The sequence below is a fragment of the Oncorhynchus tshawytscha genome, linkage group LG10 (genome assembly GCF_018296145.1).
Source record: "Oncorhynchus tshawytscha isolate Ot180627B linkage group LG10, Otsh_v2.0, whole genome shotgun sequence".
Taxonomy (NCBI): Eukaryota; Metazoa; Chordata; class Actinopteri; order Salmoniformes; family Salmonidae; genus Oncorhynchus; species Oncorhynchus tshawytscha.
In genome coordinates, this window is record NC_056438.1 from 35,746,697 (window position 1) to 35,818,549 (window position 71,853).

At 41.8% G+C, this 71,853-nt stretch overlaps 3 protein-coding genes across 7 annotated transcripts; 1 reads left to right on the plus strand and 2 right to left on the minus strand.

Moving 5' to 3' along the window:
- Positions 1-5,474: 5,474 nt before the first annotated feature.
- si:dkey-154p10.3 (oocyte zinc finger protein XlCOF6) lies at positions 5,475-18,179 on the minus strand. Of its 3 annotated transcripts, none has more exons than XM_042328518.1 (8): positions 18,048-18,179; positions 17,038-17,593; positions 16,170-16,860; positions 14,080-14,176; positions 10,620-10,880; positions 7,137-7,270; positions 6,020-6,143; positions 5,475-5,858 (listed from the first exon to the last, which is right to left on the minus strand). In XM_042328518.1, the coding sequence occupies exons 1-8, from the start codon at positions 18,062-18,064 to the stop codon at positions 5,651-5,653; spliced, it is 2,088 nt and encodes a 695-aa protein (XP_042184452.1). In that variant the 5' UTR covers positions 18,065-18,179; the 3' UTR covers positions 5,475-5,650. The 3 variants fall into 3 exon arrangements, with proteins under 3 accessions (XP_042184452.1, XP_042184454.1, XP_042184453.1); XM_042328520.1 differs by having other exon boundaries at positions 17,972-18,179; XM_042328519.1 differs by having other exon boundaries at positions 17,946-18,179.
- A 228-nt stretch (positions 18,180-18,407) lies between these two features.
- LOC112260166 (serine/threonine-protein kinase PRP4 homolog) lies at positions 18,408-57,495 on the plus strand. Of its 3 annotated transcripts, XR_006084297.1 has the most exons (16): positions 18,408-18,473; positions 19,003-20,166; positions 20,892-21,029; positions 30,384-30,524; positions 30,994-31,075; positions 31,321-31,528; positions 33,335-33,408; positions 34,826-34,916; positions 35,155-35,302; positions 35,948-36,085; positions 49,415-49,568; positions 52,113-52,227; positions 52,673-52,824; positions 53,053-53,139; positions 54,142-56,838; positions 57,369-57,495. XR_006084297.1 is itself a non-coding variant. In XM_024435060.2 (15 exons), the coding sequence occupies exons 1-15, from the start codon at positions 18,421-18,423 to the stop codon at positions 54,346-54,348; spliced, it is 2,952 nt and encodes a 983-aa protein (XP_024290828.1). In that variant the 5' UTR covers positions 18,408-18,420; the 3' UTR covers positions 54,349-57,495. The 3 variants fall into 3 exon arrangements, 2 of the variants coding, with proteins under 2 accessions (XP_024290828.1, XP_024290829.1); XM_024435060.2 differs by having other exon boundaries at positions 54,142-57,495; XM_024435061.2 differs by lacking the exons at positions 49,415-49,568; positions 54,142-56,838; positions 57,369-57,495 and having other exon boundaries at positions 53,053-53,142.
- A 6,290-nt stretch (positions 57,496-63,785) lies between these two features.
- ccr9a (chemokine (C-C motif) receptor 9a) lies at positions 63,786-66,853 on the minus strand. The gene is made up of 3 exons (XM_024435059.2): positions 66,729-66,853; positions 66,157-66,201; positions 63,786-65,889 (listed from the first exon to the last, which is right to left on the minus strand). Exons 2-3 carry the CDS (start codon positions 66,199-66,201, stop codon positions 64,828-64,830), a joined length of 1,107 nt encoding a protein of 368 aa, XP_024290827.1. The 5' UTR covers positions 66,729-66,853; the 3' UTR covers positions 63,786-64,827.
- Between the last annotated feature and the right edge of the window lie 5,000 nt (positions 66,854-71,853).

A 71,853-nucleotide genomic window follows, 5' to 3' on the forward strand; every position in this document is an offset into this window, starting at 1 on the left:
TAGCCATTATTTACTATTTTACACCTAGGGTTACTATACATAACTTTAACCCATTTTATAAGAGATTGAAATATTCTAGGCATTTATATATAAAGTCCAGTCGTACTTTATCAAAAGCCTTTTCAAAATCAGCTATGAAAACCAGGCCTGGTGTCCCTGATATTTCACAGTATTCTATTGTTTACAGTACTTGTCTTGTATTATCTCCAATGTATCGTCCATGTAAAAAAACCTGTCTGATTAGGATGAATAATATCTGACAATACTTTAATTCTATACGCCAAGCATTATGCTAGGATTTTTGCATCACAACACTGAAGTGTAAGAGGTCTCCAATTTTTTTAATGGACTGGATCTTTATATATACCACTTGGGTCCTGTTTCAGTAATAATGATGTCAGACCTTCTTGTTGCGTATCTGATAATCTACCATTTATATAGGAGTGGTTAAAACATGCTAATAATGGTCCTTTGAGTATATCAAAAAAAGTTTTGCAAACTTCCACTGGTATGCCATCCAGCCCTGGAGTTTTCCCATCCTTAAAGTCCCCAATTGCATCAAGCGGTTCCTCCTCTGTAATTTGGCCTTCACATGAGTCTTTCTGTACAGATGTTAATTTTACATTATTAATAGGAAAAAAATCCATAGAATTAATTTCAGTTAGTGGAGATGGAGGAGCCTGAAACGAAAACATATTCTTAAAGTACTTTACTTTTATAACGGTTTTCTTCCGCTGAAGGAGTGGAGGACCAAAATGCAGCGTGGTTAGAGTTCAACATGTTTAATCAAGACCATACACGAGAACACTACAAAATAACAAATGTGAAAACCGAAACAGTCCTATCTGGTGCAATGACACAAAGACCGAAGACAATCACCCACAAAATACCCAAAGAACATGGCTGCCTAAATATGGTTCCCAATCAGAGACAACGACAGACAGCTGCCTCTAATTGAGAACTAATCTAGGCAACCATAGACATACAAAACTACCTAGAAAGGAAACAGCCCCATAAACATACAAAACCCCTAGACCAGACAAACACATAAATCCCCCATGTCACACCCTGACCTAACCAAAATAATAAAGAAAACAAAGATAACTAAGGCCAGGGCGTGACAACTTTCCTCTTTCATAATATCATTTGGTGAATCATGCGTGACTCCATCATTTGTAACAAGTTTCAATAAAAAAAAATTGGTAGCATTTCTATATTGAAAATTGAAAAAGAATTTGGTGCTTTTTTCCCCATATTCCATCCAGTTCACTTTATTTTTTATAATATATTACACTGAATCTTTCTTGAATAAATTCCTCCATTTCCTTTTGTTTTTCCTCTAACTTATTCTGTGCTTCTATGGTACCGTTTTCATTGCTATCTAACTGTACTGTTAGTCCTTCCATTTCCTTTGTTAATATGGACTCTTTTGATCTAAATTGCTTTTGTTTTACAGATAACTACTGAATTGCATGGACTCTAAAGGCACACTTAAAAGTGTCCCATTCAATATGGGGATCTGCTGTACCTATGCTATGTCTGGAAAAAGTCAGTTATAGATTCTTCTGTCCTAGCTCTAAACAATTTATCATCTAGTAGGCTTTGATTAAATTTCCAATATCCTCGCCCACGTGGAAATTCTGTAAGAGTAATATATATGCCGATTATGTGATGATCCGACCGCATTCTGTCCCCAATCAACACTTTTTTACTTTTGGAGCCAGAGAGAATGGCATAAGAAAGTAGTCAAGATGACTAGCTTGATTAAGCCTCCACCATGTATATCTCACTAGATCAGGGTATTTAAGTCTCCATATATCCACTAATTCCAATATATCCATGACATTCATGATTTCCTTAAGTGCCAAGGGTGATAGTTTGTAGTGTGATTTCCTTTCCGGTCCATAGAGGGATTTAAGACCGTATTAAAATCTCCCACCATAATAATAGTCTAGTGTTGCTTGTAGAGTTGATAAATTCTTATATGTATTTTCAAAGAAGCTTGGATCATCATTATTCGGACCGTACAGGTTAATAAGCCATATCTGTTTATTGTCCAATAACATATTTAAATAATCCATCTACCTTGAGGATCTGTTTGGACAATTTGCACATTTGGATCAAAATTATTGTTAATTAATGTCACGCCCTGGCCAGAGAGGCTATTATTCTCTATTTTGGTTTGGCCAGGATGTGACTAGGGTGGGCATTCTAGTTTCTTTATTTCTATGTTTTCTATTTCTTTGTGTTTGGCCGGGTGTGGTTCTCAATCAGAGGCAGCTGTCTATCGTTGTCTCCGATTGAGAATCATACTTAGGCAGCTTTTTCCCACCTGTGTTTTGTGGGTAGTTGTTTTCTGTTTTGTGTTTCTGCACCTGACAGAACTGTTCAATGTTGTTTTGCTCTTTGTTATTTTATTCAAGTGTTTTGAGAATAAATCATGAACACTTACCACGCTGTGCTCTGGTCCACTTCTTCATCAGATCAGCGTTACAATTAAAACCATCACCCCTTTTGAATTTCTTTGCCCATGGGCTAAATATATTTCGCCTCCCCAGTTCTTTTTCCACAAAACTTCATCTAAAATTGTTGAATGGGTTTCCTGTAAACAATAGATATTATATTCCTTCTCTTTTAGCCAGGTAAATGCTGATCATCTTTTCTTATCTGCTAGGCCATTACAATTCTAACTGGCTATACTTATTTCACCACTTACCATAATGAGACACAACGTTCAATTTTTTAATCAAAATATATGTTTGTAAACACACCATTAAAAAGTAACATGATGATTGAGTGTCTATATAGCTGTACCATGATATTTGCATTGCTACTAGGTCCCTACTATTCCACCCGCTAAAAGCCCTCCTCATCCCGAGTTGGGTTGTCATCCCAATGCCCGGCAGACCACCTGTATCCCATAGCCCTGAACCGACTGGGATCCATCCTTTGAAAAGAGCACACAGTGCCATTTACCGAATTGAAGTAGATCAACTGCCAAATGCCTTTCCATCGCCCTCACCTCGATTTGTATTATATATAGCTGTGGATCATCCTCTATTGTCCCTAACATCTTTTACTCCTTCACAACGGTTGTGGGATACACACATACACCCACACACACTCAACCCTTTCCCCCCACACAACCATAAGCTCACATTCTCAACAGTTGCAACATCCCAGAGCCCAACTCAAGAAATGTCTTGATTTGCAAATGCACTACAGAAGGCCTGCAAGACCGCGCAAAAAAATGGGCAGAAATTTAGAGATTTTATTAACCATTGTCACATCCTAGATGATGGAGGTCAAATGGACACCTTTTCCCTGAAACACCCACAATACGGTCACCCGTATTGACCATATTCCCAAGCATCTCCATGCAGTCAGACCCTGCCACCAGGGTCACAATAATATACCCCCTCTCTGAATATCTGAGTGTGACCCCCTCTCCATGGGTTACTGCAGCTAGTGTTGCTGCCACTGCCTGGGTGGGGCACCCCACCGGAATCCCCACCGGGTAGGTACAAGGTCGTCAAGGTTCTCATTAGCAGCTTTGAGAATTTCCTTGTGTAGTATGCTCTCCCTTTAGGGGGCTTTGGCTTTGCAGGACCAACCCTGCCAAGCAGGCTCAGAATCTTGAAGGGGCAGTGCTGCTCTTGGTCTCTGACCTCATTTTGGCTGCATACAGACCGCTTACAGCAGGCACATAAAACAGTTAGGGACTTCTCCTTAGTATCTGGGTCATTCAGGTGGGTGTCTAGGGTATAGGGTCGTGGACAGTCCCTTTAAAATAGGATCATAAATAAATAATTAGATATAATTTATTTTAAAAATGTAGTTCCCCATGATAGGACAGTAAATAAATTAAATGTATAATTTATTTTAAAATTGTTCCACAATCATAGGACAATAAATAAATAAGACGTATAATTCATTATAAAAGACATTGTGGCAGCAGACTTTGTGAAAATTAATATTTGTGTCAGTCTCAAAACTTTTGGCCGTGGGTGTAGTGCCCAAATAATATCCAAGCGCTCCGATTGGTTGGGAATAGCAGCGTTATAATGGGTGAGGGATAACTAAGGTAGGCTGAACAGCCAAACTAATGGGACTTAAGGGACTGTGAGGGAAAGTCAGGTAGAGAGGAGGAGCAGGAGAGATTCTTTTACAGGCCTACTGCATAGAAAATGTATGTTTGGGAAAGTGGAGGAGAGAAAGTGCATTGGTGTGACTACTTTTGGCCGGTTATGATAACATTGTAGCACTGATGCATTGCAAATGGTGGCACAGGACATACAGAGATGAACACAGTGAAAAAGCAGACCCAATGGAATTGACAACCATTACAAAAATGGAAATCACTTGCAAACCACTTAAGCAATGAGGCAATGACATGCTGTAAAAGATGTGCAGGCTAAACTGAGTTTGTTGTTGAATTACTACATTTAAGTATGAATTACTATATTATTTCTCGTTAGGCCTACATTTACATTGAAGTATTATTTGCAGTTGTCACTATGACAATGAACACACACTGTAAGCACTGAATGGTCTGAACCAGTGTCTGTGAGTTAGAGACCTCATGAATGGTCTTGTGTTAGCACCTTATTAATAGGCGGCTTGCAGTAGGATAAGTTGATCAGTTGATTGAAAGGGTAGGACTGTAGAACGATAAATGATAAACTTTCCTTTAGTGTGGATGCTCACCAACGTTTTACAGTTACTGTATGTAGCCTATAGTTGATCATTAGTTGTCGTTATAGTTATTGGCTTGCTGGATGGCCCAGGCCTTAACTATACAACAACACTAACGTTATTATCACAACAGAACTAGCCTACTATAAAGTCTACTTACACTAATTCATGTTTACTTGACTTTTATTCTCCTAAAATTGACTCTTTCAAATAATTGACTCTGGCAAGTTTGGCACCGGCGTGCTGCAGTAGAGAGGTAAAGCGGAAGTCGAATCCATCACTTCTGTCATTTGGTTGTGCTCACAGCAACGTTCGAAAATGGGATGGATTTGAGCTTAAAAATTACATGTCGGCTATGTCCGGAAATGCCCCTGTCTGGAGCAAAGGATCCCAATTTCAAACTCTCCAAAAAAAGTGTTCCAAACTCAAAAAAAAAAAACTGGCAATAATGAATATTACATGAAAAAAGATTGTATGTCGTTTCTTGCAATTGTCCTCTCTGACTAAATAATCTCTCTCTCAAAACTGTGATCCCTAAAAAATGTGTCCGGGGATTTGGTCAACTCTGTCAGATTTGTCTAAAATCCTACATTTATCAGGAATGAGCAGGGTCAGTTACACCATAAGGACCCCTTCTCCAGCTAGCCTGTTCTCTCTGTTCCTGCACGGCAAGCGGTACCGATTCAACTTCAGAAACTTCACAGAAAATTATTTGGTTATTACTATGTAATTTCCAATTACCATTTCATTTCTAAAGAAATATCAAGTATTGTGAGGTGTAGTAAAATAAATGTACTTGTTTAATATGATTAAAGACACATTTTCATTCAAGACCAGGGTCATGTTCCATTAGGCCACACAATGGAAAAGGAAGTCCAGGTAGTCCCTCTCAATCAGTCAGTTTTCTTTCGTTTGGTGACTACTGAACATGACCCAGAGAGGTTATTTGTCAGGATTACTGGACCCTTCCTGCAGAGACAGAGGATTTGGGACGTTTGGGTGTCCTTGGTCCCAATACCTGGGATGGTTCAGAAGAGTGGTGCTTGCGCACATGGCGCAGCAGCAGCTGGCGGTCCGGTGTAGCGTACGGACAGAGGTGGCAGGGGAAAGACTCGCCTGTGTGGTGGCGTCGTGCGTGGAGATCTAAGCTCTTTTTCTGGATGCTACAGAAAGATTGAAAGAGAAAGAGGGAGATAGTGAGAGTGAGACAGACAGGGAGGGAGAGAGAGACTGACGAGGCACACAGAGTAGGTCATTGAGGAGTAGAGATAGAGTTAGCAAAGGATTAACATGAACTCTAAACATACATTAGTGGGGGGGTTACCTGCTGTAGGGACAGTACTGGCAGCAGTAGGGCCTCTCCTGTGTGTGTGTGCGGGAGTGTCGGCGCAGGGAGCTGCTGTCGATGGAGGCGTAGGGACACTGAAGGCATTTGAAGGGCTTCTCACCTACAGGTAGATAGTTGACAGCTCAGAGGTCACAAAGACAGTAAGGCTTCAATCTGAACCTTTTATCACATATTATTGTCACACTAAAAACTCTGTACAAGATTATTGGTGGGCTCAGAACATTGTTTTTCAGTTTGAAAAGCTGGCTTTTCACTAGTCACTACAGTGGGTATTTAAAGGCAAGTACAACAATCTATGTGACTGTGGCCCTCAAAGACAGGTTGGGAACTCTGCACCCCTTGTATAGTAGAAAGACATTTTTAAACCCAAAGCTGCTGTAGATAACTGTTTTATTGGGCCAGAGTAGGTAGCTACTTAAACTTTTCAACCTCATTTCATAATCTTCAGCAAAAAAACAGTTACCATTATGGGGTTCAGTAGCTTTCCAACTATTGACAAAAAAAATGTTTTGCTCAAATGTTTTGCTCAGAATCAAACTGCAAATTATTACTCTGTTGCCCAGTGCACCCCAATTCCTTAAAAAAATGGCTGCATTATATAGTAAATATTGGTGTTGGCTTTCCTGCATGTTTCTCGGGGTGGCCCTATCTGGGAGAAACACTGAATTCCCCTAAACATTGTGTTTGTTATGTATATATCATGTCAGTGGAATGGAAAATTCTCAAAGTCATTGCTAGGAGAGAAAGTGCGGGAAAAGTTTTCTAATAAATTTGGGCTACGGCAACATCCCCCCGCCCCTTGGTAAGAACCAACGCACAATGGGCAAATAATTGAGTTCCTCCTCCAACAGTGTTCCCGACACTGGATTTTGCATGTCCAGCTATTCTGGACTTGTCTCTTTACAATACAAATGTAACACTCCAAAACGTACACATTTCCCACATGTACAAGTCACACACACAGTAATATGTGCCTTACTACACAGGTAGAACATTGAGGTACAACAATGTAATGAATAACACCAGTGTGTGTGTGTCCTTGTGCGGACTACAGTACCAGCTAGGATGATTGAATATGGTCTAAAGACGTTACCTGTATGAACACGGAGGTGCTGTACCAGTGAGGCCTTGAGCCGGGTGCTGTAGTGGCAATGGGGACACTCAAAGGGCTTGTCCCCCTGGTGGATGCCCATGTGGCGACGCATGGTCAACTTGGTGGAGAACTTCCTGTCATGGCAGGAAACAGGGTTCATTGAGATGCATTTACAACCTGGTCATACTTTAAATAAACAACACGTTATGAAGGCTTTATATGTCATTCAGAAAGTCTTTATAAGCACTACATCAATGCTTCAGAAATTGTGTATACATTAGGCCTTAAAGGTTGTAGTTTGTTTAAAGTGGGCTTCCTCTATGCATGTCTCTCAAACACACACTGTAGCATTTACTTGATATGTGCTGCAACTATACCACCATAAATTGGCAATGATTCTATGAAAGTTTTACACATAAGAATTAGAACACTAGAACATGAACCTTCTTATAAACCACGTTTCCATCCACAGCTTTTATGTGCATAAAGTCATACCATATATAAAAAAAAATCATGACAGCTGTGATTGAAACAGGAAGTTTCAGTACAATTTTGTAAATGCCGACAGATCATTTGTTCGTTTGACATGGTGGGAACTTTTTGTGTTGGTAAAATTAATGATGCAAGCAATGTCAGTAGAAATGCTTTTATGCGCAAATATTGATATAATAACCATCATATCAAAGTAAACTTCATGTCACACGATGACATGTCCTCCCACTACAACTCGTCGGGAAAGCATGCAGTTTACTAGGCTACAGATGTAATAAGTTATGATGAACTGATAAGCTTGATGCTCCTTTACAAAAAATATCGAGGGTCTTATTCTGGTGACATGATGATCGATGCTTGGCAAACTAAAATATTATCGCTCTTATCATAATAATCTCATCATTTAGACTAGCCTACCTGCACTGTATCCGTTATTGGCTAGAGCACACGTGCCAAGACCAGAGGAGGCACATTTGCTATTTAACCCAAAGGTTTTTGTGACAACTCAGTAGAGTGAGTGGAGTGGAAAATGTGATGCAAACATTGAACTTTAGATTTTTATTTTGAACATGAAAACTTAAGCGAAAAATTACTTTGTGTGACTACGCCATCACGCACTAATTTCTATCCGCACAAAGTCCATTTGGTGGAGACACCACTGGTGAAAAAAAATGTATTTTCTTAATGCAGATTTTAGAATATTCGCATTAAAATCTGTCGCCAATTGGATTGAAACCTAGCTACTGATGCAGTAAGGCCAATGGAACTCGATCCAAACAATGGAAACGCACGGGGGAAAGATTTGACAAATATCCACTTTGTTAAAATCAGATTTGTTGAATGTGCACCAATCTGGCATCCTTCTTCTATCCGCCATGGTCTCCGTTCAATTGACCTCTTTACCGCATCTATGATGGTATGAAAGATCAGCCATTTTGGCAAGGGAGTTGTTCAACTATGGTTTGCCAGTGCTGTGCTAAGAATCTTAAAAAATTCATAGTGTAAAACTATCTGCACTGTATGTTTGTTAGCTAGCTAGCTGTCCAGTTAGCTAGCTAGCCATCCATTTCCATAAATGTTTCTAAATAACTGCCAATATGGCAACATTCCATTTGTACAAAACCTGTATAAACAGTATTTTTAATTGTTAAATGTGATACGCCGAGTGTAACATCCATTTGTAGTTTACTCCGCTACTTGAGTCGTCGTCATCTATGTCAGTCAGTCAGTCAGTCAGTCACTCACTCCACACAGACCTAGTACCACACCGTCACTTAAGGAGCGCTCTACCAGTGCTGGCAGGGGCCTAAATCCGTATGTTGTTTGTGCAACAGTATCTTCTAAATCAAAGAGGAATAGGCGAAGCATGAATATGTTGGCTACATGAATAAAGATTTAATGTAACCAAAGATTATAGGGTCCCCAAAGAAACACAGAACATCACTTTGGTTCCTACCCTGTAACAATAACTCGTCCATGTCCGGGGGTGTCCTCGGATGGGGCCACAGTGTCTCCTGACCCCTCCTGTCTCAGCCTCCAGTATTTATGCTGCAGTAGTTTATGGGGACCATGCCCCAGGACTACCTGACATGATGACTCCTTGCTGTCCCCAGTCCACCTGGCCGTGCTGCTGCTCCATTTTCAACTGTTCTGCCTTATTATTATTTGACCATGCTGGTCATTTATGAACATTTGAACATCTTGGCCATGCTCTGTTATAATCTCCACCCGGCACAGCCAGAAGAGGACTGGCCACCCCACATATGCTCTCTCTAATTCTCTCTTTCTTTCTCTCTCTCGGAGGACCTGAGCCCTAGGACCATGCCCCAGGAATACCTGACATGATGACTCCTTGCTGTCCCCAGTCCACCTGACTGTGCTGCTGCTCCAGTTTCAACTGTTCTGCCTTATTATTATACGACCATGCTGGTCATTTATGAACATTTGAACATCTTGGTCATGTTCTGTTATAATCTCCACCCGGCACAGCCAGAAGAGGACTGGCCACCCCATATAGCCTGGTTCCTCTCTAGGTTTCTTCCTAGGTTTTGGCCTTTCTAGGGAGTTTTTCCTAGCCATCGTGCTTCTACACCTGCATTGCTTGCTGTTTGGGGTTTTAGGCTGGGTTTCTGTACAGCACTTTGAGATATCAGCTGATGTACGAAGGGCTATATAAATAAATTTGATTTGATGGCATTTTCATTTGTTGTCATGTCAAACAAACAACACTGTATTCAAAGTGCCCACTATTATTTATATTCTAACTATAGACTTGTAATAAAACATTCTATTTCCATGAATCCAAAAGTTCATCCAAGTGTTTTGATCTATATCACAATTGCAACATTTGGTTAAAAATAAGGCCTAGTTTTTTTGCCCATATCGTGACAGTGTGGAAATGATCTCAAATGAGTGCAAGAAATGCTGAAATTGATGGAAATGCAGGAAATTATTTTAGGCTGAAGTTGAATTGAACAGTATAAAACGATCAATCAGAATGGAGAAAGACCCATTGAAATAATTTAGAATGTATGTGTTGCCACCCTAGGGTCACGTACTACTCAAAGCAAATGTAGAACTTTTATTAATCAAAAACATAAAATACCGTCAAATAGTCATAAGGTAAAATTAAAATACCATATATGATATGATATTTTGGCCATATCGCCCAGCCCTAATCACATGCCTTACTTTTATTTTCCTGCACAAGTAAAAGCAGGAAATGCATCACCTATGCCTCTACTGCCATTCATTAGACTGGTTTGGATTTCTCTCTGACCACAATGGCTGCCATTTTCAGACCATTCTGGAACTTTGAGGGGTTTAATTTAATAGGATCTCTATGGTTTTACAGCCCAGTTTTATATGGTACTGAAAACACACAGAAAAGGAAATAAACAAACAAAGCTTCTGCAATACTCTTTTCTTCCACAACAAACTGTACTCTGACCCCTTGTGGTAAAATGTGTTGTTACTTCTGAGTGACTGTACCTGTTGCAGAGGGCACAGCAGAACTCTTTCCTCCCTTTCTTCCTCACCGATTCCTCCGCTTTCTGCCCTTGCTCCTCTCTGCGCTCCCCTCTGCCCTCCTCTCCGTCCTCCTCTCCGTCCTCCTCTCCGTCCTCCTCTCCGTCCTCCTCTCCGTCCTTTCTTCTCCTCTGCTTCGGCATCCACTTATTCCACTTTTCTGGCTCCACTCCTTGCAGATCTTGTGGGTAATTACTTTCGTGGGTGAACTTCCTCAAAGCACACCTGTGAGTTGGAGATGGCAACGTTAAATGGACAATCTGCACTTGAAAACAACAACAAATCGGTCAGGACGCCATTGTCGTTTTGGTAAACAGCTGAGGGATGGATGGGTTGTCGAAAAAGAACCAGTCTCAAATTCATAGACAGCCATTAATGCAAGGGCTGACCATCCATGAGATCAAAGTTATAGTTTTAACCATTTGAGGCTATAAAGTGTCTAAAAAAGCTCACAGTGCATTCGGGAAGTATTCAAACCCCTTTACTTTTTCCACATTGATACTTTACAGCCTTATTCAGAAATGGATTCAACTGTTTTTTTCCTAAATCAATCTACACACAATAGCCCATAATGACAAAGCAAAAACATTTGGACACACCTGATTCCAGGGTTTTTCTTAATTTTTTACAATTTTCTACATTGTAGAATAATAGTGAAGACATCAGAACTATGAAATAAGACACACGGAATCATGTAGTATGCATAAAAATGTAAAATCAAAAAATATATATATATTTGAGATTCTTCAAAGTATCCACCTTTTGTGTTGATGACAACTTTGCACACTCTTGGCATTCAACCAGCTTTATGAGGTAGTCACCTGGAATCCATTTCAATTAACAGGTGTGACTTGTTAAAAGTGAATTTCTGGAATTTTTTGCCTTCTTAATGCGTTTTAGACAATCAGTTGTGTTGTGTCAAGGTAGGGGTGGTATACAGAAGATAGCCCTACTTAGTAAAAGACAAAGCCCATATTATGGGAAGAAAAGCTCAAATAACCAAAGAGAAACAACAGTCCATCACTACTTTAAGACATAAAGGTCAGTCAATACGGAAAATTTGCAGTTGCAAAAACCATCAAGCACTATGATGAAACTGGCTCTCATGAGGACCGCCTCATGAGACATTGTGAATCAGGCCTTCATGGTCCAATTGCTGGAAAGAAACCACTACTAAAGGGACTCCCGAGTGGCGCAGCGGTCTAAGGCACTGCATCCTCAGTGCTAGAGGCGTCACTACAGACCCTGGTTCGATTCCAGGCTGTATCAGAAACGGCCGTTATTGGGAGTCCCATAGGGCGCCGCACAATTGGCCCAGCGTCGTCCGGGTTACGGTTTGGCCGAGGTAGGCCGTCATTGTAAATAAGAATTTGTTCTTAACTGACTTGCCTAGCTAAATAAAGGTAAAAAAAAATAAGAAGTAGAAGAGACTTGCTTGGCCCAAGAAACACGAGCAATGGACATTAGACCGGTGGAAATCTGTCCTTTGGTTTGATGAGTCCAAATTGGAGATTTCTGTTTCCAACCACTGTGACTTTGTGAGACACAGAGCGAGGTGAACAGATGATCTCAGCATATGTGGTTCCCACCGTGAAACATGGAGGAGGTATGATGGTGCTTTGCTGGTGACACTGTCAGTGATTCTGCAGCAATACGCCATCCCATCTGCTTAGCGGGACTATCATTTGTTTTTCAACAGGACGTGCTGCATCAGATGACCTGGCCTCCACAATCACCCGACCTCAACCCAATTGAGATGGTTTGGGATGAGTTGGACCGCAGAGTGAAGGAAAAGCAACCAACAAGTGCTCAGCATATGTGGGAACTCCTTCAAGGCTGTTGGAAAAGCATTCCAGGTGAAGCTGGTTGAGAGAATGCCAAGAGTGTGCAAAGCTGTCATCAGCTACTATGAAGAATCTAAAATATATTTAGATTTGTTTAAAAAAACTTGGTTACTATATGATTTGATGTCTTCACTACTATTCTACAATGTAGAAAACAGTAAAAATAGATAAAAACTCTTGACTGAGTAGGTGTGTCCAAACTTTTGACTAGTACTGTAACTATTCAGACGCTTTATTCAGTACTTTGTTGAAGGACCTTTGGTAGCGATAACAGCCTCGAGTCTTCTTGGGAATGATGCTACAAGCTTGGCACACTTGTATTTGGGGGTTTCTCCCATTCTTCTCTGCAAGTAATCCATCTCAAACTCTGTCAGGTTGGATGGGGAGCATCACTGCAGAGCTATTTTCAGGTATCTTCAGAGATGTTTGATCGTGTTCAAGTCCGGGCTCTGGCTGGGCCCCTCAAGGCATTCAGGTTTCGTCAGACCAGAGAATCTTGTTTCTCATGGTCAGAGTCCTTTAGGGGCCATTTGGCAAACTCCAAGCGTGCTGTCGTGCCTTTTACTGAGGAGTGGCTGGCCACTCTACCATAAAGGCCTGACTGGTGGAGTGCTGCAGAGATGGTTGTCCTTCTGGAAGGTTCTCCCATCTCCACAGAGGAACTCTGGAGCTGTTATTAGTGACCATTGGCTTCTTGGGCACCTCGCTGACCAAGACCCTTCTCCCCCGATTGCTCAGTTTGGCCGGGCGGCCAGCTCTAGGAAGAGTCTTGGTGGTTCTAAACTTATTGGGGAACTTCAATGCTGCAGACATTTTTTGGTACCCTTCCCCAGATCTGTGCCTCGACACAATCCTTTCTCGGAGCTCTATGGAAAATTCCTTCGACGTCATGGCTTGGTTTTTTCTCTGACATGCACTGTCAACTGTGGGACCTTATACAGACAGGTGTGTGCCTTTCCAAATCATGTCCAATCAATTGAATTTACCACAGGTAAATTTCTACCACCAATCAAGTGGTAGAAACATCAAGGATGATCAATGGAAACAGCATGCACCTGAGCTCAATGAGTCACAAGGGTCTGAATACTTATGTAAATAAGGTATTTATGAAATTTCATTTATAAAAAAAATTAAAAACTGTGAGACAAAAGTTATATTCTTCACTAATCAATGGGTATACAGTATATCTTTACCAAGTATATTATCAAGTCCAAAATGGTTGTACCAATACCAGATTGCCCCTTTAAATGGTCAAAGACGTATGGTTGAGATAATCAACTCTCTCAACTGTGTTCAAAGACCAACTTGTGAAAATTCATCCAAATAGATTTTATACAGTATTCCCATTAAAATTCTTTAAAAAGTCAATTTTTCCTGAGCCATTTGATTGAGCCATTGTGCCATGTCTAATCATTGATTACTTCACAGAATAGAGGGAAGAAGGATGCATTTTTTATGAAACTCAAATATGGCATATGTCCAGACCAAATGCTTTTTAAATATTTTGGGTGCACACAATGAGTAGGTTGGTTTGTTGCTCTCAGACTATGGCGCAGGAAGGGAACAGGCAAACTACTTACACAACATGGGTGCTCAGTCCATCCGGGTTTGTCAGTCTGTCCCCAAAGGCTTTGTGCTCTGAGAGAATGTGTTTGTGCAGCTTGTCCCACGACTTATCTGGAAGACAGACAGAGATGGTACAGCTGGGTAAAATTTGTATCATCTGTATTAATGTAAATGTGTTCATCGCTGAATAGAGTTGGAAAGCTGCTGGTAATTTACCAAAGTTAACAGAATCTTTGGTAACTTGGGGAATTAAAGACACACTCCTGATATTTTCCTTTTGAAAAACAATATCCCAAGAATAAATACAGTACTGTACACACATAGGGTAAAACAAAATACATTGCGCAAATAGTGTACTTTTTAGAATGAATGTCCTTCTTGAAGCTTGTAGTTCTAGGAGTTGTTCTGATCGTGGTATTGTCGGTAACCACCCTTTCTTGCGGGAACAATTAGCTTGAGTTATGGTTATGGCTATGGTTTGGAGGGCTACTCCGATCCAGACTCATTGCGGAGAAGAAACTAATGTATGTGAGCGTGGCTTTTAGCTGGAGCAAGGAGTCTGGGTAGCCAGTCAACCCAAACCCCACACCAAGCCCAACCCAATGGCCAGTATACAGTATCAGTTTGACAAGTTGTATGAAGCTGCAACTCAGAGCATTGTTTATTCATACTATGTAATGTACTGTCAGTGTTTTTTGTGATGTTTTTTTTTTCCCTGATCAGAGAAATTAGCAATTGAAGTCGCTTGCGTTTCCCCCCAAAATGAAGTGAAAGTACCAGCTACCAGGCTGTTCCTGCTTTTATCCATTTTGCTGGTCTCTTGTGTAATCAAATGTATCACAGCATTTTCTTTGCAGCTTTGGGTAGAAAACCAATAGCTTTTTGTGTGGTTATCCTCACAAGTTAAGCCAGTCCCCCATGAAAGCAATTCATTTTGTCCTTCTCTTAGCAACCCAACTCTCCTTGAATATGTCCAACATGTTGCAGCTCTCTGAGAGGGCTATGCCTATGGTTCAATTATCATATGAAGCCCAAAAATGTTATGGAGAAATGGGTTATTGACTAAACACAACCCAATACCATTACAAAACACTATACAGTGTATGTTTGGGACTTTTACCATTGAAAACCCTTAGAGACTATAACATAACTGCTGTAGCCTAACGGTTTGCTGTAGTCTAAGGGAATAAACCACACACAGGGGCAGTTTCCTGGACATAGATTAAGCCTAAGGGAAGGAAAAACTGAATTGCTTTCATTGAGGACTGGCTTGAATTGTGAGGATGATCACAATTTATTTTCATCACAAAAGCTATTGGTTTTCTACCCAAGGTTTGAAAGAAAATGTTGTGATACATTTAATAAACACAAGAGACCAGCAACATGGATAAAAGGGTGTGGCAATAGCAGGAACAGCATCTGGTGAGCAAAACCTGGTACATTGACACTTATTTATGGGGGAAAATGCAAGCGACTTCAATTAATACTCTTTCTGAATGGGCAAAAACCATCACCAACAATACTCCAAGCAGCAGCTGCATACTACTTGTCAAACATAGAGAACTGATACTGTATACTGGCCGTTGGGGTGGGCGGCTTAAAAAAAAAAGTCTTACTCATTGTTAGGATGAAGTTTTGTCCAAATCAGATGTTACGTACTATATTTATTGAATGTTATCTGAATCCTATAAATGAAAATGGCCAATTTGGGTGCAATCAATTAGATTAAATTCTTCAGAGATCAAATTACATTTTAACAAAACAATATTGCAGAAATGCTTATCTTATTAGTTTCTAACTACAGAAACAATTTCAGAACAATCTTAGATGTTGGGTGTCAAAATCCTCTCGCATTTTTTGAGGTGGAACTACCCCAGAGATAATTACAGACATCTGTGATAATATGTACCCAAAAAGTACCCAAAAAGGCAACCGGATGTCACCTGATAAAATTTTTAAAACTTGACAGATACCAAAATTTGAGTAGTTTACTGGTAAAGATTCCAGTAATAAACCCTCCCTTTGCAACTCTATCACGGAACAAGTTCAATGTTAGGTGGAATAGTAGGGTAAAATTGGAATAAACACTGGAACAGATCCTCACCACTGTAGTCACAGTGCTGGCACGTGAAGCATTCTTGAGGACTCCGCCGTTGACTGTGGTGCCGCCGCTCATGTGCATCCCGGGACTTAACACTCCGGAACTTCCGGAGACAAACCTGGCAGCCATGGGGCCTTATCCCCCTCTCTTTTTCTTTTTTCCCTCGCCGCATCCTCTTCCCGTGGGCCCTCCAGTGGCGCTCCATCTCCCCCCACCCGGCCGACGTCCAGCCGCACTGAAGGCACTTGAAGCCCCTGTCCCCGTTGTGGCATTTAAGGTGGACCTCAAGCAAGTGTCTAGAGGTCAGGGTGGCGCGGCAGAGGACACAGAACAGTGACCTCCGCTGCTTGGAGCCATGAGGAGGAGGGGACTGCTTTCCCTGGGACTGGGGCATTTTGTCATCCATCTTGTCATCCAGGGAGGTGTCTGACTCCAAACCCTCTTGCCCGATGGGAGTTGAGGGAAGCTGGGTAACCGCTCGGCCTGAGAGGCCCTTGTTGGCTGTGGAGATGCGACAGAGGCCCAGGGTCATGAGGTGAGCTGACTGGGCCATTTCATCATCCTTGGCCTCGTTTTTCACCACCGAGCCCATTGGACACGACAGGTTGACGGAGTTGGCAGCATCCAATCGGAACACGCTCTCCTCTTCGTCCTCCTCACCATGTCTCTCGTCCTCATCAAACAAAGTGCTCACCTGTATAGGACCAGAGCAGGATAAACAAAACTGATTCTCAGCTACAAATCTGTGAATATATTGCCTACATAGAATTGGAAATTACTAGTCCACCTTTAGTGACGAATCCACTCGACTGGAATTTTCACTGCATTTGAAACACAATTTTTTCCCACTCCAGTTAAACTTCTCTCTTACCTCACAGGTCTGTGCAACGTGGAGGCTCCCGTCCGAGTTGGAACTCAGGGCCATATCACATGACCGGGGACTGATATTGGGCAGCATGCCGTACATGGGCAGCAGGAAGGACATGCGCTCCAAGCCCATATGATCCATCTGGTCATCATCAGCATCCTTTGAGACAGAATGGAGGTCATCCTCCAGGTTGTAGCCTGGGGAGCCATTTTGGTCCAGTTCATCATCATCATCATCATCATCTTCTCTGTCAACTCCCACCCCTACCTCAAGGCCATTGTCCTTCTCAAGACAGGGAAGACCAGGGCAGGAGGAGGCTCCTAAATCGTGCCTCTCCAGTACGTGTGTTTGGATAATGCCTTTTAGGCCACTGGTGAACTGGCACACTCTGCAGCGGTAGACTTCAACCAGGAAGGCTTCGACTAAGGAAGCCACTTGGGCCTCCAGCCCCTTAGCAGTGACACAGTACAAGGAGGTGACCGTCTCTTCTGGAAGGTGTAGTGTGACTGGCCTGATGTCCTGGAAATCATAATTGACTGGACTCATCATCTGGGTTGAGCTAACATGGGGAGACAGAGGGATTGCATGAGATTAGCATAACTAAAATGTTGGGGATGGAACATTAGCTTCGTTTGAACTACACTTGTCCTAGCCATACTCCGATTAAGCAAGATATTCTGTATTCAAGAGACATAATGAATAGAGAAAGTCTTGCTTAGTGTCTAACCTTACACTTGTTGACCATGCATAATAGGAAGAACTTTAGTCATAGCACTACAAGTCAAGCTGGCTAGCTGTGGAAAATGCATGCATGCGAAACTGAAATCTACAATAAATACAAACACATGCACGTAGGTAGATAATGAAGAACACACACTGAATTTGCTGAAATATGCAACGTTTCTATTTACCACGATAGCTAGTTAGCGTTCATTACGTTTGATAAACATGGAATCGCGTTGAATTAAACTCGCTCGTCACCACAGAGCCAAATTCCAGGTAGCTAACGTTACCTAGATCTATAGTACATAGCAAGACATATACGACAATAACGTCACATTTATATCAACGATGAGTTCATGCTGTATGAAATGTAAACACGTCCGAAACGAACTGGATCCCAGCTGCCAATGAGCCAACCTGCTGACTTTTTTAGGGACCACTGACTGTTAATGGAATAGTTCGTTTCAGTGCAGTAAATTAAAATTTGGTATTATTGACTTATAAATATATAATAGTGTGTCACATCAAAATATAGGCCCAGAGAAGATTCATTATTTCGAAATCTGTTATATAGGGGATACAGACAAAACGCAAAATTGTCATTACTTTACAGACAGTGCCTTGCCTTGTCTTCCTATCCATTGCGCATGTCCAAAGTTAACAATGAAAATGGCTGCTATGGGTTTCATACCTGGCGACGGCGAGAGAAAACAAGCGTAAGACATTTTTAAGATTGTGTTTTAGGCAAGATGTATAGTTGTCGCGATAGGGTATTCTGCGTGTGGTCGTAACTAAAGTTAATGAGAAAAAAATAATATCGTATATAACAGAGAGCCTGTTTCAGTACTGTAGCTAACTAACGCGGCTAACTACAGTAGCTAACGTTAGAAGAAATGTGCCGTTTGTAATTGAAACTAGCTAACTTAGTTATATAGCTAGATGTTTAACGTTGTTTAGGTAGGTAGCTAACGTTATGTAGCTATCTTCCAAGTCAATGTCAGTTATGAAACTCGGAGAAATACTGGACAAGTTTAGACTAATTGAATCAGGTGTGCTTGTTCAAGACTAGAACACAATTGTGAAACGACTGAGGGTCCCCAAGGAAAGGTCTGAGAAACACTTAAGTTGCACCACTAACGTTAGTAGTTGTGGAATAAACCAGCATTAGTTGTCAAATGAACCAATTACAATAGACCTTCCCAATTGACTAATCATTACCCTTTCCTATATCTTTTTCGTTCGCAGGGGAGAGGATGCAGAGAGCTCAGAGAGGAGTGGCAATGAAGAGGAAAATGAGGACCTGTCATGTGAAGAGGAGGAAGAAGGAAGTGCCGGGAAGGTCGAAGCCGGTTCGTTGAAGCTCCGCGTTGCCGTGAGCTCGGCCCAGACCAAGAAGAAGAAACACAAGCACCGCAGCAAACACAAGCGACAGAAGCACGTCTCCCCAGAGGTCAAGGAGCGGCGCCACGGGCACCGGCACAAGCACAAGAGGCACAAGCGTAAAGACAACCCCTCAACCGATGTCTTCTCAAACTGTGGCGATGACGACGCTTCCCTGTACTCCTCCTCTGCCAAGCACCCAAGACTGGAAGATGATGAGATGGCACTTCTGGAGGAGCTGGAGAAACAGAGGGCCCTGATCCAAGCCGAGCTAGATGGTGAACTGACTGAGGGGGGCATGGGGGTACAGTCGGACATGGGGCTCATACTCCAGGGCTTCCACTCTGAAGAGGAGGAGGATGGGGAGCTTCAGGTGGAGAGGGAGCACAATGGGCAGCACTGGTGTATAGGGGCAACAGGTCCCGGGTCCGGCTCAGGCTCACAGACCGCTAAGGACACCTGTAGAGGACGGCGAGAGTCGACAGATGCCGGAAAAGCTAAGCAGAGCAATCCCAATAAAAATGCCAGGAAGAGCAGGACAGACGGGAAGACCAAGGATCGGATGAGAGGACGGAGCACGTCCAGGGATAGAGACGGCAGAAGACATTCCAGGAGTTCAGTGTGCTTTAGGACTCCTCCTGGCACCAGCAAGCAGCCTTCCCCACCGGCTCAGAGCAGAGGAGCCCAAAACCAGGAGCCCAGCGGCAGCAACCACAAGTCACCCGAGCACTACAAGGCCAGGTGGCCAGATAAGGAAGGGGACAAGAAGGCGACCAAGTCCCCCGCCAAGGATGCTTCCTCTGGGAAGGAGAACCGCTCTCCAGGCCTGCGAGGGAGGCCGCCAGGCCCCGCCCTCCAGCTGCAGCGCAGCACGTCCCCATCACAATGTCAGAACTCCCTGGATTCATCCTCAGGCCCCCAGGCAGCTGAGCGAAGGGCCATGTCACCGTCACCACCCAGAGGGGGTCACCCACGCTCCCCGGAGAGTCGAAGGAGAGTGATTGACCGACTGAGACTTCCACCTGGCAGGTCAGAATTTTTGGGGGCCAAATGTCAATTCCAAAACAAACACAGGTGTGTCATAAACATACACACATCCGTCATAAACACACACATTCATTTGTGTTAAATACAGATAAACACGTGCTATTGTTTTCGAGGAGGAGATGTGTCCTCTCGCAACCAGGTACAGAATCCACAAATGAATTTACCGGTAACTTATTGTGACAACCATCAGCTCCTGGGTTATCACTCTCCTCCCGGGATAGACCATGAGCATTGGAATGGGAAGCCCTGGAGTGTATTAATTAGTGTACACTGTACCGCCTTTTTTTGCAACAGAAAATGTTTTGAAACGAAAAGTAGCGTTTCTTATCAGGCAAGTTCAGGTGAGACCCCATTTTGTCCGGTTGCTTCCATTTGGTTTCTAGTGAATACACCCCTAGTAATGTGAGGGGAGGAGGATACTTGCAATATCACTGTTATTGCAGGTAGACCCTTGACAGCTATCAGCAGAAACAGTGCCAATAAGAAAAAACAAGTGCAGATGTTAGTGCAAGAAAGACAAGTACTTAATTGCTATATGGGAGATAGCACTTTACATGTCGTCATGCCACGATATTCCCAAACAAACACGGTCCATTGTACATCATCCCCAAATTGAATACTGTCCAAATAAAATCAGACCCACTTTAGGTAATGCATGGAGAATATTGAATGTTGAACACCTTATCCTTTTGTCACGTGATCTTCAGGATGTGGAGCCAGGAAGAGGCAGGGGTCCGTAGGGACACTAGCCCGGCCCTAGATGCCCGGCGACGGTTCAGCCGCTCACCTTTCAGGCGGAGATCGCGCTCTCCCAGGAGATGCAGCAGGTCACCATTCAGGAGGAGGTGGGTGGAGGACAGGTTCAAAAGTGTTTTTTAGTATCCATATTGGTGCATGTCTCATTATCTGTATAACCACTACCTGTGTTATGTATTTGAGTATAAAACTACAGATGCAGTGCCTTTGGAAAGTATTCAGACCCCTTGAATTTTACCACATTTTGTTACGTTACAGCCTTATTCTAAAATGGATTAAATAAAGAAAAATCCTCAGCAATCTACACACAATACCCCATAATGACAAAAATGAAAACTGCTTCTTAGAAATGTTTGCAAATGTATTAAAAATAAACAACAAATGCCTTATTTACACAAGTATTCAGACCTTCTGCTATGAGTTTGAAATTGTGGTGCATCCTGTTTCCATTGATCATCCTTGATGTTTCTACAACTTGATTAGAGTCCATCTGTAGTAAATTCAATTGATTGGACATGATTTGGAAAGGCACACTTCTGTCTATATAAGGTCCCACAGTTGACTGCATGTCAGAGCAAAGCCATGAGGTCGAAATAATTGTCCAAGACTCCTCCTAAAGCTGACCGCCTGACCAAATTAAGCAATCGGAGGAGAAGGTCCTTGGTCCGGGAGGTTACCAAGAACCCGATGGTCACTCTGACAGCGCTCCAGAGTTCCTTTGTGGGCATTGGAGAACCTTCCAGAAGGACAACCATCTGTGCAGCACTCCACCAATCAGCCCTGAATGGTAGAGTGGCTAGACAGAAGCCACTGATCAATTAAAGGCACATGACAGCCAACTTGGAGTTTTCCAAAAGGCACCTAATGGACTCTCAGACCATGAGAAACGAGATTCTCTGGTTTGATGGAACCAAGATTGAACTCTTTGGCCTGAGTGACAAGTGTCACGTCTGGAAGAAACTTGGCACCATCCCTACGGTGAAGCATGGTGGTGGCAGCATCATACTGTGGGTACTGTTTTCTGGTGCAGGGACTGGGAGACTAGTCAGGATCAAGGGAAAGATCAACGGAGCAAAGTACAGAGAGATCCTTGATGAAAATCTCCGACTGGGGCAAAGGTTCACCTTCAAACAGGACAATGACCATAAGCACACAGCCAAGACAATGCAGGAGTGGCTTCGGGACAAGTCTCTGAATGTCCTAGAGTAGCCCAGCCAGAGCCCGGACTTGAACCCGATTGAACATCTCTGGAGAGACCTGAAAATGCCTGTACACCTACGCTCCCCATCCAACCTGACAGAGCTTGAGAGGATCTGCAGAGAAGATTGGGAGAAACTCCCCAAATACAGGTGTGCAAAGTAGAGGTCGGCCGATTATGATTTTTCAACGCCGATTATAGGAGGGCCCCCCCAAAAAAAAACCGATACCGATTAATCGGTCGGTTTTTGTTTATTTGTATTAATGACAATCACAACAATACTTAATATAATACATCAATAAAATCAATTTAGCCTCAAATAAATAATGAAACATGTTCAATTTGGTTTAAATAATGGAAAAACAAAGTGTTGGAGAAGAAAGTAAATGTGCAATATGTGCTATGTAAGAAAGCTAACGTTTAAGTTCCTTGCTCAGAACATGAGAACATATGAAAGCTGGTGGTTACTTTTAACATGAGTCTTCAATATTCCCAGGTAAGAAGTTTGGGGTTGTAGTTATTATTGGAATTATAGGACTATTTCCCTCTATACCATTTTGTATTTCATTAACCTTTGACTATTGGATTTTCTTATAGGCACTTTAGTATTGCCAGTGTAACAGTATAGCTTCCGTCCCTCACCTCGCTCCTCCCTGGGCTCGAACCAGGACCACAATGACAACAGCCACCCTCTAAGCAGCGTTACTCATGGAGAGCAAGGGAAACAACCACAGGCTCAGAGCGAGTGACGTTTGAAACGCTATTAGCCCGCTCTAACTAGCCAGCCATTTCACTTCGGTTACACCAGCCTCATCTCATCTCGGGAGTTGATAGGCTTAAAGTCATAAACAGCGCAATGCTTGACCCACAACAAAGAGCTGCTGGCAAAACACACAAGTGCTGTTTGAATGAATGTTTACGCGCCTGCTTCTGCCTACCACCGCTCAGTCAGATACTTAGATGCTTGTATGCTCAGTCAGATTATATGCAATGCAGGACACGCTAGATAATATCTAGTAATATCATCAACCATGTGTAGTTATCCTGTGATTATGATTGTTTTTTTATAAGATAAGTTTAATGTTAGTTAGCAACTTACCTTGGCTTACAACATTCGCGTAACAGGCAGTCTCCTTGTGGAGTGCAACGAGAAAGGCAGGTCGTTATTGTGTTGGACTAGTTAACTGTAAGGTTGCAAGATTGGATCCCCCGAGCTGACAAGGTGAAAATCTGTCGTTGTGCCCCTGAACGAGGCAGTTAACCCACCGTTCCTAGGCCGTCATTGAAAATAAGAATGTGTTCTTCACTGCCTTGCCTAGTTAAATAAAGGTGTATAAAAAGAAATCGGTGTCCAAAAATACCGATTTCCAATTATGAAAACTTGAAATCAGCACTAATTAATCGGCCATTCCGATTAATCGGTCGACCTCTAGTGCGAAGCTTGTAGTGTCATACCCAAGAAGACTTGAGGCTGTAATCACTGCCAAAGGTGCTTCAACAAAGTACTGAGTAAAGCATCTGAATGCTTAGTGGCAAGAAAAGGTATGTAAACCCTTTGGAAATACCTGGATATCTGCATAAATTGGTCATAAAATGTGAACTGATCTTCATCTAGGTCACAACAATAGACATATAGTCTGCTTAAACTAATTACACGCAAACAATTATACGTGTTCATGTCTATTGAACTCCGCGTGTAAACATTCACAGTGCAGGTTGGAAAAAGTATGTGTAACTGGTAGACCCTCCTTTGGCAGCAATATCCTCAACCAAACGTCATCTGTAGTTGCGGCTCAGACCTGCACAATGGTCAGGTGGAATTTTGGACCATTTCACTTCACAAAACTGTTTCAGTTCAGCAATATTCTTGGTGTCTGGTGTGAACTGCTCTCTTGAGGTCATGCCACAGCACCCCAATTGGGTTTAGGTCAGGACTGGGCCACTCCAGAAGGCGTTTGGGCCACTCCAGAAGCCCCAAACCACGATGCCCCTCCACCATACTTTACAGGTGGGATGAGGTTTTGATGTTGGTGCGCTGTGCCTTTTTTTTCTCCACACATAGTGTTGTGTGTTCCTTCCAAACATCTCAACTTTAGTTTAATCTGTCCACATATTTTGCTAGTAGCGCTGTCCAGGTGCACTTTTGCAAACTTCAGACATGCAGCAATGGGTTTTTTGGACAGCAGTGGCTTCTTCCGTGGTGTCCTCCCATGAACACCATTCTTGTTTAGTGTTTTACGTATCGTAGACTCGTCAACAGAGATGTTAGCATGTTCCAGAGATTTCTGTAAATCTTTAGCTGACACTCTAGGATTCTTCTTCGCCTCATTGAGCATTCTGCGCTGTGCTCTTGCAGTCGTCTTTCCAGGATGGCCACTCCTAGGGAGAGTAGCAACAGTGCTGAACTTTCTACATTTAGAGACCATTTTGTCTTACCATGGACTGATGAACATCAAGGCTAGATACTTTTAGAGATACTTTTGTAACCCTTTCCAGCTTTATGCAAGTCAACAATTCTTAATCTTAGGTCTTCTGAGATCTCTTTTGTTCAAGGCGTGGCTCACATCAGAAAATGCTTCTTGTGAATTGCAAACATTTGTAGTTTTATTTTATTGGGCAAGTCAGCTCTAACCAACATCTCCAATCTCGTCTCATTGATTAGACTCCAAGTTAGCTGACTCCAATTAGCTTTTGAAGAAGTAATTAGCCTAGGGGTTCACATACTTTTTCTTTCCATAGTGGTTCGTCCTTTAAAAGTTGCAGTACAGTTTGCTTGATGCTGCAGAATTCTATGGCACGTTATTTAAGTGCCAACCACTGGTACCATTAATGCTAGTTAGTGCTAGTTTGACCACCAAGAGGGCATCTTTGAGAAGCATTTGATAGCCTTCAATAGTGCCTGTACTAGAAAATGTATAACCTTTTTTTTGTAAGAACACAGTATATGGGACTGATTTTAAGAAATTTAGCTTAATTAATTTGCTTAATATTATGGTGTTTCTAGTCCAAGAACAACTCAAATTTCTCTGGGTTTCCATTAGGATGGAACGGAAAATATGTCACTACAGCGTGACGGTCGGGAGTAGGCTACAGTACTTGGCTATTTTGCTAAAGAATCCCTCTGTCGTGCGGGAGACAGGTTCAATTCTCTGACGGGGAGGAAGGAGTAGGCTGTCCTTGTAAATAAGAATTTGTTCTTAACTGACTTGCCTACCCAAACGGAGATTCAGTGAAAATAAAAATCTCATTGATTTATCAAGACCAGTCCCCATGCTTGTCTCAGAGCAGTGCGAAACAGTGCTAAAATAGTTGTAGGCTATTGCTTCAAATCCTATTGCTTCTAACTTCAATATGCTCTTCAAATAAATAAGACCATTTTTAACAGCACATTACTCAACACTAGTGGCGGACAGCACCGGGAGACCCATGAGGCGGCTTTTGGATTTAATTCTGAATCCTCTATATGTAATTATTGGCAGTCACGTCATATTTTTCGATATACTGTAGGCCTACCATAGACTCAGTAGTGTTGAGTAATGTGCTGTTAAAAGTGGTGTGGGTCTTATTTGAAGAGCATATTGAAGTTGGAAGCAATAGAATTTGAAGCACAAAGTATCAAAATACAGAGCGGTGTTGGTAAAGGAATATTGTCCTGCTAATAGCCCATAATGGGCTATAATATTACTGTACGTGGTGTCCAGGTCAGGAAAACCAAAGCATTTCTTAATTAAAGACTATCAGAAAGAATGTTGGTAATTTTTTTTTTGATCCAAAGCCATGAATGAGTGTGTCACTCAGCTTTATGTAGGTGCCGGGTTATATAACTTTGCCATCAACTTGAAAATATATAACAATATTTTGGAGGTTATTTTGTTTTGTTTTTAAACGAAAGTGAGCGATTGTAATCTGAATATAGGCCAAAACATTTATTTCTGTTTTTAGAGGGACAGAAATGCTGGGCCAATTGTGCGCCGCCCTATGTGATTCCCAATCAGGGGTCGGATGTGATCCATTATATTTTTTGTATTTTCTGGTGGATTAAACTGAAATTGCAACCAATCACGGCCAACCTAACTACCAGCTACCTGCTAATAGCCATGATCGTGCTGGACAACGTGACCATGTGTGTATTTTCCAGTGAACAACCATTTCTTTACCTTCATTAGACAACTTTGTTCCAATATTTCTGTAATTCAGTGATATTTATTCCCATAGTAATTTGTTATGGATCCATAACTAAGTAAACATCTGCATTTTGAAAGTGTTTTTTTTATCATTATTTATTAACGAAAGCATAAAGATATGGATGAAGAAATACAGTACTGTAAAGTACATGCTTTTACATTTGGATAATAAAGCATTTAAAGAGTTTTGCATATATAAGCCACCTGAATTTGTTTATTAGGCTATAGCAGAACAGCACAACGGAGCACAACGGTCCGGACCGCCCTTGCTGTGCCTGGGTAGCAGTTGATCAAGTTCTGTTGTCAGAAGAGGAATGGAAATGTCAGGATGAACCGACGACCTGATGAAACTGCCAGGTATGTTGACTCTGAATGTCGGAGGTGCAGTTCCAGAGCTCACTGGTGTGCCTGGCATTGTGACTCCATCTCGTTCCTCGCCCTCTTCAACGCGTCATTCTCCGCCAATGCCACCTGGCTCTGGACCAACGCAGCAGCTGTCGCCCGTATCTGCCCTCAGATGTTTATCTTTCTGCTGGTCTGCCTTCAATGGCTCGATCTCGGTCTTCAAAGTTTGAATCTGATCCATGTGCACCTTCATCAGATGAGCAGAATGGTACCGCCCTGAGCCCCCATCGATTAGTGGCCTATGAACAGGTACAGTAGGCGACAATACTGTGAAGTAGGCCTAATAATGCAAAAAAACTATGCTTAAATCGACTGCTGTTCTTTACTGTATGCTGCACATTTTTACATTGTATTCCATTTCCAGCGAGACTATTCAAGCCATCGACTCACTGATGAATGAAGATTATGAGCGATCGGCAAAGGCAATCTGTAATCTGATGGCATCACGGCACAACATCAACATTGCTCTAATCACTGTCAGAAGACAGTTGAAGAAACTGGTGTGGACTTATGGAAAGTCTCGGTAAGACATATAAATATATTTTTATATGTGTATATAAATAAAACATCCATTTTTTTCCCCCCCTTGAACATTAACCATGTTTGTTCGCTTGTTCTGTAGGTTCGGCCCGATAATTTGTCTGACGAACAAAGAACTTTGCGTCCTGCGGGTCCAGGCATGGATCAAATCTGGCAAAACATTCAATGTCATCTTCACAGACGAATCAACCGTGGCCCTTGAGCAATTTGCTTAAAATTGCTACAGAAAAAAGAAAGAAGGTTAAGCAAGCCGAGTCCCAAGCATCCGCTCAAACTCGACGTGTGTGGGGATATTTCTCGCCAGGGACCAGGCCCGAATTTGATTTTTGATGGTTAGCTTGGCTATTTACAAATCAAAAGGTACATCAAATATTGTAGCCTACAACACATGGACTGCTATGTGTTCCACAATTCACTGTTGCCTCCTTTTTCAGGTGTCATGGCTCAAGATTTCTTTGAGGAAGAAATCAAGAGATATGCTGGACCATATGTCAGAGAGGTGTTTCTGGGACCACATTGTTTCTTTCAAGGTCACTTGCTCTGAGACCTTGAAGTAGTGGTTCCCTTTGCTCTGCAAGGGCCGCGGCATTTGTGGCGCGATAGGTAACGATGCTTCGTGGGTGAATGTTGTTGATGTGTGCAGAGGGTCCCCGGTTCGATCCCGGGTATGGGCGAGGGGACGGTCTAAAGTTATACTGTTACATTTAGGCCTATGTACATGTATATTTCTAGTGTTGTACCTAATGTTGGCTGTTAGGCTAAAAAATTTATTTTTTTTCAAATGCGGGCAATGACCCAAAACACTGCCGCCCGGGTTTGCATTGCAAATGAGGGCATAAACTGAGTCAAGATGCCAGCAGATTTTATGTAGTAAAATAAAGGTTAAATAAATAAGACAACACCTACGGTATGCCTACAGTATATCTAAAAATGTTTTTTATTAATCTCATCTTGTAGGTCTACTGATTTTCAACCCGATTGAACTTGTTTGGCATCAACTGAAAATATTAATCCATATCTCTGCCAAGCCTACAAGCAAAGATGAACTGGTGAAGGACATCAAGATGTTTTGGCAAGAGAAATTGATGATACTACAATGCAACAAATACATTGATCATCTCAGCGTGGTTGTGGAAGTGCAATGTTTCAATAACCATCTGCATTTTGAATGTCTTTTTTCTAGTTATTTTATTAACAAAAGCATGAAGATGTTGATGAAGAAATCACTACTGTAAATAAAAACACGGTGTCTTGTTTACATTCTTTATTGTAACCATAATGTCACAAATCATTTGTATTTACCTTTCCAATTACTTTTAGATTTTGGGATTAATTTGATAATATGGTGTTTCTAATTACAAGAAAAACAAAAAATCCTCTAGGATGAAATGGAAAATATGGTGCTGTACAATGTGACTGTCGGGAGTAGGCTACAGTATTTAGCTAAAGAATCCCGGGTACCGGGGTTCAATTTCCCGGATGGGGACGAAGGATTAGGCTGTCCTTGTAAATAAGAATTTGTTCTTAACTGACTTGTCTAGTTTAAAGGTTACACTGAGAGTATAACATTTCTACACCCTTATTGTATAATTGTAGTCTAACCAATACCCAAACGGAGATTCAGTGAAGATAAAAATGTCATTGGTTTATCAAGACCAGTCCCCATACTTGGCTCAGAGCAGAGTGAAACGGTGCTAAAATAGTTGTAGGCTGTTGCTTCAAATCCTGTTGCTTCCAACTTCAATATGCTCTTTAAATAAGACCTACATCACTTTTAACAGAACATTACTCAACACTAGTGAGACTTATGTCGCCTACAGTATTTTGGAAAATATGACGTGACTGCCAATAATCACATATAGAAGATTGGAGGATATTTCTGTAATTCAGTGATATTTATTCCCATAGTAATTTATCCATAACTAAATAAACATTGCCATTTTGAAATAGTATTTTTATTTTATTAATGATAAGAAGGTATTAGTTACATTGTTTTAGTTTGAACGTGCAGACTAGCACGGGAAAGTTTCCCTAGTCAGCACGATTATTAGTGCTATGCCCCTTAAAGTGTTCTGTACTACCCAGGGTGGGGGTCCATCCCTACCCTCGTGCCTTGAACCTCGCACGCTTTCAGTGGTTACAGCTGGAGAACTGCAAGGCAATCCCATTGTGCACCACTCGGGAGACATGACCAATATGATCAATATATTGTCCTGCTAATAACAGGGTTAATAATATATCTGTGAGAATATACAAGGGGCTTTTATATAATTCAAAATTAATAATAATGGTTTTGTTTAAAAATATATATAATTTGGAGATTTCATTGTCAAATAATGTAAAATGAGCCAGAAAAAGGCCATTCTTGAATATGGGGTGAGACATTGTTGCCAATTTGTAAATTAGCCAGTTTGTTATTTAGAATGATTTTTTTCTGTTTTTAGAGGGAGAGAAACCAAAAACCTACTATCATCTTATGGGTCTCCCAGTCGAGGTCAGCACGGGTATTGAACCAGCATCTGTAGCAGTGTCTTAGACCTGGTCTGGAGCAATGAAGTGGTGACGCAGGGTACCGTACTAATCCACAAATTACCTCTAAGTACCGCAGTATAATCGCAAAACTTTTAGTGGAGCAACCACTGTATGTAAGTGTGATATTTCTGTTTTTTATTTTTTATAAATTAGCAAACATTTATAAAAACCTGTTTTTGCTTTGTGATTATGGGGTATTGTGTGTAGATCGATGAGGAAAAAAACGAATTGAATCTATTTTAGAATAAGGCTGTAACGTAACAATGTGGAATTGTCAAGGGGTCTGAATACTTTCTGAAGGCACTGTAGGTCACTAGTCCTATTGTCTGTGCATTGAAGGTCTGCTTAGACTGAAACTTCATTCTTTATATTGATATTTAAATACAATAACGAGTTTTATAATGGAGAGAATTGCAACTCACATAAGTTTTGGGTTATGAAATTTCGATTGTAAGGTGTTTTGTTATTCTTGAAGATTCAATGGTAATAGCTATATCATTAATATAAATGACCATTGATCAGCAGGATGCCTTCCATATTGCACCTGTAAGATGCTCAGGCTTTTTCTTCGCTCTTCTCCATAGGTCGTTGGATCGGTTGGGACGGAGGCTGCGGTGGCGTTCCAGATCCCAGGAGAGGAGATGGAGCCGGGACAGAGAGGACAAGTTCAAAGGCAGCCTCTCGGAGGGAATGAGGGTCGACAAGGAGGACTCTGAAGATGAAGTGTAGGCAGTGCACTAAGGAATTTTAGTTGCTTATACCCTATGAAAGTCATGCATCATGTACCCTCTAATCTTTTGAATGGGCATAACGATTATATCATAACATTTGTGGAAACGTAGTCATTTAAGGTGTGTATATATACAATTATATTTGTGTTTGTGGATACATTTACTTCTGCCAGATGCCTTTTATAAGTTTTGCCTTGAAAACGCTTAAAAAACCTACAAATGTTCAAAAACTGGAAAATGACAGAACACTTTAATAGGGTATTGCTTACCTCAGATTTTGTCTTAAGTGTTGACTGTATGGTTCATACACATGATTCAACATTAATCAATTTCAGTCTCATTAAACCACACCATTTTTGTTTTAGGGCAGGCTTTTTGTAATATAAGCTTTTGTTCATGAGTGTGGGAAGGATGACCACATTGTATGTGTTTGTCGAGAGTTGACGTGGTGTTTCCTGTCCAGGCTGGAAGATTACGATGTGGATGAGGAGGACGAGGAGGCTCTCATTGAACAGAGGAGGCTACAGCGCCTGGCCATCGTCCAGGTGGGTGATAAGACCTCAATAATATCATCCTCGATGCACTGACATTACTTTAAACAGAGCCATAAACAGCCGTTTAATGTCATGATATGCCATTTACCCTGTATTATTGGTTATTGTCATCCACTGCATGCCCACATGGCACACACAGGTGTTTGATTGTTAGTTCATCATGTGTGTACATGTTGGTGTGCCTGTGCTTGGTATTCATGCTTACATTGTGTGTCTATCTGTGTTCCCATGAACAGAAGTACAAGGGAGGGAACGAGGGTAGTAACATGTCGGCACCATCGGAGCCCGGCAGCCCCCAGAGCAGCCTACGCAGCCGCTCGCCGTCGCCAGACGACATCTTGGAGCGCGTGGCGGCCGATGTCAAAGAGTATGAGCGGGAAAACGTGGACACCTTCGAAGAAAACATTAAGGCAAAGCACAACCTCATCGAACAGGAAAAAGACGGTACACTGGTGTGTGTGTGTTCACCAAACCTGTGGAAAACTAAGACATATGAAATACTTTCAGATACTTGAGCCACATTTGATTTAATTTGCTCAGTAGAAACACCATGAAGTATGTATTGAAAGTATTTGACATATGCATTTGACCCAGGTGCGTGTGCGTGTTTTTGTCATGCTGATAGAAGCTCATGCTGGTACATGAATCAGTAGTGGGGATAGAAACTAGAGGTCGACCGATTAATCGGAATGTCCGATTAATTAGGGGCCGACTTCAAGTTTTCATAACAATCGGTAATCAGCATTTTTGGACACCGATTATGGCCGATTACATGTTATGCGAGTGCAGCAAGGAGCCAAGGTAAGGTGCTAGCTAGCATTAAACTTATCTTATAAAAAACAATCAATCTTAACATAATCACTAGTTAACTACACATGGTTGATGATATTACTAGCTTGTCCTGCGTTGCATATAATCGATGTGGTGCCTGTTAATTTATCATTGAATCACAGCCTACTTCGCCCGCCAAACGGGTGATTTAACAAGCGCATTCGCTAAAAAAGCGCTATTTGTTGCACCAATGTGTACCTAACCATAAACATCAACGCCTTTCTTAAAATCAATACACAGAAGTATATATTTTTAAACCTGCATATTTAGTTAAAAGAAATTCATGTTAGCAGGCAATATTAAACTAGGGAAATTGTGTCACCTCTCTTGTGTTCGTTGCACGCAGAGTCACGGTATATGCAACCGTTTGGGCCGCCTGGCTCGTTGCGAACTAATTTGCCAGAATTTTACGTAATTATGACATAACATTGAAGGTTGTGTAATGTAACAGCAATATTTTGACTTATGGATGCCATCCGTTAGATAAAATACGGAACGGTTCCGTATTTCACTGAAAGAATAAACGTTTTGTTTTCGAAATGATAGTTTCCGGATTTGACCATATTAATGACCTAAGGCTCGTATTTCTGTGTGTTATTATATTATAATTAAGTTTATGATTTACTAGAGCAGTCTGACTTAGCGGTGGTAGGCAGCAGCAGGCTCGTAAGCATTCATTCAAACAGCACTTTACTGTGTTTGCCAGCAGCTCTTCGCAATTCTTCAAGCATTGCGCTGTTTATGACTTCAAGCCTATAAACTCCCGAGATTAGGCTGGCCATACTAAAGTACCTATTAGAACATCCAATAGTCAAAGGTATATGAAATACAAATGGTATAGAGAGAAATATTCCTATAATAACTACAACCTAAAACTTCTTACCTGGGAATATTGAAGACTCATGTTAAAAGGAACCACCAGCTTTCATATGTTCTCATGTTCTGAGCAAGGAACTTAAACGTTAGCTTTTTTACATGGCACATATTGCACTTTTACTTTCATCTCCAACACTTTGTTTTTGCATTATTTAAACCAAATTGAACATGTTTCATTATTTATTTGAGACTTAATTGATTTTATTGATGTATTATATTAAGTTAAAATAAGTGTTCATTGTTCATTCATTTGTCATTATATATAAAAATTGTCCGATTAATCGGTATCGGCTTTTTTGTCCTCCAATAATCGGTATCGGCTTTGAAAAATCATAATAGGTCGACCTTTAATAGAAACATAATTTGTCTCATTTTGCATGGCTTCAGACTAATACTTTTGATGGTGATCGAGTTACAAATGTAGTTCCAAAGTCCATTATTCATTATGTCATATCCTATTTTACACAATGAATTCTTATTTATAAATCAAATGTATGGCCTTTTGACATCAGCAGTATTCACAAAATGCTTTTTCTTTTTTAGAAGGAACCAACCAGAAAAAAACATCCGCCCCTGATATGTTCACTGAATCGGATGACATGTTCGCCGCCTACGATGTGAGTACTCCTCCTGTTGCTATGATTCCATTCCGATTCTGACCACCATGACATGTACGAGTCTTCAACTTTTAATTGAAGTTGTCTATGGAATAGGATTCTGGCAGATAGTTGCACAGTGTGGTGTCCGGTTCACCTTTGTATTACTGTCAAAACAAGCTTCTGTCAGTGGTAACTGTAAACTAGGCCACAGCGTTTTCTCTGGTGACATTTCTGTGAGAACTGCTAGTTCGATTCAGAGTCTGGGTGTCACATAAATCATTAACTGAGGTCAGTGGGGAACTTGCACATTGATCCTAAGTCAGAATACCACCTCAACTGTGTCTGAATAGGTTTTGTATTGCAGCCTGACAGTCAGACCTGGGTTCAACAAGTATTACACTGAACAAAAATATAAATGCAAGTGTTAATCCCATGTTTCATGAGCTGAAATAAAAATCCCTGAAATTTTCCATACGCACAAAAAGTTGATTGCTCTCAATTTCTGTGCACAAATTCATTTACATCCCTGTTAGTGAGCATTTCTCGTTTGCCAAGATAATCCATCCACCTGGCAGGTGAGGCATATCAAGAAGCTGATTAAACGGCATGATCATTACAGAGGTGCACCTCGTGCTCGGGACAATAAAAGGCCACTCTAAAATGTGCAGTTTTGTCACACAACATAATGTCACAGATGTCTCAAGTTTTGAGTGAACATGCAATTGGGATGCTGACTACAGGAATGTCCACCAGAGCTGTTGCCAGAGAATTGAATGTTAATTTCCCGAATATAAGCTCCCTCCAACGCCGTTTTAGAGAATTTACGGTATGTCCAACCGCAGTACGTCCAACCGGCCTCAACCACAGACCGTGTGTAACCACGCCAGCCCAGGACCTCGACATCTGGTTTCTTCACCTGCGGGATCGTCTGAGGCGGGGTGGTGCTGAGGACTATTTGTGTCTGTAATAAAGCCCTTTTGTGGGGAAAAACTCATTCTGATTGGCTGGACCTGGCTCTCTAGTGGGTGAGCCTGGCTGCCAAGTGGGTGGGCCTATTGAACTCCAAGGCCCACCCATGGCTGCACTCCCAGCCCAGTCATGTGAAATCCGTATATTTCCATTAATTAATTAATTTCAATTGACTGATATCCTTTTATGAACTGTGACTCAATAAAAATGTTGAAATTGTTGCATGTTGCGTTTATATTTTTGTTCAGTATAGATTATTTTTATTCTATGAGTGTTTGATTAAGCCTGCTTATGGCGCCAGATGGATGTGATTTACGCTTCTGGGACTATTAATTTGGTTCCATTGCGCCAGGCAAGCTCAATCAAGCACACTTAATAATAACTTATTACTTGAAAGGATATATTTATTTTTTGTTGTTGTTGAAAAAACATTGTTTTTTTACTAAGTGATTTGTGGTCACTGCAGAGTGCAAGGCTTCGAGCAGCAGGCATTGGGAAGGACTTTAAGGAGAACCCCAACCTCCGAGACAACTGGACAGACGCAGAGGGATACTACCGTAAGTCTATGTGGCACAAAGTTCCTTCCTTCCTTTGTTCCTACCTTCATTTGTTTGTTAGATTGTTAGTTCATTCATCACTCAGAGTGAAGTGTTTTGGTTAGATCTATTCTGTTGTATGTTGATATGTTTGTGCACAATTGTGTATTTTTAATCTACATTATCCGTCAAAATTGTTAGAAGAGAAAGTTCCCTATCCATAACCAGCTAATATATTCTGTCTTTTGATGTTTGACAGGACTAAATATCGGGGAGATACTGGACAAGCGGTACAGCGTGTACGGCTACACGGGCCAGGGAGTGTTCAGCAACGTCATCCGCGCCCGAGACTTGGCCCGCGCCAGCCATGAGGTGGCCATCAAGATCATTCGGAACAACGAGCTCATGTGAGTGTCAGTCTACCAATAGTTAGTCCTGGGCCCTGTTCAGCAGCTAAATGGAGGGAGGGGAGATATTACCTGAACTTGCCTGTTGCAAAAAGTTTTGCTCGGTGTGCACCACTGAACACAACTCATCAAACTCATATTGTGAACTTTCCCTCATCATTATGCCTTTGTTACATGGAAGAAGCTTGTATTTAATATTTTTACAAGGGTAGCCACCTTCCTCCTGGAGGGATGGGTGTGTAGGCTTTTGTTCTAACCAGGCTCTAACACCGGATTCTACTAACCTCTACTTCCTTAGCTGAATCTGGTCTGTCAGAGCAGGGCTGGAACAAAATACTGTGTATTCATTAGTCTGATTCCGTTGCAAAACATTTTGTTTTGTTTACTCCAACTGAGGAAATGTTTTCCAACGAAAATTAGAGTTTCTATTGGACAAATTAATGTATGACCCTCCCAGTTTGGTTCCGCTTGCTTCTGTTTGGTTCTTAGAGTAAATGGTAAACGGTTTCCGTTGCTAAATGTTTTGCAACAGACAAATTAATACTCCCCAGTACACCCAGTAGCTCTCCAGGTGGACCTGTCCTACTGGGACGCCAGTGTGTCCATAACTTGAGACTCATCCCAGTGATCTCTCTGTCCTAACAGGCAGAAGACTGGGCTGAAGGAGCTGGAGTTCCTTAAGAAGCTCAACAATGCTGACCTGGACGACAAGTTCCACTGTCTGCGGCTCTTCCGACACTTCTACCACAAGCAGCACCTCTGTCTGGTCTTCGAGCCTCTCAGGTACACCAACAAGGCCACTGGCTCCCCTAGATTGAGTACAGTGTTTCCCCTTTCACTGTATAGGCAGTAGGGCTTACCCCATTTAGCTGACTGGTAGATTGTTTGGTCGATTGGCTGTTGGTCGCCCGAGATTTCTTTAGTCGAGCAGTAGCATGGTGTACAAGGCTCTATCTGATTCGCGCCTGTCTGAGTGGATTAATCCATTGTAGGGGCCGTGGGGATGGCACAGTCCACTCTAAGACATTTGCTACTCAAATTGTATATGGTTATGTAAGAACAATGGTGCAACACTAATACAAATGATATTGTTTTATTACAAATGCGCTTTTCTCCCCGTCGGATAGCGGTCGCTGTCCCCGGTTCTGAAACGCATCAGTGCGCTGTTGAATTGGCGCCTTTTCATAGACCATGTTGCTATGTGCATAATAGCAAAGTTAACCAGCATATTGGTGTTGAGAACAATGTGGTAGAGGCAGCAGCGGTGTTAGGAGTTGAGAAAACAGCCCCTGCCTTAATTGTCAAAGAAAAGTGAAGGAATCCCCAACTTAATTGGGTCTGTAATCAATAGCTTAATTGTTAAATGTGCCTGGCTTTATAAATCATCCATATATACTGTATCTACAGAAATAAGATAGATCCTGCTTCTGTTGCCTGTTGGAGTGTTTAATTGCCTACTGATTCCGTTAGCCCCAAGCCTCACGCAACCACAACATGTCGGATAAACAATTTCACAAATTTGTCTGTTTTTAATCTTTGCAACGCTGTAATAAAGGCTTTACACCTTTTTTTGTTTTTTTTGTTAGAACAGCCTCTCGGGTATTTATAATTTATTCACACGGTTCCATATTGTCCTGAAAAATAATATAATAGCCTTTGTTTTTCTTGATCCTTATTGTTATTATTGCTATTATTGTAATGTCATTAGCATTAGTAGGCATAGTATAGCAGCCTTGTATAACAACCATCGAGCTGTAGGCCTAAGGGCGTCAGCACGCTTCAGTTCGGCTGGCGGCTAGTCGAAGTCAGCTTGGCGGACTGAACACGTGTGCTCGCAAAAAAAACGGAAATATTACTGTTTTTCCATTTTGAGACAGATTATGACAGATTAAGAAATTTGTCATAAATTGATGTTTTTGCCGAGGAGATCTTAGATGCACAATTTTACATATAACTAAGATGTTTGGTGCAGTATTTCTAAATGAAAAAATATGCATGAAAATTAATCTTCTCTTGTTGAATGACAACAGACTTTACTGAAGAATCCCTACTGTTGACCAATCACAGACAAAGGGGCGTAGACTTCGGCTATTGGCTACCGACATCGGCTTGCCTGAGAATTTTTTTTGTGTGTCTGAATAACCGAAAAAACCCTTACCAAAGTCCAAAACGAACAAAACACCACAACAGGAAAGGATGACCAAGGCACTCTTCATATAATTAATTAAAATGCCTTTATTTGTATGGCATGTTAAATAGAAACAAAGTTTTAAAAATCTGACGCGTTTCGGCTGCATGGCCTTCGTCAGGGAGTACAAAGAAATAATACAATGTCCTTTTTTTAGCAGCTTTTTTTGGACACGCCTAGTAAACAATACTATACACATTAAAAAGTGAAATACTGTAGCTATGTTATCAAAAAATTTAACTCCAAGCTAGAAGTATCAGAACACCTAGAAAGGTAGTTCTATCCTTAAATATGACTGGGAGAAGCGTCAAGAATAAGAAAGCAATTATATTCCATAGTACACTAGAACACAGCAAATATGAACAACAACAGTCTAAAAATAGCTGACGGCAATTGAGCAAAATGTCCACTAGATGACAGCAAATGGACCCATCACGACCCTACAGGAAGGGTGAGAAATCCATATCTTCATTTAAACCAGGGTACTTAGTGGCCTGTAATTTGTAAATCCAAAAACTTTCACTTTGGTTTAACTGTTTAAGATGGTCCCCTTTTCTAATTGAGGCCGGAACATGATCAATACCCATAGCTTGTAGGGAGGCAGGGTTGCCATGGTGTAAGGACTTGTAGTGCCTTGCCATGGTGTAGTCTTCATTGCCTACCCGTACGGCGTACTTGTGTTCCGCTAAGTGGTCTTGAAGGCGTCTCTTTGTCCGTCCAATGTAGAACACCTTGCACTGTGGACATTCCAATCTATAGATGACATGAGGGGTTTTGCAGTTAATGAAATGCTCGACATAATACTCCATTTTAGAAGCTGTGTCAACAAAATACTTTTTCTGTTCAATATTTCTGCAATGGTTGCATTGGTTACATTTAAAAGAGCCTATGGGTTTGTGGTCAAGCCAAGTTATTTCAGAGTCACCCAGAAGATAACTGTGGACTAATTTGTCATTTAGGGTAGGACATCTTAAAGCTTATGACTGGTGGCTCAGGAAAGACTTGGCGTAGTAGCGTATCACTTTGGATGATTCCCCAATTATTTTTAATGATTATTTTAATGTTCTCTGCTTCAGTGCTGTATTTTGTAAGAAAATATACTCTCTCTGATGTATCACGAGGCACTCCCCTTCGCAACAAGTTCTCTCTGTCAAGTAATCCAGCCCTTATACCTGCATCTTTGAGGTAGCCCCGTTTCAAGAAGCGATTCTCCAATTCAGTACATTTGACATTGTAGTCTGTTTCCTGATTGCAAATTCTACGGACTCTTTGGAATTGGCCATATGGAATGTTTTCTTTTAGACTTTTGGGGTGAAAGCTATCTGCCCTCAGAATGGTATTCCCATCTGTAGGCTTCCTAAAGATTGATGTGTGCAAACAACCTTTGTCATTTTTACTGATGTCGAGTTCCAAAAAATGGTTTGTTGTTATAGTTAGTTTGATGTTGGGGTTAATGCTGTTAAGGTATTGGTGGAAGGAAATAAGTTCATCTTCTGAGCCGAACCAAAACAAGCAAACATCATCAATATAGCGTCCCCACCATATAATCCGGTCAATGAAATGGTTATTAGAAGGATCCAAAATGAAGTCATTTTCCCATTTACCCAAGTACAAACCAGCGTAGGAAAGGCTGTAGCAAGCTCCCATGGCACATTCTTTGACCTGTTTAAAAATACAGTCCTAAAAGATGAAGATGTTATGATTAAGAGTCCATTCAGTCAGTGAGACAATTAATTCTGTAGGAGGCACCTCAGTTTCAGGCTGGGTACTCAAGAAATGGTGCATAGCTGCCAATCCTTGTTCATGTTCAATTGTGGTGTATAGAGACTCCACATCCATGGTGACTAAAAGGGAAGCTGTACCTATATTGTTCAATTCCTTCATTTTGTTCAACACATCTGTGGTATCTTGAAGATAGGCTGGGAGTGACGCCACAAAAGGCTTAATAAAGTAATCAATGAACTTACTTTTATTACCACGAATGACTGGTCTGCCTGGGGGGGTTTCAAGAACCTTGTGGTCTTTTGAAAGAAGATAAAAAAGAAGCCATATGCTGACTGCCATTGAAAATAAATTTGAACTCACTGTCTGAAATGTAGCCATTCTCCTTAGCTTCTGTGAGGATCCCTTTCAATTCAGTTTTTAGGTCCTCTGAAGGGTTGAAGGTAAGCGATTGGTAGAATTCATCATTGTCTAATTGATGGTAGGCTTCTGTCACATATTTGTCTTTACTCCACACTAGAGGTCGACCGAATAATCGTAATGGCCGGTTTAATTAGGGCCGATTCTTTTTTTCCTAACAATCGGAAGTCGGTATTTTTGGGGAGCCGATTAAAAAATATATATATTTTAAAAAGTATACCTTTATTTAACTAGGCAGAACACATTCTTATTTTCAATGATGGCATAGGAACGGTGGGTTATCTGCCTCGTTCAGGGGCAAAACGACAGATTTTCACCTTGTCAGCTCGGGGGACCCAATCTTGCAACCTTACAGTTAACTAGTCCAACGCAATAACGACCTGCCTCTCTCTCGTTGCACTGCCTTTTACGTGAATGCAGTAAGCCAAGGTAAGTTGCTAGCTAGCATTAAACTTATCTTATAAAAAACAATCAATCATAATCACTAGATAACTACACATGGTTGATATTACTAGATATTATCTACCGTGTCCTGCAATATGTAACATATAATCTGACTGAGCATACAAGCTTACAAGTATCTAAGTATCTGACTGAGCGGTGGTAGGCAGAAGCAGGCGCGTAAACATTCATTCCAACAGCACTTTTGTGCGTTTTGCCAGCAGCTCTCCGTTGTGCGTCAATTATTGCGCTGTTTATGACTTCAAGCCTATCAACTCCCGAGATGAGGCTTGTGTAACCGAAGTGAAATGGCTAGCTAGTTAGCGCAAGCTAGTTAGCGCAAGCTAATAGCGTTTCAAACGTCACTCGCTCTGAGCCTGTGGTTGTTTCCCTTGCTCTGAATGGGTAATGCTGCTTCGAGGGTGGCTGTTGTCGTTGTGTTCCTGGTTCGAGCCCAGGGAGGAGCGAGGAGAGGGACGGAAGCTATACTGTTACACTGGCAATACTAAAGTGCCTATAAGAACATCCAATAGTCAAAGGTTAATGAAATACAAATGGTATAGTTAGAAATAGTCCTATAATTCCAATAATAACTACAACCTAAAACTTCTTACCTGGGAATGTTGAAGACTCATGTTAAAAGGAACCACCAGCTTTCATATGTTCTGAGCAAGGAACTTAAACGTTAGCTTTCTTACATAGCACGTATTGCACTTTTACTTTCTTCTCCAATACTTTGTTTTTCCATTATTTAAACCAAATTGAACATGCTTCATTATTTATTTGAGGCTAAATTGAATTTATTGATGTATTATATTAAGTTAAAATAAGTGTTCATTCAGTATTGTTGTAATTGTCATTATTACAAATAAAAAATATTTTAAAAATCAGCCGATTAATCGGTATTGGCTTTTTTGGTCCTCCAATAATCGGTATCGGTCTCGGCGTTGAAAAATCATAATCGGTCGACCTCTACTCCACACTACTGTTGCGACAACTTTGTCTGCTTTTTTAACCACAATCTGTTAATTTTTGGACAATGATTGAACTGCATCCCTCTCTGTCTTCGAAATATTATCTTGTGTTTGGTTGGAGTACCCTTAAACAGATTCTCCACATGAAAATTCACCTTCTTGGCAAATGTATTTAGTGTGGCATTCTGGACGATGGGACAAAAGGTGGACTTGGACTTACAAGGTGTTTTGAGGGCAAAGAAACTGCCTGACCTGAGACACTGGTGTCTGTAGTTGGAGAGATGTTTTGCTTGTACCAGGCCTTCAGATGTAGATTCCTGTAGAAACAAAATAGGTCAATCTTTGTATTAAATTCATTAGTTGAGTATGTGGGGTTAAAGGACAGTCCTTTAGACAAGACCCTTACGCAATCATCAGAAAGGGGATCTCCAGAAATGTTGATCACAGCCTTGTTCTGGTCCTGCTCCGTGTGGTTGGATAGTCTTGATTTCTTCCTCCCCCTCCGTGTCGGCCTCTTCCGCGTCCTCTCCTTGTCTTGTTGAGGATCCTGCGTGACTCCTCTTCCCGATCTAAAAAATCTTGGGAGGAGCTGGCCTCTGAGTGTCTGGGGTGATCCTCATTGTCACTGCTCTTAAAGTTGAAAAATAAAGATCTACTCTTCCTCCTCTGTGGATGTGATTCTGAATTATTGCTCATTGGTTTTCTCCAGGCAAAGACCTTGCCATCTCTATAGTCTACTTCACAAATTGTTGTTATTTATATGTGCACAAACTCTTCCAAAACTCTTTCGGCTTGGAAGTATGCGGACATCTTAAGAGCGCATCCTATTTAGTCTTAAAACTGTAGCTTACTTAGGCCTATATTTCAATACTTATATAGGCTACTGTATTCATTCATTCATGTCATCACACACCAGACGAGTCATTCATGATTTGAAATGCAATCAAGCATTTAGTTTTAAAATAAAATAACGCAAACCTTGAATAATTTGCGTAGAAAATAAATAAACAGTTCCATTTCGGGAAATTGCATTCACAAAATAATCTTTGCTGTAATAAAGGCTTTACAACAGACTCTGTTACGCTATAATAATAATAATAATTTCTTTACTGTTTACATTGTTCCAAATGGTCAGAGAAATTATATTGTAATCTAACAACACCTGTTTTGCACACATAATATGCATGCAGCATTTGCTCCTTACCTTTTTATTGATTTTCACCAACTTGTCAAATTTATTCCACACATCTGACTTCCCCATTATCTCCTGAGCAACCAGTAAACATTCCCTGTGTCTAGTTTGTCACGCCCTCTCCATCCATTTTGCATGCATACATGTCACGTAAAGAAAGCAAGGGTTGAGGGAATAGCGAATGTTTTCCCTAAACAAATTAAGGATTTCGGTAACAGAACTTTTCAGTCAGAAATGGCTGTAATTATGTTTCAACTTCAGCAACACAGACAGCGCGATAAACACTGTTGATGTTCTGTGGTGGTCACTGTGTTGAGAGACAATGGGTGCTAGTCACTCGCTGTACATTTTTTTTAACACAATTGTGTTAAATTGTGGTTGGACTCCCTCAAGTCATTTGTGTGTCTTAATTATTTCATCAAACACTGCACTCCAAGCATCAGACAAGCTTAGTGCATATAGTTGATTTGATTCAAATACATAGGATGTGTCTATACAGTGCATTCGGAAAGTATTCAGACCCCTTCGCTTTTTCCACATTTTGTTTTGTTACAGCCTTATTCTAAAAAAGATTTTTTTTTATATCATCAATCTACACCAGGCCTGGGCAAGTCCAGTCCTCAGGGACCTGAGTGGTGTCACACTTTTGCCCCAGCTAACACACCTGATTCCAATAATCTACTAATCATGATCTTCAGTTAAAAATGCAATTAGTTTAAATCAGGTGTGTTTGCTAGGGATTGGGGAAAAGTGTGACACCAGTCAGGTCCCCGAGGACTGGAATTGCCCAGACCTGATCTACACATTACTCCATAATGACAAAGGGAAAACCGTTTATGGAAATTTCATAAATACCTTATTTACATAATTATTCAGGCCCTTTGCTATGAGACTTGAAATTGAGCTCAGGTGCATCCTGTCTCCATTGATCATCCTTGAAATGTTTCTACAAGTTGATTGGAGTCCCCCTGTGGTAAATTCAATTCATTGGAGATGATTTGGAAAGGCACACACCTGTCTATAGAAGGTCCCACAGTTGACAGTGCATATCAGAGCAAAAACCAAGCCATGAGGTCAAAGGAATTTTCCGTAGAGCTCCGAGACATGATTGTGTCGAGGCACCACCAAAACCCTTCTTAGAGCTGGCCACCTGGCCAAACTGAGCAATCGGGGGGAGAAGGGCCTTGGTCAGGGAGGTGACCAAGATGGCGCTGACAGAGGGGGTCGCCTCGCTTCTAGTCCTTAGGAAACAATGCCGAATTTGTATTTTTATGTATTATTTCTTACATTGTTTGCCCAGAAAATCTTAAGTGTTATTACATACACTTAAGGGAGAACTATTGGATATCAGCGCGACGGCAACTTAGCAACATTACGACCAGGAATACGACTTTCCCGAAGCGGATCCTTTGTTTGCACCACCATCCAGGGCATTTGATATGATTCCAGAGGCTGACCCAAAACGTCGCACAGAAGAGAGAGACGAAGCGGCCTTCTGGTCAGATTTCGGAGGCGTGCACACCACCCACCACTTCCGAGTTTATTACTCCCCAATGGGATTGTAACATACTTTGTTTAATGGAAACATTGCTCTCTCGGGATATGTTGTCGGAGTCGGTACAGCCACCGGGATTCTTTATGCGTCGCACCGACAGAAATAAACATCTATCTGGGGAAAAGGGCTGGGTGTATACTTCATGATTAACGACTCATGGTGTAATCGTAACAACATACAGGAACTCATGTCCTTTCCTCACAGTCAAATGCCGACCATATTATCTCCCAAGAGAATACTCGTTGGTTATTGTCACCGCTGTGTATATCCCCCCTCAAGCCGATACCACGACGGCTCTCAAGGAACTTCACTGTACTTTATGCAAACTAGAAACCATACATCCTGAGGCTGCGTTTATTGTAGCTGGGGATTTTAACAAAGCAAATTTGAGAACAAGGCTACCTATATTCTATCAGCATATTGATTGTAGCACTCGTGCGGGCAATACACTAGATCACTGCTACTCTAACTTCCGCGATGCATAAAAGGGCCTCCTCTGCCCTCCCCTCGACAAATCTGACCACAACTCCATTTTGCTCCTCCCGTCCTATAGGCAGAAACTCAAATAGGATGTACCCGTGACAAGAACTATTCAACGCTGGTCTGACCAATCGGAATCCACGCTTCAAGATTGTTTTGATCAAACGGACTGGGATATGTTCCGGGTAGCCTGAAAATAATATTGATTTATACGCTGATTCTGTGAGTAAGTTTATAAGGAAGTGCATTGAAGATGTTGTACCCACTGTGACTATTAAAACCTACCCTAACCAGGATAGATGGCGGCATTCGCGCAAAACTGAAAACGCGAACCACCGCATTTAACCATTGAAAGATGACTGGGAATATGGCAGAATATAAACAGTTATTTCCTCTGCAAGGCAATCAAACAAGTGAAATATCAGTATAGGGACAAAGGGGCACTTCACCGGCTCAAACACGAGGCGTATGTGGCAGGATCTACAGCCACGGACACCGAAGTCTTGCTTCCAGACAAACTAAACACCTTCTTTGCCCGCTTTAAGGATAATACAGTGCCACCGACGGAACCCGCTATCAAGGAATGGAGGCTCTCCTTCTCTGTGGCTGACGTGAGTATGACATTTAAACTTGTTAACCCTTGCAAGGCTGCCGGCCCAGACAGCATCCCTAGCCGCGTCCTAAGAGCATGCGCAGACCAGCTGGCTGGTGTGTTTACGGACATATTCAATCTCTCCCTATCTCAGTCTGCTGTCCCCACATGCTTCAAGATGGCCACCATTGTTCTTGTACCCAAGAAGGCAAAGGTAACTGAACTAAATGACTATCGCCCGTAGCACTCACTTCTGTCATCATGAAGTGCTTTGAGAGACTAGTCAAGGATCATATCACCTGCACCTTACCTGCCACCCTAGACCCACTTCAATTTGCATACTGCCCCAATAGGTCCACAGCCGATGCAATCGCCATCACACTGCACACTGCCCTATCCCATCTGGACAAGAGGAATACCTTTGGAAGAATGCTGTTCATTGACTATAGCTCAGCACTCAACACCATTGTACCCTCTGAGCTCATCATTAAGCTTGAGGCCCTGGGTCTCAAACCCGCCCTGTACAATTGGGTCCTGGATTTCATGAATGGCCGCCCCCAGGTGGTAAATGTAGGAAACAACATCTCCGCTTCGCTGGGGCCCCACAAGTGTGCGTGCTCAGCCCCTCCTGTTCACCCATGACTGCGTGACCATGCGTGCCTCCAACTTAATCATCAAGTTTGCAGACAACACAACAGTAGTAGGCTTGATCACCAACAAAGCCGAGACAGCCTATAGGGAGGAGGTGAGGGCACTTGGAGTGTGGTGTCAGGAAAACAACCTCTCACACAACGTCAACAAAACAAAGGAGATGATCGTAGACTTCGGGAAACAGCAGAGGGAGCACCCTCCTATCCACATCGACGGGACAGCAGTGGAGAAGGTGGAAAGTTCCTCGTCATGAAATCGTGGACAAACTGAAATGGTCCACCCACACAGACAGTATGGGGAAGAACCTCAGCAGGCTGAAGAAATGTTGCTTGTCATCTAAAATCCTCACAAACTTTTACAGATGCACAATTGAGAGCATCCTGTCGGGCTGTATCACAGCCTGGTACGGCAACTGCACCGCCCACATCCTTTGTCACAGAAAGGCCAAAAAGATAATCAAGGACGACAACCACCACCCAAGCCACTGCTGGTTCACCCCGCTACAATCCAGAAGACAAGGTCAGTACAGGTGCATCAAAGCTGGGACAGAGAGACAGAAGCTATTTTTCAATCTCAAGGCCCTGATGGCTCTGACTGTTAAACAGCCATCACTAACACAGAGAGGCTGCTGCCTACATACAGACTTGAAATTATTGGACACTTTAATGAATAGTCACTTTCAATGATGGCACTTTAATTATATTTGCATATCTTGTATTACTCATCCCATATGTATATACTGTATTTTTATACGATCTATTGCATCTTGCCTATGCCGCTCAGTCATCGCTCATCCATATATTTATATGTATTCTCTTTTTCCATCCCTTTACTTAGACGTTTGTGTATGAGGTAGTTATTGTGAAATTGTTTGTTCGATATTTCTGCACTGTCGGAACTAGAAGCACAAGCATTTCGCTACACTCGCAATAACATCTGCTAACCATGTGTATGTGACCAATACAATTTGATTTGATTTGATCAAGAACCCGATGGTCACTCTGACAGAGTTCCTCTGTGGAGATGGGAAAACCTTCCAGAAGGACAACCATCTCTGCAGCACTCCACCAATCAGGTCTTTATGGTAGAGTGACCAGACAGAAGCCACTCCTCAGTAAAAGGCACATGGAAGCCCACTTGGAGTTTGCCAAAAGGCACCTAAAGGACTCAGACCATGAGAAACAAGATTATCTGGTCTGATGAAACCAAGATTGAACTCTTTGCCCTCAATGCCAAACGTCACATCTGGAGGAAACCTGGCACCATCTCTATGGTGAGGCATGGTGGTGACAGCAGAGACTAGTCAGGATTAAGGGAGAGATGAACGTAGATCCTTGACGAAAACCTGCTCCAGAGCACTCAGGACCACGGACTTGGGCGAAAGTTCACCTTCCAACAGGACAATAACCCTAAGCACACAGCTAAGACAATGCTGAAGTGGCTTCGGGACAAGTCTCTGAATGTCCTTGAGTGGCCCAGCCAGAGCCCAGACTTGAACTGATCGAACATCTCCGGAGAGACCTGAAAATAGCTGTGCAGCGACGCGCCCAACCCAACCTGACAGAGCTTGAGAGGATCTGCAGAGAAGAATGGGAGAAACTCGTGAAAATACAGGTGTGCCAAGCTTGTCGCGTCATTCCCAAGAAGACTTGATGCTGTAATCGCTGCCAAAAGTGCTTCAACAAAGTACTTAGTAAAGGGTCTGAGTACTTATGTAAATGTGATATTTAATTTTTTAATGTAATAAATCAGCTACCAATTCTAAACCTATTTTTGCTTTGTCATTATGGGGTATTTTGTGTAGATTGCTGAGGATTTCTTTATTTACATTTTTTTTAGAATAAGGCTGTAACGTAACAAAATGCTGAATAAGTCAAAGGGTCTGAATACTTTCCGAATGCACTGTATATGGAAAGTTACACATTTAAACATTTCAGCCAATCAATTGGTCGAAAGAACAGACTCTCAGTCTACCAATATTTTTGGGGGGTCAGGGGCAGTTCTAATAGGCAGTGTGGGCCCCTCCGCATAGGGTCTGCTCTCCCTTTATTTGTAAAGTAATTTGGTTTCAATTGAACATTTTAGTTATAAAAGCCCCAGCTGCTGATTTTGGGAAGCCTTTGCACCCTGCCCTTAAAAATAATATTGGGGAAAGTGAACATAGAGTCTGTAAAGAGATGGTCTTGTTGATGCAAAGATACTGTTTGACATCTGAGAAAGTCTGCTGGTTCATCCTTGGGAGCAATTTCCAAACGCCTGAAGGTACCACGTTCATCTGCATAAACAATAGTATGCAAGTACAAACACCAAGGGACCACGCAGCCGCCATACCGCTCAGGAAGAAGATGCGTTCTGTCTCCTAGAGATGAACTTACTTTGGTGCGAAAAGTGCAAATCAATCCCAGAACAACAGTAAAGGACCTTGTGAAGATGCTGGAGGAAACCGGTGCAAAAGTACTTATATCCACAGTAAAACGAGTCCTATATCAACATAACCTGAAAGGCCGCTCAGCAAGGAAGAAGCAACTGCTCCAAAACCAGCATAAAAAAGCCAGACTATGGTTTGCAACTGCATATGGGGACAAAGATCGTACTTTTTGGAGAAATGTCCTCTGGTCTGATGAAACAAAAATAGAACTGTTTGGCCATAATGACCATCGTTACGTTTGGAGGAAAAAGGAGGAGGCTTGCAAGCTGAAAAACATCATCCCAACCGTGAAGCACGGGGGTGGCAACATCATGTAGTAGGGGGTGCTTTGCTGCAGGAGGGACTGGTGCACTTCACAAAATAGATGGCATCATGAGGGAGGAAAATTGTGGATATATTGAAGCAACATCTCAAGACATCAGTCAGGAAGTTAATGCTTGGTCGCAAATGGGTCTTCCAAATGGACAATGACCCCAGGCATACTTCCAAAGTTGTGGCAAAATGGCTTAAGGACAACAAAGTCAAGGTATTGGAGTGGCCATCACAAAGCCCTGACCTCAATCCTATAGAAAATGTGTGGGCAGAACGGAAAAAGCGTGTACAAGCAAGGAGACCTACAAACCTGACTTAGTCACACCAGCTCTGTCAGGAGGAATGGGCCAAAATTCACCTAACTTATTGTGGGAAGCTTGTGGAAGGCTACCCGAAACGTTTGACCCAAGTTAAACAATTTAAAGGCAATGCTACCAAATACTAATTGAGTGTATGTAAACTTCTGACCCACTGGGAATGTGTTGAAAGAAATTAAAGCTGAAATAAATAATTCTCTACTATTTTTCTGACATTTCACATTCTTAAAATAAAGTGGTGATCCTAACTGACCTAGACAGGGAATTTTTACTTGGATTAAATGTCAGGAATTGTGAAAAACTGAGTTTAAATGTATTTGGCTAAGGTGTATGTAAACTTCCGACTTCAACTGTATACACACACATACACACACACTATCGTTCAAAAGTTTGGGGTCACCTAGAAAAGTCCTTGTTTTTGAAAGAAAAACACCTTTTTGGTCATTAAAATAACATACAATCGATCATAAGTACAGTGTAGACATTGTTAATGTTGTAAATGACTATTGTAGCTGGATTTTTAATGGAATATCTACATAGGCTTAGAATGACTTAGAATATGTGGACAACTACAAATACCTAGGTGTCTGGTTAGACTGTAAACTCTCCTTCCAGACTCACATTAAGCAGAGGGCACTGGACAGTTACTTTACAACTTTATGCAAACAGGAAATTAAGTGGGGTGACAGGCAAGTGGTAAAAACAATGGGAAGGGTGGTCACAGGGATTGAACCCTGGTCTCCAGTGGGATATGTGATATGCCAGGGAGTGTTACCACTATGCCATAGCTTTGCACAATGCACCTCTAGATTGTAAGTGTCATCTCTCTCTACTCCTCAGTATGAACCTGCGCGAGGTACTGAAGAAGTATGGCAAAGATGTGGGCCTCCACATCAAGGCGGTGCGCTCTTACAGCCAGCAGCTCTTTCTGGCCCTGAAGCTGCTGAAACGCTGCAACATCCTGCACGCCGATATCAAACCTGACAACATCCTGGTGCGTCTCCTCTAACCAACCAAAGCACCCAGAGAGAGTCAATAACACTACAAAAATACATGTTTAAAGCAGGTTTTGGTTTAGAAAATTGTATTTAAAAGTCACTCCACAATGATACAATAATACAGATTTGTTTGTTTTTAAACACATTGTGAACCACTCAAATGTAGTTTTGAGACTCTAACAATCATTATTAAACATGGTAAAGGCGTCATCTATAATTCATTACATCATCTATACACATGTATGCATAAACAAAAAAACTGAGTTCAGAAGATAAAAGGACAATTAAGCACTTATAAAGAAACGTCTCCACTGTGGGATTATGTGGCAGGCTTTGGCGCAGGCATTTAAATTATTATTACTTGACGATAAAATGTCACCCAATTTATTATTTTAATCTAGACTGTTAATTATAATTTTGTCTGGACAGCTGACTAAAAACATCATCCCTAATGTTGTTTTATAACCCACAGTAAAGCAAGACATAAGCTTCTGTTTCAATTGAACCCTTGTTCTAAGAAGTACATACACGTTTATCTAAGGGAATGTTTGTGTATCGACGAGTCTCAATGGCGAAAGGGGCCAATCCACATCTAAATTTAACAAAAGAGCTTTGATATTACTTCGATAAAACTGTACGTACATAGGCAGTAGGTGCACAGTTTATTACTTTCAGGTTTGTTTATCAGTTGGTACCACTTTAGTTCATTGTGTTCCTAAAAACGCTGATTCAAAAGCATTTTGGGTATTTCTAGAATACACTCTGGCTTTGACATTTTTCTTTGCAACATCACAAGCCCATACAAATACACTTTAACACGTTCATTTGGCATACTGCAAAATCTCTGCAAATGTTGTTAAATGCATAGCCACTAGTGATGCCATAGAGTTTTCCAGCCCATATCATCTTGAATAGCAGCACAAAGGTAACATCTGCAGGCACGGTTAAAAACAGCATTAACACAAGTACAATTTATCTGCCCACGTACTGCTGCAGCATAGGTAATAATAGGAAGCACCAGTGATTCAAACAGTTTAGTGAAACATTTAAAAGGTAGGCCACCCATTCCTTACCATGGCGCAGTGGCGCAGCGGTCTAAGGCACTCCATCTCAGTGCAAGAGGTGTCACTACAGTTCCTGGTTTGAATCCAGGCTGTATCACATCTGGCCATGATTGGGAGTACCATAGGGCGGAGCATAATTTGCCCAGCGTCGCCAGGGTAGACCGTCATTGTAAATAAGAATTTGTTCTTAACTGACTTGCCTAGTTAAATAAAACAATTTACACTTCACAATGACGGCATCAAGGGCACGATTTGCATTGTTAGCTATGCACTTAATCCAAAACTGAATTAATAATCAACCCCAGATACTTGTACTCACTGACAACATCTGTGGCAGGACCACAAAATAAGGTGTTCTAGGCACTGATGAATTCCTATAGTGCACTACCTAAGTTTTGTCTACATTGATTTTCCATTTGCATTGTTCACACCAGTTAAAAGCAATATAAAAAAAATCTTAACTCATCTTCAGTTTCAGAGATCAATACGATGTCATCTGTATATAAAAGAGTAGACACTCGTTCATTGTTAAGACCTTTTCCTCGAGCTTTGATGGCCAGAGTGAGATCATTAATGTACATTGAGAACAGAATAGGTGATTAAATGCAACCCTGTTTCCCTCCAATGTCAACAGGTAACCAGTCAGTTAGGCAGCCAGTTAGACAGTACATAAGGCATTTCAGGATGTTACCATCTAGACCAATTTGACTCCAGCTTGTCCCATATGTCATTGTGGTCAAAGGCTTTAGAGAAATCTATTAAAGAACAGTAAGTGGACTTGTTCATTTTTTATTTGAATCTGATTGTGGTAAATTGGGTGGTGTATTCCAGGCAACTTCGTTTCTTTCTGAACCCATTTTGCGCATCTGCTATATTGTTGTATGATTCTGAATGATCCATTATGCTCTCTTGTTGGCATTATGACCCAGTTGCGCTGATAACTGAGGCACTCTGGCACTCTGCCCTGACCTGTTTTGCCTGGTCATGTGACCAGCCGTGGCCCAGTGCACCTCAGTTTAGTCTAATTGTGTGAACAATGTGATCTTTTGGGGGGGTTTAACACTGTTAACTAGAGATGACCGTTGTACAATGTCAATGCTCTGACTATAAATTAGATACAGTACATTTAAAATTGTATCACTTACCTAAGAGTTTAGTTTACAGCAGGGTTGTCTCATTTGCTAACTAGCCAGTAAATAACTAGATGCTTGCTGACTAGTATTTACTGACCTGTGACTGTGGCACGCAGCACTCCTTTTCCACAGTGACGTAATAGTGAAATAGGGTTATTCACTTCTGCATCTCAGTTCTTTTGATAGCATGTGGTTTGTCATTGTGCTTGAACTCTACAATGAATGCATTTGGTGGAAGGGGAATGCTGGGAGATTTGCCATCACCATTGACCTTTTGAAACATGTTGGCTGGAGTTTTACATAGGTCGAGTGGCATATTTTTTGATTAGTTTGTTTTCAACAGGTCAACGAGTCGAAAACCATCCTCAAGCTCTGTGACTTTGGTTCAGCGTCACACGTGGCAGAGAATGACATCACGCCCTACTTGGTCAGCCGGTTCTACAGGGCGCCGGAGATTAGTGAGTCTTCGCTTTTCTTATTCACTTTTGTGTTCTTCTCCTCTGTTCTTTTTTATGTTCTTCTCTTTGGATTGGTTTAGAATTAATCCTCTCAACTTTTTATCACCAACCCTTGACCTGAAGTACTACTATACTTAGTGTGCAGGCTTTTGCATCCCAGCACAAACTACATTAACTACATTAAACTAATCACCTCTCATCAAGTCCTTGATTAGTTGAATTAGTGCATCCAGAAGCTCTCCACAACCAGTTGGTGACCACTGCTGTAGGTCTTAACTTGTAGGGAAAATGTACAACTGTCATGTTTAGTCAGCACCAAATGGAAGAAAACAGATTATTTTGAATATTTTTGAGAAGGTGTGCCCTTATGAGCACATCACTGATCAAACATACTCATTTGCCATGGTTTGTCATAGTCCCCTAAAGCCTACATCTTTCCTTGCAGTCATCGGGAAGCCTTACGACTATGGGATCGACATGTGGTCCGTTGGCTGCACTCTGTATGAGCTGTACACGGGCAAGATACTTTTCCCAGGGAAAACCAACAACCACATGATTAAGCTCGCCATGGACATCAAGGGCAAGATGCCCAACAAGGTGAGACCAACTGTACTGTAGGGTCCATCCAGAAACACACCCTTCCCACTACTACTGGAAATGTACAGAAAGAAAAACGATTTATTCAGAAGTGAAATAAGAATTCTGAAATATCAATGAAGTTTCCTATCAATGAGGAAACTTGAAACTTGAGTTTCTGGTTTCTTCCTGGACAGATCAATTTGAAATGGAATTGACCCCAACTGATATCTTTCTACCCCTTCACAGATGATCAGGAAAGGCGTGTTCAAGGACCAGCACTTTGACCAGAACCTCAACTTCCTGTACACAGAAGTAGATAAAGTCACTGAAAGGGTAGGTTGTTGTCTCAGAGTGGGAATGTTTGCATGAAAACCCCTCTGGTACCCAACTGATTTTAGACTGAACAAAAATATAAATGCAACATGAAATGATTTCAAAGAATTTACTGAGTTACAGTTTATATAAGGATATCAGTCAATTGAAATAAATTGATTAGGCCCTAATGACTGGGAATGGGCGCAGCCCTGGGTAGGTCCGTGGTCTGCGGTTGTGAAGCCAGTTGGACATACTGGCAAATGATCTAAAACAACGTTGGAAGCGGCTTATGGTGGAGAAATTAACATTACATTTTCTGGCAACAGCTCTGGCGGGCATTCTTGCAGTCAGCTTGCCAATTGCACGCTCCCTCAACTTGAGACATCTATGACATTGTGTTGTGTGACAAAACGGTTCATTTTAGTGGCCTTTTGTCTGTCCCCAGCATAAGGTGCACCTGTGTAATGATCATACTGTTTAATCAGCTTCTTGATATGCCACAACTGTCAGGTGAATGGATTATCTTGGCAAAGGAGAAATGCTCACTAACAGGGATATAAAAAAAACTGGTGCACAAAATTTGTGTGTATGGAACATTTCTGGGATCTTTTATTTCATCTCATGAAACATGGGACCAAAACTGTACATGATGCCTTCATATTTTTGTTCAGTATATTTCCATTTTGTGCAAAGTTAGCTAAGCCCATTGTTCATTCTCCTTTTCCTGCTATTCCAATCACCCCCTCTACATCTCTATGCCAATTTGATTTTTCCCCACTCTTTTCTTTTCTCTCGCCTTCTTATGAAATGGTTTGTTTTCCTCCCTGGTTCTTTCTCAACACTGATCCCTTTCGCCACACCCCACCCAACCCGCACACTCATATCTGTTTTCCTTTTCATCCTGACTCCTTCTCTTCTATCTTTCTCTCTCTATCGCATGCCCTCCCTTTCTTTCCTGACTACCCTCTTTCCATCCCCCCTGTACCACCTCTGTCCTTCTTCTGTCCCACCTATCCACAGGAGAAGGTGACAGTGATGAGCACCATCAACCCCACCAAGGAGCTGCTGGCTGACATGGTGGGCTGCCAGCGTCTCCCTGAAGACCAGCGCAAGAAGGTTGCCCAGCTCAAGGACCTGCTGGACCTGACCCTTATGTTGGACCCGGCCAAGAGGATCAGCATCAACCAGGCCCTGCAGCACCCCTACATCCAGGAGAAGATCTTCTGAGCATCTCTTACTGTACCACTCACAGTCATGCATTGATTGATTGACACATCCAGAAGCTAGTACTGAGTCCCTAGTTTGACTATGGTTGGACCCCACCCCAGCCCAAGAAATTGATTTATTTGAGCTGGCAGACTCTGCTGATGGAGAGGAAGTAGTATTATCTTTCTTCCCCTGTTTGAACAACACACACATGCTCTCCTGTTTTACATTGATCTAAGGACTTGTATTATATAACCATAGTAGGGGTGTGAACGTTTATATGTTTAATCGAAATTGAATCCTTAACGTTAAGGAGAAAAATGAAACTGTGGTTTTTTTTTTCTACAAAATTTAAATCCCAGTGCAGTTATCACAAAACTACCACTAACAGGTCCTGATCATCATAAAGGGAATAGGCCTACCTAACACAACAATGCTGTAACGTTAGTAAGAGGGGATATGCATCCGCACGTCATCGTCGTTAACAGTTTGAAAAAAAGTGCTTATTACAGTTGGTATGCATCTGTTTTCAATGGACTATTTGAGTTGTGAGGTCATTTGTTAAATGAAGAACTGCAAACGCCATTTGAGCCTCGACTCACGCTACTGAAACGGGTGCGTCTTTCTCATAAATTTCACAGTTTACTCCCATTTCAACAGGGTGTTATTCCTTTTATAATGGTAGTTGAGACATATAGTTAACAGCATTAGAAAGCTAAAATTATTCCCTTTTTAACCAACCTGTATTTAGTGGGATTTCTTTTGCCCTGTGTTTTATTTGTGAGCTTAAACTTGGTGGCAGGCTTTTGTTAATCATGAAATAAAGTAGACCCCTAGACTATTGAATACACAATTTGCCTTCATCAAAATAATGTTTTTGTTTCATATTTTATTATGGAACCTGCCTAGGTTTAGGGGGGGTTGTAACCTATTCTAAATGGAACACTATAGCAGTTCACAAAAAAAGCCTAAAATAGCACTGCAGTTATTCCAAATCTGCAGCGCGTGGCTGGAACACATTTCCCTACGTTAATCAACCAGTCCATTTTGAATTTGTGATAAAACTGTCGTGATTCGGCAAGGAATGTAGTTTGTCTACAGTTTTGTTTGTGTATCCCATCAGTTCGATACATTTTTATAGGCATTAATACTATGAAATTGTGAAAATTATGATAATGCCCATTTAGTGTAAGAGCTGTTTGAGAAGACAGCCTGAAATTTCAACCTGTTTTGGTGAGATGAAGTTTTGGCCTGCCTGGTGACATCACTGGGCGGGAAATTAGTTAAGACCAATAAGAAAAAGTTCCAAACCTCTCTTTCAATAACGGTTCATTTTCAGTTTCTCTTCCCCACTAAGAGCACTCCCAGACAGTCCTAGCAAAATTCTTGCTTGTGAAATTGCTGTTAGCTAAGAAGCTATTTTTGTTTCTTTTTGACCATTTTAATTGAAAACATTCACGGTAAGGTACTTAATTGTTACCCAGAAATGATTTGATATTGAGATAAAAATGGCTGTATTAGACCTTTAAGGCCTAATGGGAGCTTGGGTGCGCATCGGATCGTAATTTCACCTGCAGAAGCCTATTCCAGATGCCACCAACTGTAAGCCCACGGTAAAACTTCATTTCCCCCTAGCGGTCATACCATGCAATATGATTTGACATGGAATTTTGTTAAATGTTCTTATCGTTTTAACGGGGGGGAAAACTTTTTTTAAATGGCAGTTTGAACATTAAGAAATATTTTCCATTTGTCACATCCCTAAACCATAGTAGGGCTCCAAGCAGAATGCCTGCTTTACAACATATTTTCCATCTCCGCCTACCTGCAAGTCAGATAAAAAGCTTATAATGACGCATAACTATCTCATGGACAGTAAGGCATTCATAAAGAGTTTGAGATACATCCACTTGGATTTTCAGTTTTTGATTGGCCCCTTGCAGGTGACTGAAGGTGGATGATATTGTAGCTGTAAAAACATAATTCTGATTGTTGGGGTTTACTGTCATTCATGAGTTGCCAAGGCTGTGACGAGCAGGGAGGGGGTCCAGATAATGATCACAGTTATTTAACTTGGGCTTTGTTTGATTGGTCGCAACCCAATTGTTCGTAACCCAATGCCCTAAACCTTTTGCATGGGATGTTTGTACAGTCTGTAGAAGGTGAAGTCTTGCAGACTTGGCAGCTCCTTTGACTTACTATTATTCTGTGCGGTTATTACCTGTCATGCCCTGTGTTGTGTTGTGTTGTTGGTGCAGGGCCAGTGTAAATGCTATTTATATCTACGTCTCCCCCAGGTATTGAAAATCCAGAGTGCTCCCCCACCCACCCCGTCCCCCACCCTGGTGTCTGTGCAGGCTCTGGTCCGCATGCCCGTTCTGCCGCTGCCTGTAGGTCTGTCAGTGCTGAAAACCCAAACGGTTGGGGGTCCTTGGGTCCTACTTGAGCCCACCTGCAGGGATGGCCCCTCATGTTTAAAGCAGATTGTATACCACTTTCAGTACATTGAAGGTAAGCTATCCCCCCTCTTCCAAAAAACAAAACCCATCAACTTCACCTGGTTATTACCTCGTATGTTTATTTATTTTTTAAATATATTTTAATATTGTACACATTGTTTTAGCCAGATGCCCCCATAGACATGGTTTACATGTTGTTTAAAAATATGTCAAAGACAAACTGGATAAAAGTAAACTTAATCAAGTCACGCACCCAAATTGTGGAGAGGAAGTTGGGTCTGGTATGGGGGGGCTGCATCCAACAAGCTATGATGGACAAGAGCACCTTCAGTGTACTTATCTTAATGGAACAGCTCAGAATTTCTTGCTCTCCTGTAACGAATACCTTTTTGTTTTTCATGTGTTCCCTTGATACAATGTTAGAAACTGCATGTGAGGATAGCAGACTTGCTATGTATTCAAACTCATGTGTTGCAATTATTTTAGGCATGTTCCTCTAAAAAAAGAAGGATATTTAAGTGTTTTGTTTCCCTCTATCATTGGTTTTCATGTTTTGTATGACCATGTTGTCTTTTGATACAGGGATATTTCTTCTCTGAGCTTTGAGTCTGCTTGTTATGAGCGGTAATTGCCTCTACTTTATTTTGTGTTATATATTTTAATGTTCTTATAGGAGCAAAACAGAAATAAAAGAGCCCACACATGTGTAGCTGATGGAGAATTTATGCCTTTTCCACAAATGTCTTCCCTACATACACATGCCAATGTTCAGGCCCCTTTAAGTGTCTAACAATTAACTGAAATTCTCTATTTTTAAAACTAATCCACAAACCTTAACTAGAATACTTTCGTTTTCATCAGCTTTTTGTGCAGTTTTTAGGCTGGAATCCCAACTTGATTTGTGCGCATAACTTGACGAACACAGATCTCAAGTTAGGATTTGGCACTTGTATGCTAAATTTAGTTTCAAACCAAATAAGCAAAAGACAACACAAAAATATATATTTTTGTGTGCTTTTTTTTTTTACTAACACTAACTGATGTTTGATGTTTTTCCCAACAATGATGTTTCCTGTGGTGGCTGAGAGCGAGACAGAGCCCAGCACCTTCTCCATCCTGGGCTCCACTTTCAGAGAGACAAGACCTCCACAAAGCCACTTATCAAGGTCATTTTTGATGGCATGGGTAGATACAAAAAGCAAACAACACTGGGGTGATAGAAAAGACCAGATGAGGAATCACTTTCACTTACTATTTTATTAAATGCATTTATAATAGACAGTCATAAAAAAAGTTTGTTTCCATACGTTTTCTCTCACAATACTTTTATGGCCTCCTTCCTTTTCTCCACATGACATCTACTCTTTCTGGTTAAAAATAGAATTCCAAGCTGCTCATATACCTGACTGTGGATCTTTGGTTAATCATATGGCTCTAAACTAGTTCCAGATTGCTACAAGCAAGGCTTCAGGTATCTTGTCTTTTAACTGTGTTAAAGTTAAACCAAGATACTTTTCATTTGTTCTCTATATATTCTAGGTGCTGCCACTTTAGAGAAGAAACTCACAAGGAACCTCATCTGGACAAAGGTTTCTGTTCTGGAGATAGTTACTGTATTTGTAAAGGTGGAGTCGTCAATATGACAATCATACAAAACGGGGAAAATTACTGCATACATAAATCAACAAGAGTATTCAAATCTTCTGAGATTGCTACTTGAGGCTTTTCCCAATCTGGGCTAGGCTCAAGGGAGGGTGCAGATTGGGAAGAGCCCATTCATTTTGGCATATTTCTTATTCTGTTTTCTTTAAGCAGAACGAAGCCCTGCTGTGTATGATGTAATTTTGATAAGTCAACCTTTTATAGTCATGATGTCATGATCTGATTTGCTGTTCTTTTTCAAACATGTTAGCAGAAACTACTGTAATTACCATAATGAGCCAGTATTGGACACATTGGGTGATATTTTGGACCCATTATAGACATTTGAGATTTGTTCATGAACTCAATGCTTTGCTTATGGATTCTGAGCAGGGCCAAATAGATGGCAATCGTATTAGGTCATTTAGATTGAACATATGTTACAATTTGGCTAAATCTATGCCAAAGTGACCATCAACAATAAGGTAATACCTTTTCTTGTTATTGATAAATATGGCCAGATTCATATCACTGTGTTAACGTTGCAATTTTGTGTTTATTTTTCAGGGTAAGTCAGAACTTATTTTCCCTGTCTTGGTTTCATCCGTCTCCTTTTTCTGCTTTGGTGCCCATGTAAGACTCAAGGCCAGAGAGATGTTCAACAATGGGCCCTGTGGATATTTCTCAGAAACATTTTAAAACAGAAATGTATTAAAACATATGTAACACTTTTGTCCATGTACTTAACTTTATTCGTGTAATCCAACCCAAATAATTGGACACCACTTTTTCCAATATATGATAAAACATAATGTATATTTTGTCTGCTGTTGAGAACATAACTTGTATTCATTTTCACGTGTGTTTTAATATAATAAACATGTCTGTGAAAAATATTTGGTATAGTCCGTGCCTATCTGATGATCAGTAAAAGATCTTTCGTAATAGCTTACTTGGACACTGTCAAAGCCTATATAATCATGTAGCCATAATGACATACTGTCACAAAAATCCTGACTTAGCCTGTTTGCTTAGGTGTAAGCTCTTAGATCGCAATATCTACTAAGCTAACATATGGAATTGTTTTAAGATGTTCATAAAAAATTATAATTTTGCCATTTGATTTAACATTTTCAGACCCCTGTAGGTATAATGAAGGAAAAAAAGTGCCTTTACTGCTAGAGCCCATAGAAATGCATTGAATAACACAGTTGTACATGGCAAAACATGCAGTGGGAAGGTGTGTGTTGAGGAAGAATGGCGCCAAGTATAAACCATGTTCTGCTGTCACTGATAGCTCAGAAATGGAACCTGAGGAGAGAGGATGAATTACCTGTGGTGGCCGGTGTTGTGAAGACCTCCAACCCTTGCCCGGGCCAAGTGGGAGTGACATTTTTGGAGAAAGTGGATACCTGCCTTTTGGCTGATCCATATGTAGTTATAGGTTGGGAAGAAAATATGTTGTGTACTGTTAAATTGGTGAAGGTAGTTCGAAGTGGACTTAATTTTCTGTGTTCTGTCCAGAGGGAGGGGGTGCATTGCGTCACGCAACTAGGGACAAGACCTGTGACTTGCATTGCTCTCCGTAGCAGGACGCCTTTGAAATGAGTGGCGTTAAATTCCCTGTGTCTGTGACACCCACTGTTTGGTGCGACGCAGAACTGGTGGCGAGCTTTGTGAAATAGAAGACATTGTCCTTTTGCGTTTTGAAGCAGTCTTTACCTAATAAAACCATGTTAGGATACGTTGGTTATCCAGTGAGAGCTTTTGTGCCGATCCCACTCATTTCTTTCAGAGGCCAGGCTTATGGTCATGTTGCAATAGTGTGAAGGAGGGAGATTCCAAGGTGTGAGCAAGAGGGCAAGGAAAGTGTACAGTCATGGCCAAAAGTTTTGAGAATGACACAAATATTAAATTCCACAAAGTTTGCTGCTTCAGTGTCTAGATATTTTTGTCAGATGTTGCTATGGAATACTGAAGTATAATTATAAGCATTTCATAAGTGTCAAAGGCTTTTATTGACAATTACATGAAGTTGATGCAAAGAGTCAATATTTGCAGTGTTGACCCTTCTTTTTCAAGACCTCTGCAATCCGCCCTGGCATGCTGTCAATTAACTTCTGGGCCACATCCTGACTGATGTTAGCCCATTCTTGCATAATCAAATGCTTGGAGTTTGTCAGAATTTGTGGGTTTTTGTTTGTCTACCCGCCTCTTGAGGATGGAACACAAGTTGGGATTAAGGTCTGGAGAGTTTCCTAGCCATGGACCCAAAATATCTATCGATGTTTGTTCCCCGAGCCACTTAGTTATCACTTTTGCCTTATGGCAAGGTGCTCCATCATGGTGGAAAAGGCATTGTTCGTCACCAAATTGTTCCTGGATGGTTGGGAGAAGTTGCTCTCGGAGGATGTGTTGGTACCGTTCTTTATTCATGGCTGTGTTCTTAGGCAAAATTGTGAGTGAGCCCACTCCCTTGGCTGAGAAGCAACCCCACACATGAATGGTCTCAGGATGCTTTACTGTTGGCATGACACAGGACTGATGGTAGCGCTCACCTTGTCTTCTCCGGACAAGCTTTTTTCCAGATGCCCCAAACAATCGGAAAGGGGATTCATCAGAGAAAATGACTTCACCCCAGTCCTCAGCAGTCCAATCCCTGTACCTTTTGCAGAATATCAGTCTGTCCCTGATGTTTTTCCTGGAGAGAAGTGGCTTCTTTGCTGCCCTTCTTGACACCAGGCCATCCTCCAAAAGTCTTTGCCTCACTGCGTGCAGGTGCACTCACACCTGCCTGCTGCCATTCCTGAGCAAGCTCTGTACTGGTGGTGCCCCGATCCCGCATCTGAATCACCTTTAGGAGATGGTCTTGGCGCTTGCTGGACTTTCTTGGGCGCCCTGAAGCCTTCTTCACAACAATTGAACCGCTCTTCTTGAAGTTCTTGATGATCCGATAAATGGTTGATTTAGGTGCAATGTTACTGGCAGCAATATCCTTGCCTGTGAAGCCCTGTTTGTGCAACGCAATGATGACGGCACGTGTTTCCTTGCAGGTTAACCATGGTTTACAGAGGAAGAACAATGGTTCCAAGCACCACCCTCCTTTTGAAGCTTCCAGTCTGTTATTCGAACTCAATCAGCATGACAGAGTGTTCTCCAGCCTTTGTCCTCGTCAACACTCACACCTGTGTTAACGAGAGAATCACTGACATGATGTCAGGTCCGAAATGCAGTGGAAATGTTTTTGGGGGATTCAGTTCATTTGCATGGCAAAGAGGGACTTTGCAATTAATTGCAATTCATCTGATCACTCTTCATAACATTCTGGAGTATATGCAAATTGCCATCATACAAACTGAGGTAGCAGACTTTGTGAAAATGTATATTTGTGTCATTCTCAAAACTTTTGGCCATGACTGTAGTATCAGTGGAAAAAACTAAATTGTGGGGGTGCCCATGTTGCTTGGGATCAGAAGTGCCCGGTGCGAGAGAGACCGGTTGAGGTTACCAGGGTTAGAGTAGATGTTGTAGTAGTACATTTGCATGAGGTGTCGTATGCTAAGGCAGTGAAGAGAGTGGAAGGATGATGGGTCAAGAGTGAGTAGTATGCCTAGGCATACTGTGATATACAAATTTGTGCTTCAAAAAAGGTTGGCTTCTTACCATTCATTGACATTGTTATCAACTCTAATGCAGAAATGGAACGTAAATCACAGAAAATAGATGTTGAATTGGAAGCTGCAGAGAAGTACATGGGTGTATGAGGTTTTACTGCAGAAGAGTTACAAGGTGTGTTGAATGAAAGAGTCCTGTCCTCCCAGGCTGTCGACATGGTGTAGGATCAGTTAGGGTCAAGTAGTGGGATCGGTGGTGATTTTTATTTTGTATGAAATAGTGGTCACTGGCGTACCGGACACCCCCGCTAGGAGGGAGGAGCCCATGAGCCCTGGGGGCCCATGCACCTGTCATCGATGTCTATTTTCTCCATTAACAAGTAATTTTGACGGTAATCCTCAAACTCATTCAATAAAACGTTTTAATTACCATACGTACTAGGAAGCTAAGTGTTTGTTCTTTCTTGGGGATGGGTGTGAGAGGGGTCTCAAATGGTAGAGGGACAGCTATTGGGGAACTGTGGGGGAATCTTGGAGGGTTCAGGTTTGTGTTTTTTGGCCTGGTGGTAGATTTGTCAACGTGCCATTGAGCAGGGCATTGACCCTGGATGCTTCTGTGTGGGAGAACTTGCACAATTGGTGGCTGACTAAATACTTTTTTTGCCCCACATATCTACCTCAATTACCTCATACCCCTGCACAACGACTCAGTACTGGTACCCCTTGTATATACAGTGCCTTGCGAAAGTATTCGGCCCCCTTGAACTTTGCGACCTTTTGCCACATTTCAGGCTTCAAACATAAAGATATAAAACTGTATTTTTTTGTGAAGAATCAACAACAAGTGGGACACAATCATAAAGTGGAACGACATTTATTGGATATTTCAAACTTTTTTAACAAATCAAAAACTGAAAAATTGGGCGTGCAAAATTATTCAGCCCCTTTACTTTCAGTGCAGCAAACTCTCTCCAGAAGTTCAGTGAGGATCTCTGAATGATCCAATGTTGACCTAAATGACTAATGATGATAAATACAATCCACCTGTGTGTAATCAAGTCTCCGTATAAATGCACCTGCACTGTGATAGTCTCAGAGGTCCGTTAAAAGCGCAGAGAGCATCATGAAGAACAAGGAATATTGTATTATAGTCTCCGAATCTTCCTCCTTTATGACTTAATTAAAGGGGTGACATATTTGGAGATACTGTATCTATGGAAATCTTGACCTTCTAATCTTTGTCTGTCTTAGTACTTGGAAGCTTTGGAGTGCCCCCCTTGTGTACAAAAGTACAGCAGGCTGAGAGAATGGGATTGATTGTTGATAGGTCACTCCTTTAGATGGAAAACCAAGCACAGTTTTGGGTATGAAATCATTTTGATAATTTGATCAATTATCCAAAAGACATTTGGCTCAATCAAGCTATGACTTATTGACTCATTTTGAGCAACGTGTGTTTTTCTTCATCTCATAGGAAATAAATCCTGGGGAGGGAAAAGTTTGCGCATACATGTATTAGACAAGTCTGTTCAGAAACCAGGCTGCTGCTTCCCTATTTGGCCACTAGATGGAGTCAATGAACTACCACATGAGTATGCCTCCAGCACCAGCCCCTTCTGCTGTGTAGCCCTGTATGGGCCGTTAAGCTTTGCAAACAGATAAGAGTTGTGTGATACTTTTTGACAGCAACAAAACAATCTGTTGGTGGGAATTGTGTCTGTGCATGACTCCATGTATTTGTGCATTTGTGAGGGACTGTAGATGTTTATTTCTTAATGCACATTTGAGACACAATAACAGTGACCTAAATTGTTTTAAAGACATGGGTATATTTACAATGATTATGTTGAGAATTGTCATTGTGAACATCATAGGCATTTTATACAACTTTTTGTTTATGACAATTTCACTCTCACTGTGAATGCTAAACATACTCATCACAAATATGGTATTTCCTACTTAGAAAGTATTTCAAAGAATTTATAAGTTTATTGATATGCTCCTGACAAAGAAATTGATACAAATAATATTCATAACATAGAGATGGATAGAGGGTACACTTGCCAAAAAAGCGGCAGAGCTTTACACGTTTTCAGACTATACACAATCCAGCACAGTAGGGGATGGTATGGACCTTTTCTGTTTGCTTACAAACTGCTAATAAACTTTAAAATGGAGATAGTCCACAATGGCGCTGCCCATGCTGTCACAAAATCCATCATTGCAAAGAAAAGAGGTGTCTTCTCTTTCCCATCTCTCTGCTTTCTAAACAAATGCAAAAAAAAAAAAAAATAACAACATGGCTGAATTGGCAGAACATTATAGACCACTGCAATTGCATTAGACCAGTACAGGACCAATGTTGTCATGGTTAGCTCTTTCCAATCCCTGGCATCGTGAAACACAAACCCCCAACCAGACTGTGAATGTCCATCCAGCAAAATTGAGAAGTCACTAGGAAAAATGAGAAGGTCTTTGGACCAGCCAAAGAAGAGTCTCATCATAATCAACGCTTCTAGCAATGTACCCAAGAGGTCTTTGTCGACATTCCCCCAGCTCTCAGAAAGGGACCTCTTCCTTCCCCATGTCACTGCCTCAGCCTCAGCAATGGTCGGATAACCAAAGAAGATAAAAGTCTAATGCAAGAGTGGGCAACCGGGGGGGAAAAAACATTACAACCTCTGCATCATGGAATAGAGAGCATGTATGCAAACAAGTTTGTACAGACCTCAATTATTATGAGGGACTTCTGGTCGCAAGTGAAAGGTTGTACTATGACCGTGCCTTCAAAGCGAGAGTGCTTGTGTGGTGTCCGTGTCGGACATAACTGAGGAGCGCCCGGGGCCTCCCTGGATCTTGCGGAGTTTCCCCTTGGCCGGCCAGCAGTGGTAGTGGCGGAGAAGCTTGAGGACGTCTCTGCGGAAGCGTACGCCCACAAACACATACAGGAAGGGATTGAGGCAGGCGTGCGTGTAGGCCAGGCTCTTCAGCACCTGGCCGACCACATTGAACCGCTTTGCCGCACTGCAGTCTGTCTCAGTGCTGTTGGCCGCCTGGGTGGCCTCCATCACCAGCACGCTGTTGTACGGCAACTGGGAGAGGACAAACACAGCCACCACCACCAGGATCACGCGCAACGCCTTGTGTTTCTGGAAGCTGCGGGTTTTGAGCAGGGTGCGGATGATGCCGGCGTAGCAGAACACCATGACCAGCAGGGGCAGACAGAAGCCCATGCAAATCTGAAGCCCCAGGACCATGATCTTGGTGCGGTTGTCCTGGTTACTCCAGTAGACCATGGTGCAGTAGCCCCGGCCCTCCAGCTTCTTGACGTTGGCGAACATGAACTCAGGCAGGGCCAAAGCCACGGCCAGTAGCCAGACGCAGGCGCACACCAACTTGCTGCAGCTCAGGCGCTGTCTCTTGGAGTTCTGGGCCATGGTGGTCTGGACGATGACCACGTAGCGATCAACGCTGATGCAGGTGAGCAGCAGCATGCTGCTGAAGAAGTTGATCTTGTAGAGGGCCGAGGTGACCTTGCAGAGACCCGAGCTGAAGTTCCATCCCTGGGTGGCCTCCACGGCCCAGAGGGGCAGAGTGCCCAGGAAGAAGAGGTCGGCCACAGCTAGGTTCAACAGGTAGACATCGGTCATGGTCTTGAGACGCTGGCGGAAGTGCAGGTAGATCCAAACCACGGTCAGGTTGCCCAGGCCGCCCAGGATGATGATGGTCCAGTAGAGAGGCGGTTCGTACTGGCCTCGGAATGCCCTGACGGGAGATTTGTCGCACATAAAGTCTTCCAGATCGTCCTCACCAGCCGTGGGGGTGAAGCTGGAGTCATAGTCATACACCTGTGAATGAGACAGGAAAGCATACTGTAGCTTGTTGGACATGTGGAGCAATTGTGCAAGTAAATGATACGAGCTGAAAACACAGTATGGACCAGGGGTCTCCAATATTTTATTTCATAAGAGCGACAAAAAAAAATGTATGTAATTGATCACTTGAAACAGTTATGAATTTAAATAATACAAATTTGATGTAAAAAAAAGCTTTTTCATACAAATATAACACACACAATCTTTTACACAGTAGTAACAAATATATAAGTTGTTTACCTCTGAAGCCGTTGGTGAAGTCACCAAGTCACCTATAATTGGCATCTGAAAAGAGAAGGAAGAGCAAAACAACGTAGTCAGGAAAATAATGCACAGCTATTCAACATATGTCATTGTGTAATATTGGCAGGCCTATATAGTAATGTATGCTCCATTTCCCACAGTCTCCTGCTTGTAGATAGTCAATGCTTCACAAATTCTATATTTTCTCTAGACTTGCATATCATTGCACATTGTTAGGCAAGAACACATCCTCCTTGTTTTACCATTTATCACTTTGCAGTCAATCTGACGGAAATATCACAAAACAATGTGTCATGACATTTAGAAATGTCCTCGCTTAGCGTTTTGATAATTTTGATTGCACATCATTTAGAAATAAGTGAAGGACGGTGAAGTATCTAAATATCAAACACACATCCTGTCTGTGGCTAATCTATTTCTGAGCATGATGTAAAGAAACAAAGTCAGACAGAAATACTACAACACCATAAAGTGCTTACTTTATAGTAATACATGGCGTTATGTATAGAACACTACATGAGACCAGCTTTTCAGACAATTTGACTTACTGTCGTTCTCTGCTATTGTGAGTGAGATGTCAATCAGGCGCTTGAATTCAAAATGCTTGTTGGTCGCTTCCTTATCCCTAAGTTGCTTTAGGGAACTGTCTGGTAACAGTCTGTTGTTCTGCAGAGGCTTTTGAAGAATTTAGTTGAACCACAAGTGACGTGCGTGAAATCAGTATGCAAAACAGAGTGATATTCTACAGTATTAATTTGGGTGTTTTGCCCCTCTTGCCAGTGCAAACCTGCAGCATGCATAAAGACTTTTTTAAACTTCTCAGACTTTTTTAAACTTCTCAGACTTTTTTAAACTTCTCAGACTTTTTTAAACTTCTCAGACTTTTTTAAACTTCTCAGACTTTTTTAAACTTCTCAGACTTTTTTAAACTTCTCAGACTTTTTTAAACTTCTCAGACTTTTTTAAACTTCTCAGACTTTTTTAAACTTCTTAGACTTTTTTAAACTTCTCAGGGATATTAGTCATTTATGAAATTGTGAATGTACCTGTCCTGTATACAATGGATGAGTCATAGGAAATTACTTTTTCTAGTCTCAGCAGAATTGTCTTCTGCCCTATGAACGCTTTCAAGACACGTTTGTTCACATACCGATTTACAGTAAATTGTTCCGTGGTGTACTTATATTTCGATTTCGCTTTGAAATCTCCAATGTGACAATGTGTTTTAGACTTCTTGACTGTAGATTAAGCATATGCATTATGCATTATGATTTTTGCTGAGGGCACCCACACATATATACACACACACACACACTCACCACACACATAATTATCCTCTTCCCTCCTCTTAGGAGTGAAGGCCTATACTGCACACATTTACTTAGGTTGTTACTCCAGGCACCATGGCGTAATTTTGTGGTTACCATTTCCTAATATTACTGTAATTGATTGAGGAGATGGTCCACTCACCTTGGCTAGCGAGTCCACTAACCTGGTGTCGCGGGGGCTGAATCGGTTCCTGATTAGAGGGAAGGATGAAAACCAACACTGTAACATAAGGCTGCAACATGGGTGGGGGTAGAAACTTATTGTTCTATTGTTTAAATCCTAATTATATACAGTATGTTATTATATATTATATTCATGTAGACTTTAGTCTGTCTCTACTTGTCAAACGTTGGCTTGGTAAGTAGAGGCGCCGGGTTGACACTGGAGCAGATAAGTAAGGTGATACACTCAAAACAAATGGCGCCAAGTTAAAAACAGCTCAAAGTGTGATTGTACCTGTGTTTTTTTACTCCGCATAACACCCACTGTTCAAGAGTGACACAGTGTCAGGCATGCTATCATATGAAGATTGAGTCGTAAGCAATCAGATGAATTGAAGACAAGACAAAGCAACATTTGCATTGTATGCATGGTCCAAAACCGTTATGACATGTGTTGGCATTAAGTTTTGAAAACGTTTCAAATGTTGTAATGTAGATAGATAGGGTTTACACTCTTAGAAAAAAGGGTTCCAAAAGGGTTATTCAGCTGTACACACAGAACTATGTTTGGTTCCATGTAGAACCCTCTGTGGAAAGGATTCTACATCAAATCAAATGTATATATGTCACTTTTTTTTCTTTACATTTTTTTTATTTACCTTTATTTAACTAGGCAAGTCAGTTAAGAAGAAATTCTTATTTTCAATGACGGCCTAGGAACAGTGGGTTAACTGCCTGTTTAGGGGCAGAACAACAGATTTGTACCTTGTCAGCTCGGGGGTTTGAACTTGCAACCTTCCGGTTACTAGTCCAACGCCCTAACCACTAGGCTACCCTGTGCCAAATACAACCTTACTGTGAAATGCTGAATACAACAGGTGTAGACCTTACCGTGAAATGCTTACTTACGAGCCCTTAACCAACAGTGAAGATTTTAGAAAATAGAGTTAAGAACATTTATAAAAATTTGACTAAATGATCTAAAGTTTTTAAAAAAGAAAAGAGGTTATATACAGGGAGGACTGCTACCGAGTCAATGTGCGGCAGGGGTACAGATTAGTCGAGGTAATTTGTAAATGACTATGCATAGATAATAACAGTGAGTAACAGCAGTTTTTTTTAAAGAGCGGGGGGACAATGCAAATAGTCCGGGTGGCCATTTGATTAATTGTACAGCGGTATTATGGCTTGGGGGTAGAAGTGGTTAAGGTGCTCTGGTAGCGCTTGCCTTGAGGTAGCAGAGAAAACAGCCTATGACTTTGGTGACTGGAGTCTTTGACCATTTTTTGGGCCTTCCTCTGACACCGCCGAATATATAGGTCCTGGATGGCAAAACGCTTGGCACCAGTGTTGTACTGGGCTGTACGCACTACCCTCTGTAGTGCCTTACAGTCAGATGCCAAGCAGTTGCCATACCAGGTGGTGATGCAACCGGTCAGGATGCTCTCGATGGTGCAGCTGTAGAAACTTTGAGGATCTGGGGACTCCTATGGGGGAAAAGGTGTTGTCTTGCCATCTTCACAACTTTCTTTGTGTGTTTGGACCATGATAGTTTGTTGGTGATATGGACACCAAGGAACTTGAAACTCTCGACCTGCTTTACTACAGCCCCATCGATGTGAATGGGGGCATGTTCTGGCCTCCTTTTCCTGTCGTCCACGATCATCTCCTTTGTCTTGCTCACGCTGAGGGAGAGGTTGTTGTCCTGGCACCACACTGTCAGTTCACTGACCTCCTCCCTATAGGCTGTCTCATCATTGTCTGTGATCAGGCCTACCACTATTGTGTTGTCAGCAAACTTAATGAGGGTGTTGGAGTCGTGCTTGTCCACACAGTCGTGGGTGAACAAGGAGTACAGGAGAGGACTAAGCATGAACCCCTGAGGGGCCCCCTTATTGAGGATCAGCGATGTGTTATTGCCTACCCTTACCACCTGGGGGGCTGCCCGTTGGGAAGTCCAGGATCCAGTTGCACAGGGAGGTGTATTGTCTCAGGGTCCTTAGCTTGGTAATGAGCTTTGTGGGCACTATGGTGTTGGACGCTGAGCTGTAGTCAATGAACAGCATGATCACATAGGTGTTCCTTTTGTCCAGGTGGGAAAGGGCAATGTGGAGTGCGATTGAGATTGCGTCATCTGTGGATCTGTTGGGGTGGTATGCAAATTGGAGTGGGTCTAGGGTTTCCGGGATGATGAGGTTGATGTGAGTCATGACCAGCCTTTCAAAGCACTTCATGGCTACGGACGTGAGTGCTACGGGTCGGTAGTCATTTAGCCAGGCTACCTTTCCTTTCTTTGGCACAGGGACTACGGTGGTCTGCTTGAAACATGTAGGACAAACTTGGACAGGGAGAGGTTCAAAATGTCAGTGAAGACACTTGCCAGTTGGTCCACGCAGGCTTTGAGTACACGTCCTGGTAATCCATCTGGCCCCATGACCTGTTGAAAGGTCTTGCTCACATCGGCTACAGAGTGGATGATCACACAGTCATCCAGAACAGCTGGTACTCTCATGCATGCTTCAGTGTTGCTTGCCTCGAAGCGAGCATAAAAGGAATTTAGCTTGTCTGGTAAGCTCACATCACATCGCTCACATCCCATCGCTCATGGCTGGGTTTCCCTTTGTAGTCCATATAGTTTACAAACCCTACCACATCCGACGAGCATCAGAGCTGGTGACTGAGGTGGTATACTCCTCAATGCCATTGGATGAATCCCGGAACATATTCCAGTTTGTGCTAGCAAAACAGTCCTGTAGTGTAGCATCATCTAATGCGGACACCAGTGAGAGAGTCACTGGTACTTCCTGCTGTAGTTTTAGCTTGTAAGCAGGATTCAGGAGGATATAATTATGGTCAGATTTGCCAAATGGAGGGCGAGGAAGAGCTTGGTATGCATCTCTGTGTGGAGTAAAGGTGGTCTAGAGTTTTTTTCCCCTCTGGTTGTACATGTGACATAAATCCTATTACATGATGGTAGAAATTAGATCAAAAGGATTTTAGTTTGCCTGCATTAAAGTCCCAGGCCACTAGGAGCGCTGCTTCTGGATGAGCATTTTCTTGTTTGCTTATGACCTTATACAGCTTGAGTGCAGTCTTAGTGTCAGCGTCAGTTTGTGGTGGTAAATAGATGGCTACGAAAAATATAGATAAACTCTCTTGGTAGATAGTGTGGTCTACATCTTATCATGAGGTACTCAGGCAAGCAATACCTCAAACCTACCTTAATATTAGATATTGAGCACCAGCTATTATTGACAAATAGACACACACCCCCACCCCTCGTCTTACCAGAGGTAGCTGTTCCTTCCTGCGATGCACGGAAAACCCAGCCAACTGTATATTATCCATGTTGTCATTCAGCCACGACTCGGTGAGGCATGAGATATTACAGTTTTAATGTCCCATTGGTAGGATAGTCTCGAACGGAGCTCATCCAGTTTATTCTCCAGCGATTGCGCGTTGGCCAGTAGAACGGATGGTAGAGGCGGGTTACCCACTCGCCGACTAATTCCCACAAGGCAACCTGATCTGCGCCCTCTATATCTCCTTCTTTTCTTCAAGCGAATGATGGGGATTTGGGCCTTGTCCAGGAGCAACATTATATCCTTTGCATCAGACTCATTAAAGAAAAAAATCTTCATCCAGTTCGGGGTGAGTAATCGCTGTTCTGATATCCAGAAATTATTTTTGGTCATAGACATTAGCATCAACATTATGTACAAAATACGTTACAAACAATGCGGGGAAAAAAACACACAAAATAGCACAGTTGGTTAGGAGCCAGTAAAACAGCAGCCATCCCCTCCAGTGCCATTCTACATGGAACCCAAAATGGTTCTTCAAAGGGTTCTCCTATGGGGACAGCCAAATAACCCATTTAGGTTGTAGATAGGAGGTTCTAAGAGTTCAGGTTATTTTAGGTTCTAAAAGTGTATGAACAGTAATTTCAAAATGTCTAGTCTAGTAATAACATCCCATCCCTGGATGCCCCCGGCAGAATATGGAAAGTCGACACTTTCATGCTTGCCTTGACTCGACTTTTAGGCCGCTGTACTGTGTTCATTAACAACTAGTGATATTTCACCTGTCATATCAAGTGCATCTGCACATCATTTGAGAGAAGACATGTTGAGAAACACAAACGTGGGCGGGAAAAGCAGTATAACTTAATGGAAATTGGACA

What these genes read in the sequence shown, in the direction of transcription:
- ccr9a (XM_024435059.2), bottom strand. Translation starts at nt 66,201, where the DNA reads ATGCCAATTATAGGTGACTTGGTGACTTCACCAACGGCTTCAGAG. An exon ending in CTTCACCAACGGCTTCAGAG is followed by an intron (nt 65,890 to 66,156) that starts GTAAACAACTTA and finishes TCTCATTCACAG; the next exon opens with GTGTATGACTATGACTCCAG.
- LOC112260166 (XM_024435060.2), top strand. Translation starts at nt 18,421, where the DNA reads ATGAAAATGGCTGCTATGGGTTTCATACCTGGCGACGGCGAGAGAAAA. An exon ending in GACGGCGAGAGAAAACAAGC is followed by an intron (nt 18,474 to 19,002) that starts GTAAGACATTTT and finishes TTTCGTTCGCAG; the next exon opens with GGGAGAGGATGCAGAGAGCT. An exon ending in CTGGTCTTCGAGCCTCTCAG is followed by an intron (nt 36,086 to 49,414) that starts GTACACCAACAA and finishes TCTACTCCTCAG; the next exon opens with TATGAACCTGCGCGAGGTAC.
- si:dkey-154p10.3 (XM_042328518.1), bottom strand. An exon ending in ACGTTGCACAGACCTGTGAG is followed by an intron (nt 16,861 to 17,037) that starts GTAAGAGAGAAG and finishes GGTCCTATACAG; the next exon opens with GTGAGCACTTTGTTTGATGA. An exon ending in CCAGCACTGTGACTACAGTG is followed by an intron (nt 14,177 to 16,169) that starts GTGAGGATCTGT and finishes TCTGTCTTCCAG; the next exon opens with ATAAGTCGTGGGACAAGCTG.